We start from the raw sequence: 72,089 nt of genomic DNA, 5'->3' as shown, positions 1-72,089 counted from the left end.
GATAGATTGGAGGCTTGGGCAGATAAGTGGCAGATGAGGTTTAACACTGACAAATGTAAAGTTATGCACATGGGAAGAAATAATGCAAGTCACCCGTACTTATTAAATGGTAAAACACTCGGTAACACTGACATAGAAAAAGATCTAGGAATTTTAATAAACAGCAAACTAAGCTGCAAAAAACAGTGTCAGGCAGCTGCTGCCAAGGCAAATAAGATAATGGGTTGCATCAAAAGGGGCATAGATGCCCGTGATGAGAACATAGTCCTACCACTTTACAAATCATTAGTCAGACCACACATGGAGTACTGTGTACAGTTCTGGGCTCCAGTGAACAAAGCAGACATAGCAGAGCTGGAGAGGGTCCAGAGGAGGGCAACTAAAGTAATAACTGGAATGGGGCAACTACAGTACCCTGAAAGATTATCAAAATTATGGTTATTCACTTTAGAAAAAAGACGACTGAGAGGAGATCTAATTAATATGTATAAATATATCAGGGGTCAGTACAGAGATCTATCCCGTCATCTATTTATTCCCAGGACGGTGACTGTGACGAGGGGACATCCTATGCGTCTGGAGGAAAGAAGGTTTGTACACAAACATAGAAGAGGATTCTTTACGGTAAGAGCAGTGAGACTATGGAACTCTCTGCCTGAGGAGGTGGTGATGGTGAGTACAATAAAGGAATTCAAGAGGGGCCTGGATGTATTTCTGGAACGTAATAATATTACAGGCTACAGCTACTAGAGAGATATCGTTGATCCAGGGATTTATTCTGATTGCCTGATTGGAGTCGGGAAGGAATTTTTATTCCCCTAAAGTGAGGAAAATTGGCTTCTACCTCACAGGGGTTTTTTGCCTTCCTCTGGATCAACTTGCAGGATGACAGGCCGAACTGGATGGACAAATGTCTTTTTTCGGCCTTATGTACTATGTCACCAGTCATTTTGACTGGTAATCGTGAATTTCTGTGATCGCTGTCACTTTGTCACGATCAGTGTGGGGTGAAACTCCACACTGAACACAGGAGGGAAGGGGAACAGTAACTGGGCCTGGAAACTAGGGAAGAAGCAGGTCACCTCCTAGACAACCCTAATCCGGGCCCTAACTATCTATAAATATGAATAGACCTTCAAGGTAGGAATATTCATATGTAGGATACCTAGGCCTTTATATCCCTATAAGGCCCTGGAAAAGGTTAGGAACAGAGACAACCATTTCTCCCCAGATGGACGAATGGAAGTCTCTGTCTCAGGCCCAGATACAAACAACAGGGAATATAACAAACACAAACAAATGCAACACTTAACTTCTGTAAAGACGGACGAGCAGGAACACCAGAGACAAACTCACACCAGCTCAGCCCAACCCAAATGAAGCTATCAACCACATAGTCAGAAGGGTGGGGTAAGACTATAAAGGGTAGAATCTCTTTATTCGTCACATATGAGATATTCTGTTACGTGCGTTTCGGCTCCAATAAGAGCCTTTCTCAAACAGATATAGCATGATATAGATGCTATATCTGTTTGATATAGCATGATATAGATGCTATATCTGTTTGAGAAAGGCTCGTATTGGAGCCGAAACGTGCGTCACAGAATATTTCATATGTGACGAATAAAGAGATTTAATCAGCAGAAGATAAAGTGAGTGCCTGTCTTTTCTTTGAATACATGTGGGATCATTGTCTCGGACTCGCGCATCACGCCTTCAGAACAGAGTGCCGGCTGATCACTTCTTGATTATAAAGGGTAGAAGTGATGACCACTGAGAAAGAGCTGAAAAAAAGGAAGTGGTCATTAACCCTATCAACACTGAACCAAGAGAAATCAAGGAGGCTGTTAGATTCTTCCTCACTCAGCCAATCTCTTTGATTTCCTGACATCAGTCACCTGAGGGACCGTGACACACTTATACTTACTTGTCTCATTCCTCTAATGATACCTTAGATTTCTTAGGGATTTACTGCCCATTTGATCCCTCTTTACTTATTTTTAGTTTCGGAGCATGGATGACTGATCATGTGGGGCTGCTGGAATGCCAGCGGGTTAACGAGCGGAGATTCCGCCCTGCTTGGCTCCCATTGGCCACACGTCTGTCCAGCCTCCTGGGGGTGTGTCTATTTTCCCCATATATACCGGCGTTCCATGCGGCCGTCTCATGGCCATCATAACACCGGATACGATGTCACACACAACCAGTGTGGCAGCGTTTGCTACAACCTCACCACGTGCACTGTAATGCTGCTTCAGATGATTCGTACGGATGAAACGCGTCGAGCCTTTCTCTAGACGCTACATGTGGGAGTTTTAGCTTAGTGTGGGCAGGTAGTTAGGGATTGGGTTTTTTCTTTTTCCCGGGCTGGTTACTTTCAACATGTGACCATTAACCCTGGGGATACTGGTGCATATTGTCAGTTCCCTTATAGCTGGATATGCACCAGCTAGGGTTGTATACTGACCACCTCTTTCCCATACTGTTTTATACTACCTACCCATCAGTAGTAAAAGCCCGGGCAACTACTTTAAATTATTGAAGTCTCTGGGAGAACGATAAGATGATCAAAAATTCTAATTACCATCCTTTCCCGATATTAAAAATAAACTGTAAAACAACATCATTAGCATCGCCATGTCCCAAAAATGGCCGTACTGTTAAAATATAAAAATATTTATTCCATATGGTGAGAGTAACGGAAACAAATCGAAATGGTAATTTGAAATTTTTTTCATTTTTTCACCCTCCCCACCCAAAAAATGCACAAAAACTGAGCAAAAACTCAGATTGCCCTTTATTATAAACATAAAAAGTTACGATGGATCAAAATATGGCAATGTATAGAATTTTTTTTTTCCAAAGTTTTTAATTTTTCAAAGTATTAAAACTTATAAGTAATGTGGTATTCCTGTAATAATACTGACTTACAGAATGAAGTTAACAGGTCAGTTTTACCTATTAGTAGGGAACGCTGTAAAAACAAAACCCATAAAACCATGGCATTGCAGTTTTTTTTAATTCTACCCCATTTAGCATTTTTTTCTAGCTTCCTACTACATTGTATGCAATATTAAATGGTACCATTAGAAAGTAAAAGTTGTCCGGCAAATAACAACCCCCCATGCAATACAGCTATGTGAACAGAAAAGTAAAAGTTATTGTTTCGGGAAGGCCCAGACTAAAAATTTAAAAAAAGGTAAAAAAAAAAGGCCTTTAAGGGGTTAAAGACACAACATCCGATGTACATGTACATCTACAGCAGACGTCGGGAATGTATTAAAATAAAATAATCTGCCAACTAGCAAAGCGCACTCATTTTTTAACAAAAAATTAAATACTGAGGGGCACATTTATTTAAAGGGGTTGTCCGGGTTCAGAGATAAACCCGGACATACCTCAATTTTCACCCAGGCAGCCCCAGCCTACCTGACTTGAGCATCGGAGAAGTTCATGCTCCGATGCTCTCCTTTGTGCTGCGCTAAGTCGCGCAGGGCAAAGGCATTTTCAGGAGTTCCCCTGACGAACCAGGCTCTCCATGGGGCTGCCAGGAAGCCAGGTGACATCACAGACACTAATGGGTGGACTTTAGCGCTGCCCTAGCCAGTAAAACGGCTAGGGCAGCGCTAAAGCACGTCCATAAGAGCCAGTGATGTCACAAAACACACAGTGTGTTATTGTAAACAAAAAAGCCTTTGCCCTGCGTGATCTAGCGCAGGGCAAGGGAGCGCATTGGAGCATGAGATGCTCCAATGCTAACATCAGGGCTGTCTGCGTGAAAATATGGGTATGTCCGGGTTCAGCTCTGAACCCAGACAACCCTTTTAAACCAGTTTTACAAACTGGTCTTAATCTATATCAGAATCATCACTATTAATAATTGTAGTATATCTGTGCAAGTCCATGAGAACTGAAATCTATTCTACACTAACTAGGGAGCTATATCGGTAGATTTCTGATATATGCTAATTTCCTGCTGTAGATTATAATAGATGTACTGGGTGGCTTTGCAAATGTGGTGAACAGGGCACAAAACATCAAAATATGTTGGAAAAATGTGTATATGTGGGGCATGCTCCAAACTTTGCAACTTTTTGATTCAAGTTTTCTGATGTAAAGGTGTTGATAAATGCCCCCTGAGGGTGAATATTCCAAAAGTATTTGAGGTGGATTCTTGCAAAGTGTGTGACTTCAGTTTCAAAATGGTTTTATTGAAGGATTGAACAGATTATGGAGAACATAACCAAGGACAGTGCGATAATGAGAAGACCCACGCAGGAGGTGGCCGATGGTAGAGATACATAAATGCACATTCAATAAAAAAAAATACAAAACAGAAAAACACAGGAAAGATATCCCATGAAGAGCATGGCTTTGGGGATTATGTCAGATAAATAGACAGGGCAGCAGGAAAGAGTATACACTGCCCACAATTTGTACACATAAGGGTCCATTCACACGTCCGCAATTCTGTTCCGAATTTTGTGAAACGGAATTGCGGACCCATTTATTTCTATGGGGCCACACAATGTGCTGCCCAGATCCGGAAATGGGGACCCGCACTTCCGGGTCCACAATTCCGTTCCCGAAAAAAAATAGAACATGTCCTATTCTTGTCCGCAATTGCGGACAAGATTAGGCATATTCTATTATAGTGCCAGCAATGTGCATGCGTTTTGTGGATCCGCAAAACACATACGGATGTGTGAATGGACCCTAAAGCAGTTAATAGATTGAGACCTCACGCCAAACTTCTATAGTGTCAAGTATAGTAACCTGTGAGATGAGTGAGAGGAGGACAGCCAAGGCTGCCAGAGCTTCAGATATGTGACTTGTCCACTTTAAAGGAGTTTTCCAGGAGTTAAATATTTATGACCTATTCTCAGGAGAGGTCATCATTATCAGATGGGTGGGGGTTCTGACTCGGCAACCCTGCTAAGATGTTTAAAGGGACTGTATCGCTCTAACCAAAGCTATGTATTCCTCACTGTATCAAGTATAGTGTTGTACATTATATAGCTGTGCTTAGTATTGTAGCTTAGTCCCATTTACTCGGATGGGACTGAGCTGCACAAAGGCCATGTGACTGATGAAGACGTCCTGTGTGTGATTTCATCAGGCTGAGGAGTCTGACAGAAGCACTTACCACTATACTTTATTATTATTATACCAAGCGCTGGAGTACAGTGAAATAAATGAGACCCAGCCCCCTTTCTACCTCAATTCAGCTCGGCAGCTGTAGGCAGCCAGTCCTATTCATGTTCTAGGAAGGGTTGCTACAGGCCCTATAGATGACTCCTGCATAATGGAAACCAGACGGATCCGTTATGTGGCCCATAGACTTCTACTATAACAGAATGCTTCTTAAAGGCATTCCATTATGCATTCCATCATAGACTTCTATTACGGCCCATGGTGACGGAATCCATATCGGAATTGTAATAAAACCCGAACTTAAACTTGTAAAACACAAGTTCGCTTATCCCTACTGATGAATTATCCTCTGGACAGGTCATCAGTATCTGATCAGTGGGGATCTGACACTGGAGCTCCCCACCGATCAGCCGTTCGAAAAGGCAGTGGCCTGCAGCCGCCATTAGAAGAAGCTTAGTAGGTAGTTGTATGCTGTTACACACTGAAATGAATATGACAGTGTGCTGTGAGCTTCAATACTCCCTCTAGTGGTAGCTTTGAATCTTATGTCTATGCAGGGGATTTGGAGCTATGTCAGATAAGAGCTCCAACTGCTACAAAGATGCATTAAAAATGTAATTAGCGCAGAATTTTGGATGTAAAACATGACATAGTGATAAATTATGGAGATTTACTTTAAGTTTGCTAAATAAGAGTGCAAAACAGTGCAGTCATCACCAGACCAAGTACTGATGGATGATAAAATTCTCATTCATAGCACTAGAAAAATATTTGAATATGGAGGATGTGTGCTTTGTATTACCACTGCTAGCGCTGCTCATGGTGCACGTGGTTCGGCCATTTCAGTGAGCAGGACAAAGAAATAAGAAAAAAGAACCAACAGCAGGTGGCGCTATACAGATACATATTATTGAATAACTCAGTGGCTATACAAAATGTTTAATTACATTGCAATTACAAAAGTATCCAGATCCATTTGAAAACTAGAATATTTTTCGTGGGACAACCCCTTTAAAGGGGTTGTCCGGGTTCAGAGCTGAACCCGGACATACCCTTATTTTCACCCAGGCAGCCCCCCTGAGCCTAGCATCGGAGCATCTCATGCTCAGATGCGCTCCCATGCCCTGCGCTAAACCGCACAGGGCACGGGCTCTTTTGTTTTCAATAACACACTGCCGGGCGGTAACTTCCGCCCGGCAGTGTGTTCGGTGACATCACCGGCTCTGAGGGGCGGGCTTTAGCTCTGCCCTAGCCGTTTTACTGGCTAGGGCACAGCTAAATCCCGCCCATCAGTGCCGGTGACGTCACCAGGGTTCCTGTCAGCCCCATGGAGAGCCCTGGTACGTCACCGGAACTCCTAAAAATGCCTTTGCCCTGCGCAATTTAGCGCAGGGCAAAGGAGAGCATCGGAGCATGAACTGCTCCGATGCTCCTGTCAGGGGGGCTGCCAGGGTGAAAATGGAGGGATGTCTGGGTTCAGCTCTGAACCCGGACAACCCCTTTAAGGTTTTCAACATTTAGCATATTAGCCAATAGTGTCCAAAGATTTTCAGTCTGGATTAGGTCAGAAAAGTAGGCATCTAAAAAAGATGCACTTTGCTGTGTTCGTTTTACTTCATCACAAGTCTAGATGGTTACCAAAAAGTGTCACCAAAGCTTGGGTCATTCTTTCTTGTAAGATGTAACACAGCGGCTTTAAGGAGGCAAGGGAGCAGAAAAAACTGCCTTCTAGTATGACTGAGGCAACCATTGTGGTTCTTCCGAAGCCGGGTAAAGATGTTTTGGAGGCGGAGTCATATAGGCCAATCTCATTACTTCAGGTAGACATTAAATTACTGGCTAAGGTTCTGGCGAATCGTCTGAATTCGGTTATAGCTACTCTTATTCACCCGGATTAGGCTGGCTTTATGCCGAATATGGCTACTGCGGTTAATATTAGGCGCTTATACCTAAATATTCAAAGTCAGAGACTGAACCCGGAGGCGGCGGTCGCATCTCTAGATGCGGCCAAAGCCTTCGATAGTGTAGAATGGAGGTATCTTTGGAGGGTATTGAAGAAGTTAGGGTTTGGCCAGTCATTCATTGGGTGGATTCAGCTCTTATACAGTAGACCGTCAGCTAGGGTTAGGGTGAATGGCAATCTGTCAGATAGCTTCACTCTCCATAGGGGGACGAGGCAGGGGTGCCCTTTGTCGCCTCTGCTGTTTGCGATAGCCATTGAGCCCCTGGCGGTGGCCATTAGATCTTCGGTGGGGATAAAAGGCTTCCAATATGGGCCCTTAGAGGAGAAAGTGGCACTATATGCAGACGATCTGCTACTATTTATGAATAATTGGAGGGAGTCTCTACCGGTGGCGATGGACGTAATCAATGGGTTTGGGAGAATGTCAGGCCTGTGCATAAATTGGAATAAGTCGGTACTGATGCCTTTGAAGGTAGATGCTACTAACAACAGTGCATGTGTGGAGGGTTTGCAGGTGGTTCAATCTTTTAAATATCTGGGCATCCAGGTTTCACGCAGTGAGCTAGAGTTTGAAAGGTTAAACATTACTCCGCTGTTACAGACGTTTAGACAGAAAGTCAATGCGTGGACAAAACTGACACTATCAATAATAGGCAGGACGAATCTGATAAAAATGATTCTGATGCCACAACTTCTGTATGTGCTACATAATGCCCCTATATGGCTTCCTCTTAGGATCGTCCATGTAGTTAACGCAATATTCAGGGATCTTATTTGGAAGAAAGGCATCCCTCGTATTAAATTGGAAACATTGTGCAGACCGAAGACTGGGGGAGGTTTGGGGGTTCCAGATCCAAGGATGTATTACTTGGCGGCACAACTGCAGCATATGAGAGGATGGGAGTCGACGGATGGCTTGGGAACTGCAAGTAAAATTATTCAGTCTCTCGTGGGCTGTCAAAACCTGAGATCTGCTCTGGAGGACGGTACTTTTCAGGCGAAGGGTAACGAATTTAAGACGCTTCAATCTATTCATAATGCTTGGTGGAAGGTCAGAGAAATCATTGGTATTCAGGGCTACTCAGATATCACTCCTATTTGGCCGAATTTTATGTATGCTGAGGCAGGGGCGTAGCTAAAGGCTCATGGGCCCTGGTGCAAGAGTTAGGCTTGGGCCCCCCTTCCCTCAGTGCTTTGTGTGTCTTCTTATGCAGCACAAGGGTCTTTGGGCCCCCTCAGGCTCCTGGGCCCGGTAGCGACTGCTACCTCTGCACCCCCTATAGCTACGCCTCTGTGCTGAGGTGAACAAGGTTAGTGGAGTGAAGGTATGGAGTACTCAGGGACTAAAATATATGGGTCAATTGTTTGATAATAACATTCTTAAAGAATTCTCTAGTCTACAACAGGATTTTGGGCTGCAGAAGTCCCACTTCTATCTATATCTGCAACTTAGGCACGCGTTAAGCGCTCAGGACAAGGTGGTGGCGGTCTGCCCAGCACAGAAAAATGCAGTAGTAGATCTGGTAAAATCAAGTGGAGGTACGAAAGGAGTGATATCCTTAAATTACTTGTGTCTTATGGAAGCGCAGTTTAAGAAGCAAGAATTCCAATTGTATGACAAATGGAAGAGGGATGCCCCTGATTTAACAGAGGAATTATGGGATGCTGTACTAGAGGATTTTACCCAAGTTGCGGTTAGTGAGGCTCAGAGGGTATCTCAGCTCTTGTTAATACACAGAGTATATAGGACCCCGGTTCTGCTGAAAAAGATGGGGTACAGGAGTGATGATTGCTGTCCAAGATGTGATGTAGCGAACGCAGATCTTGTTCACTTGATGTGGAACTGCCCCAGGCTGAGGAGGTATTGGGTGGGGGTAGGCAAATTGGTGAAAACCGTTTTTGATGTGGAACTTAGTATGAAAGTGACGGAATGTTTGTTAGGATGTGTGAATGCTGTGAACCATGGGCAGGAGAAAAGATTAGCTATTATTAGAGTATTGTATCAGGCGAGGAAAGTAATAGCATTTTATTGGTTGAGTAGACTACCGCCTTCAGTGGAAGAACTGGAGCGAAAAATTCACGCGCTGATTGGTTTGGAGAAATATGTATATCAAAAAAGGAATTGCTTAAAGAAGTTTGAGAAGATATGGTCGAGCTGGATCCAGCACTTTAATCTACAACTGTGAAGGAATGGAGGGGGCGTGAGTGGTGGGGGGAGTGAATGTGGGCTGCTTGATTATGGCTGGGGGGGCTGAGAGGACTCATAAAAATTAAGGGGGATAAACAATTTCTGGGGATCCTAGGAAGCAGGTGGATCTTATGTATACTTTTACAATTACACATACTTGCTTAGTAAGTAAAGCTCTGGTTACCGCCGCATGACACTGTGTTTATGTACTGTGATGTGTTCAATTGTGGTAATGATTTGATGCATCCTATATTGTACTGCTGTTCAACTGCTCTTGTCCCGGGGGTTGTGGAGGGGGGGAGGGGGGAGGGGGGGGGGAGACAGTGTTCTGTCTTTGTTGTTCATATGAAAAATCTTTAATAAAAAGAATCTGATTTAAAAAAGATGTAACACAGCGGGCATGGATCCACTGTGACACTGAGCAGACTTCAATTAGGGGCTACTCCTGAAACCATTATCTAAGTGATTCCTTGGTTTGCACCGTTCCAACCCTGTAGAAGGATCTGGACTTCACTGCAAGGGAACCCCCAGGCTGCCACCTCTTGGAGTAGTCTCCATTCAGTGACAGCTGACAGACAAGAGTGTGGTCTGTCAGTGGACAAGCCGAGCTCTGGGCAGGCAGAATTTGGCAATAGGTCAGGTGGCACAGGGTCAATACAGTGAACAGATAGAGGTCAGGACAGGATCAGGATCAACATGGTTAACAGGTACATGTGTGCTGGGGCTTTAAGAGACGGGGAGAGCGTGCCAGCCCTAAGGGTGCAGAGGCAAGGAAGGCCATGGGACTGGCAAGATAAGCACCCCAGTAACTGTGGCCTCTGAGGGGGATGCTAGCGCAGACACGGACTGCCCACAGCATAAAGCAACAAGGGGAGAGAGGAAAGCTGCGGGTGGGCATGGACCACTGGAATTACATAAAGCATCATTGAAGTACATAATGATAAGACAGTAATCTGTGTTTCAGTACCAACACTATAGTCAGGTTGTCTAGCTCACATAACCAAGGCCCTATGAATAGCATCCATGAATAGACTGACTGCAATATACTAGATAGAAAGATATAGATAGACAGTGCGATGGATATCCCTGGCCTAAGAAACTAGTTTCCATGGTAACCACAGCATGATAAACGTACAGAAAGGCACACGAGCTAATGACGCATCACAAAGGAACAAGATGGATCAGCACAAGTGCTTAAGAACCGCAAGCATATAGAGTAGTAGTCATACTGTACATTGTATTTCATACACCGTTCACCCACAAGCAGAAGCTGGCAAGGATATTTATCTGTATCCAAAATAATATATAGTCTTATTAATCAATGAAAGCAAGAGAGGAACTATGGCTGGGTAATGACTGGAGAACTCCTTGTATTATGGTCAGGGGGTCCATCACTTACATTTTTGTGGTGCTAGTGTGAAACAATGGGGTGTTTCAATTAGAATTGGTTTCATGTAGCAAAATCATTGAAAGCCACTTCCTTATTCTGATGTTCTAGATAATAAAATAAGAACAAAAGATATACATGACCTAATACTTGAGTAGGCTCCGAACGAGGTATCCTTATTGCATAAAAAACATATACCAAAAGGACACACTATAGAAAGCAATGAGATATTTTAAAAATATGTTTCTACATGGCTCACTGACAAAAAAAAAAAAGTTGTCACCAATGAGGCCACTGATTTAGCCAGCAGTAGTCATGTGTATTTATATGGCAGTGGTGGCGAACCTATGGTACGTGTGCCAGAGGGAGCACTTAGAGCCCTCACTGTGGGCACGCGGCTCTGTGTGGTCCGTGCAAAGATTTGCCACCTGTGCACTATTACTAATGAGTGCTTCCATTGTGGAGCGCTTATTAGTACAGCTTTTACCCTTCCCTCTCTTCTTCTTGTGTTAAAAAAATAAATAAAACTCACCATCTATTTGATCGCACCGCAGGGAACACGCACTTCTCACTGGATGCATAGAACAGGACATGTGCTCCATCATGATGACGTTTTGCATCATTAACTGGAAGCAACAGGACCTGCAAAAGCGCAGGTCTTGTCGCGTGTATCCAGTGAGCAGCGAGTGTTGCCTGCTGCGCGATCAAATGAATGAGGTGAGTTTTATTTTTGCACAAAAAGAGTGAAGAATGGGGGCACTATTAATACTGGGTGCCACTAATAGAGGAAAAATAATACTAGGGGGCACTAATGGCGGCATTCATTTTACTAAGGGGCACTAATTGGGCATTATTAATACTGGAGGCCATTATTGGGGCATTATTAATACTGGGGGTCACTAATGAGGGCCTTGTTAATACTGGGGGCCCACTAATGGGGTTTATTAATAATGGGGCTTACTTAATACTAGGGGCCATTAATGGGACATTTTTAATACTAGGGGGCATTAATTTTACTGGGGCCTGTGTTAAACCACACCCCTTGGCTTTAACTTGGCCAGTATTTTTCAGTATTCAGGTTAAATCGGCGTGTTGGCACTTTGGGATAAAGAAATGGGTTTTGGGTTGCAGTTTGGGCACTCGGTCTGTAAAAGGTTCGCCATCACTGGTATATGGCATGTTACCACATATAATGTGGCAGGGATGGGAGCTGCTGTAGTAAGGTTAGTAGTGTATTTTTACATTGTTGGACAACTATGACCATATCATGATAATATCCATGAGACATCCCTTGACAAAGACTTTGCCTTTGCTGAGTAGAGGTTCCTTTTACAGTTATCGTTTTATTGGTCTTGTATTGGTATATTTGCATTGTAGAAACACTATAGCCTATCTTCAGACTAACTCTGAAATAATTTTACTTTTAATAGGGGGTAAAAGCATAGCAATATAGCTAAAAAGGGGTGCCAAGGTAGCAGTTCTACCCAGGACCTGGAGAGAATTTAAAGGCCTCTCTGCCACTGGGGAAATGTAGCCCACTGGGGATATTCCCAGTGTGCCAATTGCCTTTTCCATGCTGTCGGCTGATGGTACCCATCAAACTGACTTCTCACATTATGGAATCCTATTACTGCACTGCAGAGCCCTCTCTGCAATATACCATTCAGGCCGCCCGCCTATTTTACTCCTTCCAGACCTCCACTGTAAATATATGGTGGAAATCCAGGTGTTAATCATGGCTCCTGCTCAAAAACTAATACCATAGCCACAAGATTCCTGCTGTTTTACACAGTGGATACCTGAAGGCAATGTCCGTGATCAGTTATAACACTGATCATGGACATTTAACTCCTCAGATGTCGTGGTCAATTGCACCTGCAGCACATGAGCAGTCTTTTCCCAGGAGAGCCATTCTGTTGCTATGGCAGTCTTGGGACTTCTGAAGGCTCTGAGGCCTATGATAGTTACGTTCCTTTCAAGCCCTGCCTATCCACCACACCCCATGCACTCAGAAGTACTACGGATAGTGACTGGCTCAGGCAGCTTTATATCTCCTCCCCTATTTTGTAAAGATGGATGGACCACTGTACAAAACAAGCACTTTTACATTTTGTGTCACCCCCATCTACTCATAGATTGTAAGCTTTTGCGAGCAGGGCCCCCATTACTCTTGTTTTAATTGCTAACTTGTTTTGTTACTAGGTAATGTTTGATTTTGGTTGCACATGAACCCTTACATCCTAACCAGTAGCCCAATAATGGGTTATTTCTGCCCCTGTGTACTAGTAGAATAAATAAAATTTTAATTAAATCAAATTAATCACTAATTAATTAGAGACCCATGAGCCTATAGAAAGATACCTAGTCCCTTCTACCCTGTGGTTTTCTGTCCTATGCGGACGTGGACAGATGGTTTACTTTGCTTGTGGTTTTCCTGTTATGTTTCAGTGTTTTATTCAATATGCTGGACTTCGTGTTTAAGGGGCCACATTAACCTTAGGCCTCGCCCACACTTCCAGTTTTCACAGATGTGTGCTGTCCTCATTTTCCCCGGACAGCCCACGTACCTATTGATTTAAATGTGTCTGTTCACACATCAATATCAGTAAAAATTAAAAAAATAACGGAGTCATGCACTACTTTGGTCTGTGATGGGGACCAAACACGCCCATTGAAGTCTAGGGGTCCGTAAAAATCACAGATACAACATGGATGGCAGAAGACATATAGGAAATGCTCTTGAAATAAATTCTCAGCTGAGTATCCTCTGTGAATTACGGATGACACACAGAGGGTAAAAATGGACACACAGACCACCCAGGGATCCTTCACTAACATCTTCACGGATTAAATAAGGACACTTTTTTAATGTACGTAATACTGACGTGGAAATGTGAATGAGGCCTTATACTGGTTTCTAAGCTTTGGAAGCTGCTTCAGTTGCCTGCTATTGAGTGTTTTGTAAGTTTTTTTTGCACTAATGCACTTTTCTTCCCCTCGAGGCAGCCTGACTTAGCGTCCCTTTGGACTTTACACATGTTGGGGTGGAAGCATGCTTAATTTTCACTGTTGCTCAGATATTCCCGAGAAGGTCAATGTCTGTATTGTTTAAAATGCAGTCTGGGAACTCTGTTCCATTTGATGGGCATGTTAGAGGTGAAGCTTCATCACTCTAGCTCCTGTTCACACTGATTAAACTGAACAGGGCTGCATTGCTTATTTGAGAGCAGTTCACACTCGGGTGTATGTTTTTATGTATTTTTTCCTTTCTTGGTATAAATTTGTAATTTATTGACTTCAGCAGGTCCTGACGAGAGACGTTCAGAAGGAAGAAAAGCAACTTCCAAATGAAAGCACCTTGATCAAAGCAGTAGCGGATCCAGAGCCTGGTCTCATGAGGGGCACTTCCAGATTATTTTCTGTCTGCCGCCACAAAACAATGGTGCTTATAGAACTGACTACACATGCAGTGTCCCACTACCCTCGTGGGTACTGCAAAGTTGTTGTATTATGCTTTGGATTTCTGATGAAGGCATGCCGAAACACGCGTTGGGGTAACGCCATTCGGATACACTACTTTGTTTGGTAAGTCTCCTCGATATATGTTCATTATTGTTTTTTTGGTCAGCACTCCGCTAGGCGCCATGGTTACACACAGTTTCCATATGGTCCAGCCACTTTTGCAGTTCTGACTGTGGTCACTTCCCTGGTAGTGACTTCCTTGTCCTATTCAGGGATATTGAACATATTCATATAGGAGACTCTGCCATATACCATATAGATTTGTGATTGGCATATATACAGTACCACTATTTTTCATGTAGTGTACCACCTGGATGGTGTTTTTTTCCTGCTGCTATTTCTTTTTAACGTAACGTCTTATATGTATGTAATCATGTTATCTAATAAAGCTTATACACTTTCTTGCATTTGTACCTTTGGCTTTGATTCTTGTAGGTCGTTGTTTTGTTAAAGGAGCTGGTACTTTTTTGTACTCTATAATAGTTAACCCCCTTTTTATTGCCGCAACATGTGTTGTATTGACTCATTGTAGTTTTGGTATGGGCATCAACGTTGGTCTTATATCGGTATTAATTTGCATTTCTTATATAGCCTGTTTTGTGCTGCAATGCATCTTTATGCATAATCCCTGCTTACAGGTGTATTTAGATTGCGTTACACTCAGCCTACCACTAGGGGAGATAATACCTCCCATATATATAGCTTAGCTCAGGCCTAGCCAGTTAGTTCCAGACCAGTTGAGTCTAGTAGTAGTGTGCAGTCTGGGTGTGTCAGTCTCTAGTAGAGACCAGTTGAGTTCCGTCTGCAGTCTTGAGCTCTCAGCCAGTCCTCAGCCCAGAGCTGAAGTGGGCCACATATTCAGCAGTATATTTACTCAGAAAATACTAAAGAAGTAAACCCCCAAAGGGTTATGGCCATCTCTACCAGTGCCTTAGGACCTTTGGATTCAAAAGTGAAGGGTTCACCAGCCTCTGGCACCCTCACTAACCTGCACTGGGATAACCAGGACCAGCCTAGGAGTCCTCTACCAGTAAGGCTACAAACTTATATGATTTAATAGCTAAAGAGAGACACTACACTTGTCAGCAGTGGACCTGTAGCAGTGTTACCTCTGTACCAAGAGACTGTTTAATACTTTGGATGTATTGTTATCAGGAGTTATCTTCAGTAAAGTTCCACCCTGGATTTCATCCTTCTTATCTTAGTTTCAAGTTCCTCAATTAACATTACAGTAAATGGTTGTACCTCTATACAAAACATACTGGCGTCGCGACTACAAGGGACCTTGCCATAGGCACATTAATACAGACCATCAAGGGCACCTCGAACCACCATCTGGCCTGTGTCCCTGACACCAGAGTGTGCCCCAGAGAGTCCTAGTGCCGTTCTCCTCATCACTTGTGCATAACCGTGAGTAACCAGAACTGTATTTACCTCGGCCCAGCTATTGCTCACACCGTGACCTCACGCATAATTCCCCAGTTGAGCTAATGTCCCCATAGTGTCCCCATAATGTTCCAGTATAAAATACCCCTATATAGTGTCCCAGTAAATGCCCCCATAGTGCTCCTCTCCCCCCTTCCTCCTAGTGCCCCTCATAATGTACCAGTATAAAATGCCCCATATATAGTGCCCCAGTAGATGCCGTCAGTGTCCCTCATAATTTACAAGTATAAAATACCCCTTCTTAGTGCCCTACGTAGATGACCCCTTAGTACTCCTCTCCCCCCTTCCCCATAGTACCCACCATAATGTGTCCCAGTATAAAATGCTACTGTACAGAGCCCCCCATATAAAATGGCCTCAGTAGATGCCCCTATAGTGCCCCTAATAATGTGCCAGTAATAAGTGCCCCCAATAATGTACCAGTAATAAGTGCCCCCAATAATGTAGCAGTAAAATGTGCCCCCAATCATGTGCCAGTAACAAGAGCCCCCCATCGTGTGCCAGTAACAAGAGCCCCCCCCAATCATGTGCCAGTAATAAAAGCACCCCCATCATGTGCGAATAATAGGAGCCCCCCATCATGTGCCAGTAATAAGAGCCCCCCATCATGTTCCAGTAACAAATGCCCCCATCATGTGCCAGTAACAAGAGTCCCCCCCCCCCCAATGTGCCAGTAAAAGTATTGTACATATAAAAAACACTTATAATTACCTCCATGTCAGCGATGCGATGCAGGCCTCTTCCGGCCTGCGTCCCACGTTGTACGGCTCAGGCGGCCTCTAATAGGACACGCCTCTCCCTTCCCTGCCCCACCGCAGCACAGCCATCTGTATCACTGTCCTGATGACAGCGATACAGATGACTGTGGAGATGAGCGCTTCCACAATGGAAGCGCTCATCTCCCTGTGGCCTGCCGCCTCCCCAACTTGTGAGCAGGGCCGTGCCACCAGCTCGGGGGGGGGGGGGGACAATTGCTTTGTTGCCCCCCAGCTGGATCCGCCAGTAGATTCAAGGATTATGAAATACATCCTTGTCTGATAGTTATGAATTTCTCAGTTGCCAGAATGTTGCCCTTGTGACATTGCTGTGAACTATCTCTGCATTTGTACAACTGATTTCAAAATCCAAGCTAACAGGAGCTAGGTTCTCTTCTTTCAGAAAAAAATCTAAGCATTACCAGGTGCAACAACCCCAGTCAGTATATCATTCTGATGAAGAATTTAGGATAAACTGTTTCCTTCCTCCTCTGAGAAGTATAAGAACAAAGAGGGGAATATTAATTTAGAGGAAAGAAAACAAAAACTGAAATTGTTGATGTTCATCCGGTCTAGGGACCAGGATGTTGACAAGGGAGAAGCTCGGGTTTCCACCTCTATGGAGCCTAGGACTTTCAAAGCAGTTGAAGCTTTGGAAAAAGCCAAGATGGCAGAATAAAAATGTCCTGGAAATAATCCTTACTAACCAATTCAGTCCAGATTCCCTATGGACAGCCTCTATATCCTGAACAGATCTAGCTCTGCTTAATGTGGGAAGCTAAGCAGAGAGAGGCTGTTTTCTGGTTTGGATGAGGGACTCAGCAAGTGCTTCACTTGAGAGAATAAGGTTGTTTTGCAATTCTAAGAGGCCTTTCTTCTGCATAAAGTGAATCATCTATTGTGGTAAATGTTTCTGCCCTCATTGGAGTGCAAAGTATATAGCTTGAGGCCTGTAAAGTATAATTTAGTGGGGTTCTGCTTCCTAAAGTTGATAAATCTATAGCCAGATTATTATTATTATGGGGCAATGAGTAAATATAGACACTCCAGAGGTGGAACATCTCTTCTGAGGTTCCTAAAGCCAGAATCAAGACAAGAGGATATAAACAGGAATAGCTGCATATTTTAAAATCTCAGCTAATTGGTCCTACTCCTGAGTGAGGAGCAAGGCCTTATGCTCTTGTAATAGTAGCTCCTGTCTCTGGTCTTGGATTGATTACCAATTTCCCTGCCTTAGAGAATGGCTAAGAGTAGCTGTTCAGAAAGCAGTCAGTCCTGCAATTCACAGCCCATCGGTTCATGATCTATATGCACATTTAGATCATGGGTTCCTCTATAGCTGCATCCTTAAGAACACAGAGAATATCTGTGGTTCTATATATAGATGATTGGCCATCTTTGAGTTACTGGCCAGTTACTTCAATACTTACGCTGGGGAAAGCATATTGGCAGCTAAGGGTTGTAAGCAGTTGCAGAGGCAGCTTCTTGAGCCTTATGACACTCTCTATATAGAGAAGGGATCCTGAGCCTGTGAAAACATAACCTGGAGGGGTTGAACAATAGGTGCACCCTGTCATTTCAAGCTTGTCAATTCCTCAGATGGTAGAAACATCTCAGAGAAGAGATCCAGCGATCTGAATTCTGTTGACTAAAATGACTCTCAACTAGGTTTAGAATCACAACGGGAGGGGCATACATGAGTTTTTGGAGTCCCTTAAGAGGTCTCTCTCCTTAAACCCCAACAAATGTAATGCTATAGAAGATGCTGTCCGACTCTCCCCAAAGACTCTGTGGAAATCAGTCCATGTAAGTTTGGATAACATTACAAGCATGGTGGCACCAAATCAGAACCTATTCTTAACGAAGTGGGAAGGATCATGGCATGGACAGAATTGAAACTGACCCATCTGTCTGCTGTAGTTTGAGTATCCCTCAATGTTGTTACTGAACAAGGTCTATCAGTTCTAGGAGAATGGTCTCTATATCCAGAGATCTTCAAGTAAATTGCCAAGATGTGAGAAGTACTAGAGATTTTTCTCTGGGCAATCGGGTTCAATGTTAAGCTGAAAACATTCCTTTTCCTGTAACAGGATAATACTTTCATAGCAGATATCCTGTCCATTCCTTGGAGGTTCAGGCTGGCCTAAATTTCACTTTGGGTTTCCTTGATACTTAGGGATGCAAATCAGGCTAGACCAGGCCATGGTACAGCCATCATACCATTTAGGCCCGAAGAGGACATGGTTGCCAACTCATTCAGATGAGTCGAGGGTGTTACTGAGACTTCCCCCAGTGCAAATCTTGGATGTATAGGGCACTCAACTCTGTCAAGATCTGAAGAGATTCAGCCTGACAGCCTGAAAGTTGACCAGCCTCTATTACTATCTAGAAGCCTCTCTGATACAGTCATGAAGACTTTGACACAGTTTGGGTCTTAAAGGGGTTGTCCAGGATTAAAAAAAACATATCTTATTTCTTTTACAAACAGCACCACACCTGTCCATGGGTTGTGCCAACTCATTCAGATGTCAACGGTGTAACTGGAGTCTTCCCCCTTGCAGATCGTGTGTATCTAGGCCACTGAACTCTGCCTATCTGGCAAGCTGTTCTGCCATAGAACAGCCTGATGGAATTCTCCGGATTCAGCATTATCGGATACTGCCGCCTGCCCGCCAGATTCCATTGACTATAAGGGGGTCCAGCAGAGATCCGGCTGCTGACTAACAAATATGCAGAGAATCGGCCAGACAAAAAACCACTGCATGCTTTTTGTCTGACTGCTTCCCAACATTCTCTGCCAGAAAACTCAGCTGTAGATATGAAAGTAAATAGTCCTAAAAGGAGCACAAACTTCCCTACATAAGTATGTTACTTCTTTATAATAAACAAAGTGTAGAAATGGCTAGGTATCCTTATAAAGGCTCAGGGGCAGGAGTACCCCATTATTGTGCTGCTGGATTAAGGTAAAACAGATTAACATTGGATATAAATTATTATTATTATTATTATTATGGCAGGGCTGCATAGGAACTTAGTGAATCTCCCATAGTCTATGGTAGAAGCAATCAGACAATCACATGTCCCCTAGGGGGATTAAAAATTAATGTAAAAAAGGTGACAGAAAAGTTTTTTTTTAATATATAAAAAAATAAAAATATGTAAAAATTCCAATCATCACCCTTTCTCCATTTTAAAAATAAAATAAACAACACAAAAAATCACCGGAATTACCATGTACCAAAACATCCAACCTATAAAAATATAAACATATTTATCCCGTATGATGAACGACATACCAGAAGATAAAAATAAAAATCTCCCAAAAAAGTGAATAGTGACCAAAAAGTTAAACGCACTCCTAAAAATAGTATAGGTAACAACTACAGCTCAGCCTGCAAAAAAATGAGCCCTCACACAGCTCCATAGACATAAATATAAAAACCTTATGAGGGTCAGAATATGGCGATGCAAAAAAAAATAAAAATACTATAAAATGTGGTATCGCTGTAATCGTAATGATCCACAGAATGAAGATGAAATATCACTTTTACCGCATAGGGAACACTGGAAAAGGAAGACTAAAACTATGGTGGAATTGCATTTTTTTCCAATTTGGAATTCCATTAGATTTTTTTTTCCAGCTTCTCTTCTCACTACATTGTATGTAATATAAAATGGTGCCATTCGAAAGTACAACTTATCCTGTAAAAAACAAGTCCTTATTGGCCGTTTGAATGAAAAAATAGAAAAAAGCTATGACTATTGGAACACGATGATGAAAAAAGCACTTTGTCACTAAGGTGCAAAACAGGCTGGTTTGTTGACCCCGCCCGACTGCTACCAGTAGAATAGATAGCGTTTAGTAGGCTGGAGGTTTTGTTAGGCTGAGTTCACACTTCAGTTGTTTGGTCAGTTATTTCCATCAGTCATTGTGAGCCAAAACTAGTGAAGCCTACTCAAGTATAATGTAAAGATTTGCACCTGTTATGTGTTTTTACCCGCAACTGGTTTTGGCTCACAATAACTGATGAAAATACCTGAAATGTGACCTTGACCTTAAAGATTTTGCACTGAGAACGAGGGCCTTCAGCGTGTGCCATTGGGTAGAGGCAAGGATATTCTCCAAGGGGCGTGGCTAAGGGCTCATGGGCCCTGGTGAAAGAGTTAAGCTTGGGCCCCCCCTACCCTCAGCAGCCTTTCCCAATGCCACCAAATGCCTGCGCACTTATGCCCTCCTGCCCTACACAACGGCAGAACCAAAATCTCACCGAGGAAATACATTTTAATCCTATAAATTCATTATCATAATAATAATAATATGGATACTATCTAAAAGTAGTAAAGTATTTTTATTGAAAATAAATAATCTGAATAAGATAAAAATGCAGAGGCCCAGTTACTGAGAGGACACACAGTGGCAGACCTAGTTAGGAGTCTTAATAGTATTTTAAAGTGCTCTCTTTAATATATGATGTGCAAAAATGTGAGATCATGCAAACTATATTGCTTGTATGTATATATTGTATATCAAAGTAAAGTCTCTCCAAATGGCCACCTCTTTGAAAGACCACCCCATTATCTAGACCAGATTTCCTATAATAGATTTTTAGTTCAATCATATACAGTCCGAGGTATGTTGACCAACTTCTATGAGAATACCAGTCCCCTAGAAGACCAGTTTTCAATGTAATATTGGGTGGTAGTCTCAAAGAGGTTTCACCATATTAATTTTAGAAATATCGCTCTTTTACATAAGAATTGAGTTTTTATAATCCCACATGTTTCATACATTATTTAGGAAAGTGATTATTTGACTAGATTTAGACCTAGTGTCCATAAATGGCTAGGGACGAGACAATTAAACTTACCGGTACATTCAATTAATCTCTAAATTCTATAGACAGCAGTCTGGTCTAGATTCTTAATCTTGACAAATCAAGGAATAACTTGAAACTAAATTCACCTGCAAAATGGAGATTTATTAGAATGTGGATCAATACAAATATGTTGCAAACATCCAATCATTGATAATGAACCCCAAAACAGTCAACAAAACAAAGAAACTGAACAAGTAAAATTGAATGGACATTCTCTGAAAAGAAGAGGGACAGTTAATACTGGAACATATATTAAAAACAATTTAACTTTTGTAAGCATCTGCCATCGCTTTCAATACACACAGAACCAATTAACCATGTATCTTAGAGAGTGTTTTACAAATGTTATAATGCTTTATTTAAGAAATGTTCTTACTGTAGTAATCTCTGTGAAATATACATCTACGTTCAGGGTTTTATCTAGAGATGAGCGAATCGAAGTTGACGACGTGGAATTCAATCCAGATTTCAGGAAAAATTTGATTTGCACCGAATCCGAATTTCCTCATGCTTTGTGGTAACGAATAATTTTTTTTCCTAAAATGGCTGCTGCACTTGTGAAGACATGGAGCAAGGAACTCTGGGAACGCGGGATCACCCATAATGCCATGCATGCTGCCAATCAGCAGCCAGCCCTGTGATGTCACAGCCCTATAAATAGCCTCCGTCATCTTGGATTCTGCCATTTTCCAGTGTACTTAGTGCAGGGAGATACGTCAGCAGGCGCTAGGGACAGTGTTAGAAAAAACTTCATTGTTCTAAAAAAGCAATTTTCAAGTTCAGGAAAAGATTATTCAAGGTGTAGGGAAAGAATAGGGAGGAATCATTCCACAGCATTTATGTTGAACAAGGGAGGCTACAGCCTGGGTAATAGAAAAAATCATATTACACCTTGCTGCACTGACTGGGGATCCAAATTGCCATTATACAGCTCTGTAATTCCAGCAAACCGTTCTTGTTATTGGGATGCTGTTTGATACAGCCATTAACAGGGTTTATTACAAGGAAATATTTTAATGTTTTATTTGCCCTTGTGCGGTGCAGTTATATGTTCTAAAGCATTTTTTGGCTTGTATTAGTGGGAAAAAAGGGCCTATTAGCTGTTGTGTGGTGAAGTGGGAAAATCACAGCCCCCTTTGGCGTTTATTAGTGGCACAAAAAAAATGTCTTTGCCGTTCAGCGTTGCATTTACAGTACAGTATATGTTCTAAAGACCTTTTTGTCGTGTATTAGTGGCAAAAGAAAAATATATTTACCGTTCAGCGGTGCAGTTATGTATTCTAAAGTCTTTTGTGGAGTGTATAAGTGGAAAAAAGTAAAATATATTTGCCGTTTGGCGGTGCAGTTATATGTTCTATAGCCTTTTGTGTCATGTATAAGTGGAAAAAAATAAGGGCCTATTTGCCGTTTGTTTGTGTTTGTGCTGGAGGTGTGGCTGACTCTCCTATTTGGTCGTCCACTCCTGGTCAGCATGTTTGCCTCATAGGCTGATTTCAATTAGCATGAGTATAAAGCTTAGTTTGCTCAGCATGCATGTTGGTACTTGTAGTCCAGCATGCAGGCGGAACCCACACCCCCTGAACTTCATGGTCGCTGTCATGGCACTTAACAGGTTGAACTTAGTGTTAGGTTCCCGTCTTACAGAGATCACCTTGACGTGCGGCAGATGGGCTCAAATAATTTTGTACAAAATGATTTGCCAAGCATTTCTAAGTTATAAGCATAGCATAAGCAATATCATTCATATTTGTACTTTATTTGGTTTGCAGAGTGCTGTTGCATTGTATGTTATGGTCTATTTGCCATTTAGCGGTACAGTTATATGTTCTGAAGCCTTTTGTGTCGTGTATAAGTGGAAAAAAATAAGGGCCTATTTGACGTTCAGCTGTGCAGTTATATGTTCTAAAGCCCTTTTGTGGAGTGGAAAAGTGGAAAAAGAAAAATATATTTGCCGTTCAGAGGTGCAGTTGTATGTTCTAAAGCCTTTTGTGGTGTGTATAAGTGGAAAAAAGATAAATAAATATATTTGCCGTTCAGAGGTGCAGTTGTATGTTCTAAAGCCTTTTGTGGTGTGTATAAGTGGAAAAAAGACAAATAAATATATTTGCCGTTCAGAGGTACAGTTATATGTTCTAGAGCCGTTTGTGGCGTGTATAAGTGGAAAAAAGAAAAATATATTTGCCGTTCAGAGGTGCAGTTATATGTTCTAAAGCCTTTTGTGGCGTGTATAAGTGGAAAAAAGAAAAATATATTTGCAGTTCAGCGGTGCATTTATATGTTCTAAAGCCCTTTTTGTCGTGTATCAGTGGCAAAAGAAAAATATATTTGCGCTCAGCGGTGCAGTTATATGTTCTAAAGCCCTTTTTTGCGAGTATTAGTGGCACAAAGTATTTGCCGATGTGTGGTGAAGTGAGAAAATTACAGCCCTTTTTGGCGTGTATTAGTGGTAAAAAAAAGGGGATTATTAGCTGTTGTGTGGTGAAGTGAGAAAATTACAGACTTTTTGGGGTGTTTTAATTTCCTTTTTATCTGATCTAACAGTATGTCAGACAGGTCACAGCAGAGTAAGGCCTCTTTCACACGAGCGAGTTTTCTGCGCGAGTGCAATGCGTGACATGAACGCATTGCACCCGCACTGAATCCGGACCCATTCATTTCAATGGGTCTGTGTACATGAGCGTTGTTTTTCATGTATCACTTATGCGTTGCGTGAAAATTGCAGCATGTTCTATAGTCTGCGTTTTTCACGCAACGTAGGCCCCATTGAAGTTAATGGGGCTGCGTGAAACACGCAGTGCATGCGTATGTAATGCGTTGCGTTGCTTTCGATTTAAAAGGATGTAACTTAGCAACTGGGACGTCACATGACTCAGGAGGTTGGCTGTTTGCACTGAGCGTTTTGCAAGTCTGGAGCAGATCCAAACATTTCTCCCATCCCCTGCAGTTCTATTTGTCTACCATGCCTAAAATCCCCAGACCTCTTGATGTGGGGAGAGAATGATTGTCCTAGTGCAGGAGAAGCCCTGCATTTGGGACACATGCTCCGCGGAGTACCACGACCGATACAAAAAGGAAGCTGCCTGGCAGGAGGTTACGCAGGAGCTTTTTTCAAATGTGTGGGGCAAGACGTCCGAAAAGAATCGTCATGCTTTATGTAAGTTCAAATTGTAATCTAATGTTGTATCCTGTAGTATGTGTCCTAGTACATGTGGCATCCTGTAGTATGTGTCCTAGTACATGTGGCATCCTGTAGTATGTGTCCTAGTACATGTGGTATCCTGTAGTATGTGGCCTAGTACATGTGGTATCCTGTAGTATGTGGCCTAGTACATGTGGTATCCTGTAGTATGTGGCCTAGTACATGTCAAACATGGGCCATCTTCGCCACCTCTTACAGATGTTGAAGAAGGGAGAGCATCCAGTGCGTCCCAAGTGACCGCTCCCCCTCCTGTGGAAGTTGAGGCAGCATTTGCAGGCCACACACGCCGAAGGAGACCAGCCCAGCCTGTGGACACCTCAGTAAACATGCAGGTGCTTGAGTACCTCAATCGTGCACCCCATGAGGACACTTGCCTCCTCAAGGGCAACACTATGGCCCCCACCTCAGCATTATGAGCCTACATACAGTGGAGAGGCCGCTTACCGGCAACCGGGCCCCTCATCTTCTCAGAGTATGCCAGCGCCACAGCCAGATCCCTCCTCACATGCCACTTACCATGACCCACAGTATGAGGCAGGCGCATCCTCGCCCACACGTTTTGTTCAGTTATAATTTTTTATTGTGTATTTTATTTTGTTATGTTGGCCAGGACAGGAGGTCCTATCAGCAAAATATATAATGGTGAAACTGATAATCTTTATTAAACACGTTTATTTTTGTTATTTGCTTGTCTGCTTTTTCTTAATGAACACTTTATTATTTATCGTTATTGTTTACAGACTCATTCCACATCTCCCTCGGGATACTTTTTATTATCATACAATACACACACAATGTACACTATGGATGTATTGGAATGTGTTTTACAGTATTTAAATAACTATACCCTTTATTTCAAGTACACAAGGCCAAATACATTCTTTATTCCACATCTTCAGAATACATGTCAGTCATTAAAATATCATGTACTACAATGTACACACTTTTATTTAAACATTACATTAATATGTAGTAAAGTAGCCACAATACTCCTACTAGACAAAAAAACATAATCTCCTGGGACATCGCAAAGAATATCAGATAGCAGTGAGCAGGGATGGGCAAAATGCGGCTCCCCAGCTGTTGCAGAACTCCAACTCCCAGCCTGCAAAGACTGCCTACAGCTATCAGCCTACAGCAGGGAATGGTTGGAGTTGTATTTTTGCCACAGCTGTAGAGACACACTTTTCCCAACACTGGACTAGAGACACGTGAGTGCATCTGACTGGTGTTTCGGTGTTTATTTTCTGTTTGTGGGGCGAATCACACGTCTACACAGATGGTGCTTAGGGTCTGTGAAGAGGCCCACTTTCCTTTCGCCTCTCAGGGTGTACTTAGCCCTGCATATTTACCTTATCGCCAGTCCAATGATGGTTGTTTGGGTATCCTGTGCACCCCGCTCATCTCAAGCTAAGTTCTCCTGATTTTCCTAGTTGTGTGTTTTGCCTCGGTCTCAGGGAGACAATGGGCCCTTCACAGTGAAAGGTAAGGCCTATCTCACCCCCTGCTCTCTATATTTGGCCTTGGGACAGTATGAGCAGGGTATAGGTTCCAGCGTATGAGTTTGCACACCATGAGGACTTGCTCATACTGTCACCTGTCATGGCGAGGCTCCTGCCTGGATTGGAGGTCACCTTTCACTCTTCACTAGCTTTGAGGCATAGTGTGTGTACTTGGTCATGTTTGTTTATTTGTTGTTCCCCTTAACCACAATTACCGTTATTGATGATTTTGCAAATATAATACATCACATTGCTCGGTTCCTATTAATGAGGTATTAGTCCATATTTCACAGACATTTATAATAAACATATTGTTGAGAAATATCAATAGAATATCAGCTATTGGTATATTTCGCACATTCTGATAAATCTCCCCCGGATGTCTGCCAAATATGTAAGCTCGCAACCCACGTCAAGGGTCATCATTGTCTTGCGAGTCTCTAACTACAAAAATATGAACAAACTAACTAAAAAAAATATCCATATAATTGCCGGGAAGTTAAAGGAAAAGAACCAGCTGGAGAAGAAAAATAATCTGCAAATAATTCCCTCACCCTCAGTCCTGCTGAACCAGCTCTTCCGAGTTGAGAGGGCTCTCCGTGGTCTGGTGCTGTAAAGGCTTGGGTATCTTCATCCTGAGTAGCCTCATATATACGAATGTAACAATGGTAAAAAGATACTGGGCACTCTCTTGCTAATGGAACCTTACAGTTTATTAAAAGTATAACACATAGATATTACATAAATTATTAATTAACATAATATAACATACAATTGCAATATAAAAATCGATTCCTCAACCTCTTGGTACCAATAAAGGTCGAATTGGTTAAAATAGAATGGCCTCTGGGTATTTGGGGTATAGAAAGTCCTTATATAGACTGTCCTTTAAGGAGGAAAATCCTTATAAAGAGATCTCCACAGAACGAGTTATTGAAATAGCTAGTGGTGCAGTGATTTATTAAAGCGGCGTCCCGCTGTTACTCACTGTTTCGCTGCAGTACTAAACTCCGCTGCTGTATTGGTCCTTTAATTTCAGGGATTTCTTATGCTGATCGCGTTCCCCTGCCTGTTTTTCCGGCGCCGTTCCGTAGATATAAGAGCCGGCGCTTGGATAACTTTACAGCCTCCTTTTCTCGCGCTGAGCTCGCTACACAAATGAGCGTATTCAGCTCTTACAGTCAGTCCTCAGAAGGTGCGCGTCGGGTCTGCTGTTAAGACAGGAAAGGTTCCAATGCCAGCGGTATTTTAGTACATAGAGTCCAAGTCCATCAGGGGGTCCAAGCACCAAACGCGTTTCGGGGTCTATTGTTACCCCTTCCTCAGTGGTAATGCCTCCCCCTTCTGAATCTCATTATATAGTCTTTGGTAATTAAGTTACAATCATCAGCTCAGTGGATCGGTTTCTTTTCTCAAAACCTGGTGTGGACCCGAAGAACACCTATTTTGCTAAGAATTTGTCTGTATTCGCCATAAGTCATTTATTCACATATATACACTATGTGCAGAATTATTAGGCAAATGAGTATTTTGACCACATCATCCTCTTTATGCATGTTGTCTTACTCCAAGCTGTATAGGCTCGAAAGCCTACTACCAATTAAGCATATTAGGTGATGTGCATCTCTGTAATGAGAAGGGGTGTGGTCTAATGACATCAACACCCTATATCAGATGTGCATAATTATTAGGCAACTTCCTTTCCTTTGGCAAAATGGGTCAAAAGAAGGACTTGACAGGCTCAGAAAAGTCAAAAATAGTGAGATATCTTGCAGAGGGATGCAGCACTCTTAAAATTGCAAAGCTTCTGAAGCGTGATTATCGAACAATCAAGCGTTTCATTCAAAATAGTCAACAGGGTCGCAAGAAGCGTGTGGAAAAACCAAGGCGCAAAATAACTGCCCATGAACTGAGAAAAGTCAAGCGTGCAGCTGCCAAGATGCCACTTGCCACCAGTTTGGCCATATTTCAGAGCTGCAACATCACTGGAGTGCCCAAAAGCACAAGGTGTGCAATACTCAGAGACATGGCCAAGGTAAGAAAGGCTGAAAGACGACCACCACTGAACAAGACACACAAGCTGAAACTGTCAAGACTGGGCCAAGAAATATCTCAAGACTGATTTTTCAAAGGTTTTATGGACTGATGAAATGAGAGTGAGTCTTGATGGGCCAGATGGCTGGATTGGTAAAGGGCAGAGAGCTCCAGTCCGACTCAGACGCCAGCAAGGTGGAGGTGGAGTACTGGTTTGGGCTGGTATCATCAAAGATGAGCTTGTGGGGCCTTTTTGGGTTGAGGATGGAGTCAAGCTCAACTCCCAGTCCTACTGCCAGTTTCTGGAAGACACCTTCTTCAAGCAGTGGTACAGGAAGAAGTCTGCAAGGTAAGAAAAACATGATTTTCATGCAGGACAATGCTCCATCACACGCGTCCAAGTACTCCACAACGTGGCTGGCAAGAAAGGGTATAAAAGAAGAAAATCTAATGACATGGCCTCCTTGTTCACCTGATCTGAACCCCATTGAGAACCTGTGGTCCATCATCAAATGTGAGATTTACAAGGAGGGAAAACAGTGCACCTCTCTGAACAGTGTCTGGGAGGCTGTGGTTGCTGCTGCACGCAATGTTGATGGTGAACAGAGATCAAAACACTGACAGAATCCATGGATGGCAGGCTTTTGAGTGTCCTTGCAAAGAAAGGTGGCTATATTGGTCACTGATTTGTTTTTGTTTTGTTTTTGAATGTCAGAAATGTATATTTGTGAATGTTGAGATGTTATATTGGTTTCACTGGTAAAAATAAATAATTGAAATGGGTATATATTTGTTTTTTGTTAAGTTGCCTAATAATTATGTACAGTAATAGTCACCTGCACACACAGATATCCCCCTAAAATAGCTAAAACTAAAAACAAACTAAAAACTACTTCCAAAAATATTCAGCTTTGATATTAATGAGTTTTTGGGGTTCATTGAGAACATGGTTGTTGTTCAATAATAAAATTAATCCTCAAAAATACAATTTGCCTAATAATTCTGCACTCCCTGTATTCTTTTGTCAACCTTTATAGCATAATAACCACACTGCTAATCAAAAGTGTTTGGTTTACATTAAACATACTCTGCACAAGTCTATTAAAACCCGTCAGGCTTTGTGTAGTGTTTGATTCATATCACAACAGCAATCTGACCTGCGGTATTCATGCGGTTTTGGAAAGGATTGTTAGTTATCCCCACCAGACTATATCGTCATGAATTTCCACCCGAACTTTCTTTATACCAAATACATTACATATATATGTACATAAAAATATGTGGATAAAAAACTTTTTTAGATATAAAATTTATTTTTTAATAAAAAAAATTAATATTTATTTCATACCTAAAATGTCAATTTTTTATTTTATTTATTTTGTTATATATTTTCCGCTTTATATTTTCCTTTACATCTATTGTTTGGTGTAGTCTTATATAATGTTTGTATGGAGTAAGGGCGGGTTATTTATTTCTGTTGTTATACGAATCTGTAATGATATTATCATAGTCATATTTTCATAGAGACAGGGCAAAGTAGTGGATCGACAGAATATATACGGACTGTGTCGGATATATGACTGAATGACCGGTGGAGGTCCGCCGCGGAGGACCGGACCCCCCCAGAAATAAATTCACTGGGGAGGATCCTGACCGCCGCCGCGGGCCCCCCCCTATCTCATAGGAATCCGAAAAGTTTGAATTCCGAATTCAGTCCTCCCGGCACAAGGGTGTTTACAGTGGAGGAAATAATTATTTGACCCCTCACTGATTTTGTAAGTTTGTCCAATGACAAAGAAATGAAAAGTCTCAGAACAGTATCATTTCAATGGTAGGTTTATTGTAACAGTGGCAGATAGCACATCAAAAGGAAAATCGAAAAAATAACTTTAAATAAAAGATAGCAACTGATTTGCATTTCATTGAGTGAAATAAGTATTTGAACCCTCTAACAAAAAAAGACTTAATACTTGGTGGAAAAACCCTTGTTTGCAAGCACAGAGGTCAAACGTTTCTTGTAATTGATGACCAAGTTTGCGCACATTTTAGGAGGAATGTTGGTCCACTCCTCTTTGCAGATCATCTCTAAATCCCTAAGGTTTCGAGGCTGTCTCTGTGCAACTCTGAGCTTGAGCTCCCTCCATAGGTTTTCGATTGGATTAAGGTCCGGAGACTGACTAGGCCACTCCATGACCTTAATGTGCTTCTTCTTGAGCCACTCCTTTGTTGCCTTTGCTGTATGTTTTGGGTCATTGTCGTGCTGGAACACCCATCCACGACCCATTTTCAGTTTCCTGGCAGAGGGAAGGAGGTTGTCGCTCAGGATTTCACGATACATGGCTCCGTCCATTTTCCCGTTTATGCGAATAAGTTGTCCTGTGCCCTTAGCAGAAAAACACCCCCAAAGCAAAATGTTTCCACCCCCATGCTTGACGGTGGGGACGGTGTTTTGGGGGTCATAGGCAGCATTTTTCTTCTTCCAAACACAGCGAGTTGAGTTAATGCCAAAGAGCTCTATTTTGGTCTCATCAGACCACAGCACCTTCTCCCAGTCACTCTCTGAATCATTCAGGTGTTCATTGGCAAACTTCAGACGGGCCTGCACATGTGCCTTCCTGAGCAGGGGGACCTTGCGAGCCCTGCAGGATTTTAATCCATTGCGGTGTAATGTGTTTCCAATGGTTTTCTTGGTGACTGTGGTCCCTGCTAATTTGAGGTCATTAACTAACTCCTCCCGTGTAGTTCTAGGATGCTTTTTCACCTTTCTTAGAACCATTGACACCCCACGAGGTGAGATCTTGCGTGGAGCCCCAGAACGAGGTCGATTGATGGTCATTTTGTGCTCCTTCCATTTTCGAACAATCGCACCAACAGTTGTCACCTTCTCTCCCAGCTTCTTGCTAATGGTTTTGTAGCCCATTCCAGCCTTGTGCAGGTCTACAATTTTGTCTCTGACATCCTTGGACAGCTCTTTGGTCTTTCCCATGTTGGAGAGTTTGGAGTCTGCTTGATTGATTGATTCTGTGGACAGGTGTCTTTTATACAGGTGACTAGTTAAGACAGGTGTCCTTAATGAGGGTGACTAATTGAGTAGAAGTGTCTAACCACTCTGTGGGAGCCAGAACTCTTAATGGTTGGTAGGGGTTCAAATACTTATTTCACTCAATGAAATGCAAATCAGTTGCTATCTTTTATTTAAAGTTATTTTTTGATTTTCCTTTTGATGTGCTATCTGCCACTGTTACAATAAACCTACCATTGAAATGATACTGTTCTGAGACTTTTCATTTCTTTGTCATTGGACAAACTTACAAAATCAGTGAGGGGTCAAATAATTATTTCCGCCACTGTAACTCATATATTCTCTGCGTCTCCACCCTCGACATCCTACCTATATGATCCCCTCCATTCTCTAGTCACCTTGTCTATTGCAGCATATTTTATCCCTGATGGGTCTTGGTTGTGTACCATTTTAAAATGTTTGGACAATACATGTGTTTCCAATCCTTTTTTGATGTTAGCTACATGTTCAGATACACGTTTTCTCAGAGTCCTTTTTGTCCTACCGACATACTGTTTCCCACAGGGGCATTCTATAATGTAAATTACACTTTCGGAACTGCAGGTTAGAAAGTCCTTTATGACATGTTTATGGTGATTAACAAAGGAAATTATTTCTCCTGTTTTACGGGGGAATGTTGTTAATTTGCAGTTACTGCATTGCCCACACCTATAGAAACCCTCCATATGGATCCTTCTTCTTCTTTTCAATATATACAAATGTAATTATGGAGGACACCACATGCTTTGATGACTGTGTTTACATTTTCCGGTGGCCATCTGGATGGCAGAAAGAAAAAATACGCCATTTGCTGGCTAAGATCCCGAAGGCACACTCCACATATCTTCGGCCACGGCTTAGGCGATAATTGAAGGTTTGCCTTTTCTCGTCCAATCCTCGCCTGGGAAAAGGCCGCATGAGGTTTGGAGAGAGTGCAAACCCCTCATCGCCAACTACGACAAAGGGTACAGGTGGTCCAGAGGATCCAGAAAGAGGAGCTGGCTGGGGAATGTCCAGTTGGTTGGTCTGAAGCCACCAACTCATTCTGGAAGCCCGGAAGATGCGAGCATCTGCCGAATTTCCATAGGCCCCGATATCTACAATTATAAACCTGTAGTTTGTATCAACCAAGGCCAACAAAACTACAGAGAAAAACTGCTCATAATTATAGAATTGGGACCCTGAGTTCAATGGCTTCTTCACCCGTATGTGCTTCCCATCAAGGGCACCAATACAGTTGGGAAATTGTGCCCTCTCCAGGAAGCCCTGTGCAATATTAAGCCACTGCTGCCTTGTTGGTTGTGTTAGCACGGCAGCTCGCAGCCGCAACCAAATAGTGGCACAGGTTCCCCTTACTATGCCAGCTATGGTTGAGGTACCCATGCAAAACTCGAAGTGGAGTGACGAAAAATAATTCCCCGTGGCCAAAAATCTGTAGGGAAACAGAAAAAATAACATTTAAGTATGAAAACATTGTAACCATACTCTCTTTTAGGGCTCAGGCACACAAACTTGTGCTGGCCGTTATGTGCACTGGGGACCCCTATTTGCAGCCCTAAATGCATGGCAGCATCCATGCGCATGCCGCAGACAGATCCAGACCTATTCAACTTGAAGGGGTATGTGATCTGTGCACGCCCCCAAAAAGTGGTGCATGCACTAGGTTTTGCTGGGGCTGAGGCACGTACTGAAAACATCATCTATATATCCACAATAATTTACTTTTATGTCTTTATAACAACACACCATTTTACCTACCGGAGAGTTATTATGAGCCGTTCCTCTGCAGAAACACAAGGCCGCATGTTGGTGTCCATGAAGGTCAACCCAGGCCTCAACTCCGCCAAAAGCCGATCAAAGGTGGAAATAGACATTTGGCAGTAAACAAAACATTTAGCAGGTTGCTCATGAAGGTCGGAATACAAGCTGGTAAACTGACCTTTACTAGCCCTCTGCGCCATAATCGGATGAACCCACATTCTCTTCCTCTGAAGTTCCTCCTCAATACTTTCTCTCCGCTCCCCAAAGCAACGGGATACCAGCCAGTGCAAAAGCACATGGTCAGTATACGATAAGGAGAAAGCAGACATCCTGCTAAGGAACAGAATCAAACACACAACACAACAGCTTCTATCCACACAAAATGGAGCTTTCCCAAAAAGAAGAGCATGCTGGGGGTATTTATATGTCTGGATAATGAACATGTGACTCAAAAGGATGGTTGCGTTTTTTTTCACGCGTGGAAAAAAATGCAGGCAATCCGCATGTCACCCGCGCGGAAAAAATGCAAACCTTGAACGCAATCGCAGGGAAAACTGACTTGTTTTAGTGTCAAAATCGCACCATTTTCCCTGAACGCATCTGGCCCCAATCCGCAACGCCCATGTGAAAGAGGCCTAAGGGGGCGTGGCAGCAGGAGTCACAGCGAGAGGCCTGAGCTCCCGATGTCATCTAGTGGTCGTGTCTTGACCAGCAACTCAGTGGTTCTTGAATTGTTGACTCATTCATCTCTGTTTTGGATCCACTCCTGTTTTTTGGGGGCATTTGCAATACTGATGGATTACTGACCAAATGCTGACCGAGTGAAGGCGGATGCTCAACAGACAGGATCTGTTTTTTCGGGGTTATTGTTCTGACGGATCAGAAGAAGGCCAAAATAATCAGTGACGTCAGCACAAACTTACTGTGTAAATTATTATTTTATTTGGGTTTTATACTTATTTTTTTTTCATAAGTACAAATCAGATTACATAACAATATGAGCAAATCACATACATCGTATCACAAATAGACATAAGCAGAATATCAGAGTAGATAACTTACTGTTGACACCCTCTCCAATCTGTCGGGGGGCTCTACTTGTTTAATAGAACATGTTCTGTAGACATCTATGTGGTGTAAAAGGAGTGCGTTTTTTCTTGGCGCTAACATCGACCTGTAAGGCCTGTTGCACATGACTGTAGGGCTTTTTCTGTATTTTGCGGTTTGTTTTTCACGGATCCGTTTTTTGTTTCAGTAGTGTTTCCGCTTCCATTCCGTTTTGCCGTTCCGTTTTTACGTTTGGTTTCCGTTTGTGATCCATACTTTGCGGATCGGAAATTGAAGCATACAATAATGTTTAAACAGTAAGTACATAAAAAAAATTGGGCTGGGCATAAAATTTTCAATAGATGGTTTTGCAAAAACGGAACACATACAGAAGACATATGGATGCATTCTGTTTTTTTTTTTGGCGGACCCATTGACTTGACTGGAGCCACGGATCGTTATTTGTGGGCAATAATAGGACAAGTTCTATCTTTCAGCCGAACGTAGAGTACATTCCGTTTTTTCTTTTTTTTGCGTAACCATTAAAATGAATGGTTCTGCATACAGACCGCAAACGGAATCCGCAAAAACAGAACGGAAACGGAAAAAATACTTTCTTGTGAAGGAGGCCTAAGGGCTCATGCACACAAACGTATTTTCTTTCCGTGTCCGTTATGTTTTTTTGCGAACCATATACGGAACCATTCATTTCAATGGGTCCGCAACCGCAAAAAAACCCGGAAGGTACTCCTCGTGCATTCCGTTTCCGTATGTCCGTATTTCTGTTCTGCAAAAAAATAGAACATGTCCTATTATGGTCTGCATTACGGACAAGGATAGTACTGTTCTATTAGGGGCCAGCTGTTCCGTTCTGCAAAATACGGAATGCACACGGGCATCATCCGTATTTTTTGTGGATCAGTTTTTTGCGGACTGCAAAATACATATGGTCGTGTGAACAAGTTATTTGGTAAGTTTTGGTCCCGTGACTGCCCAAATAAGTGAAGTGTGCAGTGATTCTAAGAGCGACGCCGGTCATCTGCATGTCATACTGACTCACAGTATTATTTCACTACCACAGCAGACTCTCTATGCGTGTTACTGCAAGGCAAAGTGTTCTACACCACTATAAAGGCTCTCTATGGCACGGAAATAGACGATTTTCAACGCGATTCGCCACGAATAAATTCGGATCGAACCAAATTATTATTTTTTTATTCGGCGAACCGGCCAAATCGAATTTTTACAACATCTCTAGTTTTATCTTGTGATCTTGAGCTAGGCAGATGCTATACAGAGGTATCACTCTGAAACATGCAATAGATTAGTGAACTGGAACTATGTAAATGAATATTGAAACTGGAATTCAGCAGAAACAGAAAATGAGTTTGTATAAACCGTTTAACCAAGTGAGACTCAAAATTTCCAAACTAATATAAAACCGGAAAACATTATACTCACAAATCCTGTTAAGTATACGGAACCATTCATTTTAATGGGTCGGCAAAAGATGCGGACAGCACTCTGTGTGCTGTCCGCATCGGTTGCTATGTTCCGTGACCCCGCAAAAATTATGAGTCCTGTCCTATTCTTGTCCGTTTTGCGGACAAGAATAGGCATTTCCATAATGGGCCTCCTGTTCCATTCTGCAAATTGCGGAAGGCAGACAGGCGGCATCCTTTTTTTGCAGGTCCGCAATTTGCGGACCGTGAAAAACGGCACGGTCGTGTGAACAAGCCCTAAAATGTATGTTTCCATGCTTTAGCCATAAAAATCTTGTCAATTATGCTCTAATTGCCCTCTCATTTTCAACACTTAATAGAGCTAGATGACTTGCCCCTAAAGCAGGGTTTCTCAACTCTGGTCCTCAAGACCCACCTACCAGTCATGTTTTCAGTATTTCCTTAGTATTGACCAGGTGACATAATCAGTGTCCATGCATCAGGACTTACCACAGGTATTCGTTCTGTGGGATATTCTGAAATCCTGACCAGTAGGTGAATCCCGAGGACCAGAGTTGAAAAACCCTGCCCTAAGGTAATTGTTGACCAGTTTCAACTTTGAAAATGATCTCTCTGCTAACGATAGAAACAGAAGAGTTATGCAGATGTCAGGTAGAGTGGAAGATAATCCAGAGTTTTCAACCATCAGAAGAATGGCTAGATCTAACAGATGAAGATCTTGAATCTCTTTCTTGGGTTCTGTAGTCTTTCATCCAAACACAACTCATTAAAGTCACATGAATTTCTTCACTCTTATTTTGCTTCGATGCCCTTATTTTTCTGCCAAACTGCTGTCCTTTTTTCTTCTTCAAAATTATTTCGGAAGCTGGTGAGAATGTTCTAAAATTTAGGTTTGAAGGACAATTCTGAAAACAAAATGGAAGGAGTGCACTAATCTTATCTCTCTCTTTTGGCTTGGTAGAAATAATAATGATTTTAGACAACGCCTGTAAACTATCCTGAAACCTAAACCATAAGTCTAGCACTGAGTTAAGCCTCATGCACACAACAGTTTTTTGTGGTCCGCATCCGAGCGGCTCGGGTGCGGACTCATTCACTTCAATGGGGGCGTGTATTTCTTCACACTTTCACCAAAGAATGTATGTAAATATTGAACATTGTGGAAAAAAAGGCCAGCCGCTTATTGACCCTTAACAGACTGGAAACCTAGAAGTGCTTCCTTTATTTTAATACTAGTTGCCCTAAAGTGTTCATCTCTCTCAACAATGACATACATAAACAGTTGACTAAAGGCTGCACTAGACCTGCAGATTAAGCAGGCGATTGTCAAGAAGGAAGTGTTCCTTCCCGGCCATCACCTGCTTGTTAGTGGAGGAGACAGCTGCTATTACATGCAGCAATCTCCTCCATAGTATTGAGAGGAGCAAATGCTAATGCCATCGCTCGTCTCCATACTGACTAGTTTGCCGGCAGCAGATCATGATTAGACAGCACGATCTGCCGCCGGCAAACAATGATTTGTAAGCCAGTTTAAAAATCTGGATTGCCCGATAAACGTTTGCTCGTTCATAGAGTAATTGGCTGCAGTATTACACTTCCAGGTCATTGCTAACAAGCGTTCTTAGTATCTAACAGTCTAATACAGCCTAGTTGATCGATTTTCCCATTGTCTTGGGTTGTACCCAATATTATAGAATAAAACTGTGACTTCTGGATTTCCAAAATTATCTCCTCCTCCGCCTCTGCTTTGCTTGCAAGAAGACTGCTACTTTTACACTGGCATGTTTGCTGGATCCGGCAGGGTTCAGCAAAAACACTTCCGTTACTGATAATACAACCATCTGCATCCGTTATGAACAGATCCGGTTGTATTATCTTTAACATTGCCAAGACGGATCCGTCATGAACTCCACTGAAAGTCAATAGGGGATGGATCCGTTTTCTATTGTGGCAGAGAAAATGGATCCGTCCTCATTGACTTGCATTGTGGGTCATGCCGGATCAGTCTTGCTCCGCATCCAAGGAATAAAGCAAACTACAACATGTTGCGGTTTGCTCTCCGGTCTGGGAACGCAACTAAACAGAACGGAATTCATTTTGGAGCATTCTGTTCTGTTCAGTTATGATTTGTCCCTATTGACAATGAATGGGGACAAAACTGAAGTGTTTTTTCCCAATATTGCGCCCCTATGACAGATCTCAATACCGGAAAACTTAAACACTAGTGTGAAAGTAGCCTTGTCAGTTCATTCTGTATTTATGAACTGTTCCTTGGGATCTCTGGAAAAGGTGCTTTAGTACAGTATCATACTCGGTAAGTAATTCAGTTATGGTGAGAAAATTTGCATTGTTTACCTCCCCGCGTTTTTCCCTGTGACCATGAAACGCAAGGCCGGCCAAAGCCATTGTTAAGCCTTTCATTTTTCCTCCCCACGTTCCAATAGCCATAACTTTGTTATTTTTCCGTTCACATAGCTATACGAGAGCTTATTTTTTGCGTAACAAATAGAGTTGAGCGAACACCTGGATGTTCGGGTTCGAGAAGTTCGGCCGAACATCCCGGAAATGTTCGGGTTCGGGATCCGAACCCGATCCGAACTTCGTCCCGAACCCGAACCCCATTGAAGTCAATGGGGACCCGAACTTTTCGGCACTAAAAAGGCTGTAAAACAGCCCAGGAAAGAGCTAGAGGGCTGCAAAAGGCAGCAACATGTAGGTAAATCCCCTGCAAACAAATGTGGATAGGGAAATGAATTAAATTAAAAATTAAATAAATAAAAATTAACCAAAATCAATTGGAGAGAGGTTCCATAGCAGAGAATCTGGCTTCCCGTCACCCACCACTGGAACAGTCCATTCTCAGATATTTAGGCCCCGGCACCCAGGCAGAGGAGAGAGGTCCCGTAACAGAGAATCTGTCTTCATGTCAGCAGAGAATTAGTCTGCATGTCATAGCAGAGAATGAGGCTTCACGTCAGCCACCACTGCAACAGTCCATTGGCATATATTTAGGCCCAGCACCCAGGCAGAGGAGGGAGGTCCCGTAACAGAGAATCTGTCTTCATGTCAGCAGAGAATTAGTCTGCATGTCATAGCAGAGAATGAGGCTTCACGTCAGCCACCACTGCAACAGTCCATTGGCATATATTTAGGCCCAGCACACACACAGGCAGAGGAGAGAGGTCCCGTAACAGAGAATCTGGCTTCATGTCAGCAGAGAATCAGTCTGCATGTCATAGCAGAGAATGAGGCTTCACGTCAGCCACCACTGCAACAGTCCATTGGCATATATTTAGGCCCAGCACACACACAGGCAGAGGAGAGAGGTCCCGTAACAGAGGATCTGGCTTCATGTCAGCAGAGAATCAGTCTGCATGTCATAGCAGAGAATCAGGCTTCACGTCAGCCACCACTGCAACAGTCCATTGTCATAAATTTAGGCCCAGCACCCAGGCAGAGGAGAGAGGTCCCGTAACAGACAATCTGGCTTCATGTCAGCAGAGAATTAGTCTGCATGTCATAGCAGAGAATGAGGCTTCACGTCAGCCACCACTGCAACAGTCCATTGGCATATATTTAGGCCTAGCACACAGGCAGAGGAGAGAGGTCCCGTAACAGACAATCTGGCTTCATGTCAGCAGAGAATCAGTCTGCATGTCATAGCAGAGAATGAGGCTTCACGTCACCCACCACTGCAACAGTCCATTGGCATATATTTAGGCCTAGCACACAGGCAGAGCAGAGAGGTCCCGTAACAGACAATCTGGCTTCATGACAGCAGAGAATCAGTCTGCATGTCATAGCAGAGAATGAGGCTTCACGTCACCCACCACTGCAACAGTCCATTGGCATATATTTAGGCCTAGCACACAGGCAGAGCAGAGAGGTCCCGTAACAGACAATCTGGCTTCATGACAGCAGAGAATCAGTCTGCATGTCATAGCAGAGAATGAGGCTTCACGTCACCCACCACTGCAACAGTCCATTGGCATATATTTAGGCCTAGCACACAGGCAGAGCAGAGAGGTCCCGTAACAGACGATCTGGCTTCATGTCAGCAGAGAATCAGTCTGCATGTCATAGCAGAGAATGAGGCTTCACGTCAGCCACCACTGCAACAGTCCATTGGCATATATTTAGGCCCAGCACCCAGGCAGAGGAGGGAGGTCCCGTAACAGAGAATCTGTCTTCATGTCAGCAGAGAATTAGTCTGCATGTCATAGCAGAGAATGAGGCTTCACGTCAGCCACCACTGCAACAGTCCATTGGCATATATTTAGGCCCAGCACACACACAGGCAGAGGAGAGAGGTCCCGTAACAGAGAATCTGTCTTCATGTCAGCAGAGAATTAGTCTGCATGTCATAGCAGAGAATGAGGCTTCACGTCAGCCACCACTGCAACAGTCCATTGGCATATATTTAGGCCCAGCACACACACAGGCAGAGGAGAGAGGTCCCGTAACAGACAATCTGGCTTCATGTCAGCAGAGAATTAGTCTGCATGTCATAGCAGAGAATGAGGCTTCACGTCACCCACCACTGCAACAGTCCATTGGCATATATTTAGGCCCAGCACCCAGGCAGAGGAGGGAGGTCCCGTAACAGAGAATCTGTCTTCATGTCAGCAGAGAATTAGTCTGCATGTCATAGCAGAGAATGAGGCTTCACGTCAGCCACCACTGCAACAGTCCATTGGCATATATTTAGGCCCAGCACACACACAGGCAGAGGAGAGAGGTCCCGTAACAGAGGATCTGGCTTCATGTCAGCAGAGAATCAGTCTGCATGTCATAGCAGAGAATCAGGCTTCACGTCAGCCACCACTGCAACAGTCCATTGGCATATATTTAGGCCTAGCACACAGGCAGAGGAGAGAGGTCCCGTAACAGACAATCTGGCTTCATGTCAGCAGAGAATCAGTCTGCATGTCATAGCAGAGAATGAGGCTTCACGTCAGCCACCACTGCAACAGTCCATTGTCATAAATTTAGGCCCAGCACCCAGGCAGAGGAGAGAGGTCCCGTAACAGACAATCTGGCTTCATGTCAGCAGAGAATTAGTCTGCATGTCATAGCAGAGAATCAGGCTTCATGTCAGCCACCACTGCAACAGTCCATTGGCATATATTTAGGCCTAGCACACAGGCAGAGGAGAGGTTCATTCAACTTTGGGTAGCATCGCAATATAATGGTAAAATGAAAATAAAAATAGGATTGAATGAGGAAGTGCCCTGGAGTCCAATAATATATGGTTATGGGGAGGTAGTTAATGTCTAATCTGGACAAGGGACGGACAGGTCCTGTGGGATCCATGCCTGGTTCATTTTTATGAACGTCAGCTTGTCCACATTGGCTGTAGACAGGCGGCTGCGTTTGTCTGTAATGACGCCCCCTGCCGTGCTGAATACACGTTCAGACAAAACGCTGGCTGCCGGGCAGGCCAGCACCTCCAAGGCATAAAAGGCTAGCTCTGGCCACGTGGACAATTTAGAGACCCAGAAGTTGAATGGGGCCGAACCATCAGTCAGTACGTGGAGGGGTGTGCACACGTACTGTTCCACCATGTTAGTGAAATGTTGCCTCCTGCTAACACGTTGCGTATCAGGTGGTGGTGCAGTTAGCTGTGGCGTGTTGACAAAAGTTTTCCACATCTCTGCCATGCTAACCCTGCCCTCAGAGGAGCTGGCCGTGACACAGCTGCCTTGGCGACCTCTTGCTCCTCCTCTGCCTTGGCCTTGGGCTTCCACTTGTTCCCCTGTGACATTTGGGAATGCTCTCAGTAGCGCGTCTACCAACGTGCGCTTGTACTCGCGCATCTTCCTATCACGCTCCAGTGCAGGAAGTAAGGTGGGCACATTGTCTTTGTAGCGTGGATCCAGCAGGGTGGCAACCCAGTAGTCCGCACAGGTTAAAATGTGGGCAACTCTGCTGTCGTTGCGCAGGCACTGCAGCATGTAGTCGCTCATGTGTGCCAGGCTGCCCAGGGATAAGGACAAGCTGTCCTCTGTGGGAGGCGTATCGTCATCGTCCTGCCTTTCCCCCCAGCCACGCACCAGTGATGGACCCGAGCTGCGTTGGGTGCCACCCCGCTGTGACCATGCTTCATCCTCATCCTCCTCCACCTCCTCCTCATCCTCGTCCTCCTCGTCCTCCAGTAGTGGGCCCTGGCTGGCCACATTTGTACCTGGCCTCTGCTGTTGCCAAAAACCTCCCTCTGAGTCACTTCGAAGAGACTGGCCTGAAAGTGCTAAAAATGACCCCTCTTCCTCCTCCTCCTCCTCCTCCTCCTGGGCCACCTCCTCTTCCATCATCGCCCTAAGTGTTTTCTCAAGGAGACATAGAAGTGGTATTGTAACGCTGATAACGGTGTAATCGCCACTGGCCATGTTGGTGGAGTACTCGAAACAGCGCAACAGGGCACACAGGTCTCGCATGGAGGCCCAGTCATTGGTGGTGAAGTGGTGCTGTTCTGTAGTGCGACTGACCCGTGCGTGCTGCAGCTGAAACTCCACTATGGCCTTCTGCTGCTCGCACAGTCTGTCCAGCATGTGCAAGGTGGAGTTCCACCTGGTGGGCACGTCGCATATGAGGCGGTGAGCGGGAAGGCCGAAGTTACGCTGTAGCGCAGACAGGCGAGCAGCAGCAGGATGTGAACGCCGGAAGCGCGAACAGACGGCCCGCACTTTATGCAGCAGCTCTGACATGTCGGGGTAGTTGTGAATGAACTTCTGCACCACCAAATTCAGCACATGCGCCAAGCAAGGGATGTGCGTCAAATTGGCTAGTCCCAGAGCTGCAACGAGATTTCGCCCATTATCACACACCACCAGGCCGGGCTTGAGGCTCACCGGCAGCAACCACTCGTCGGTCTGTTGTTCTATACCCCGCCACAACTCCTGTGCGGTGTGGGGCCTGTCCCCCAAACATATGAGTTTCAGAATGGCCTGCTGACGTTTACCCCGGGCTGTGCTGAAGTTGGTGGTGAAGGTGTGTGGCTGACTGGATGAGCAGGTGGAAGAAGAGGAGGAGGAAGCCGAGAAGGAGGAGGTGGCAACAGGAGGCAAAGAATGTTGCCCTGCGATCCTTGGCGGCGGAAGGACGTGCGCCAAACAGCTCTCCGCCTGGGGCCCAGCTGCCACTACATTTACCCAGTGTGCAGTTAGGGAGATATAGCGTCCCTGGCCGTGCTTACTGGTCCACGTATCTGTGGTTAGGTGGACCTTGCCACAGATGGCGTTGCGCAGTGCACACTTGATTTTATCGGATACTTGGTTGTGCAGGGAAGGCACGGCTCTCTTGGAGAAGTAGTGCCGGCTGGGAACAACATACTGTGGGACAGCAAGCGACATGAGCTGTTTGAAGCTGTCTGTGTCCACCAGCCTAAATGACAGCATTTCATAGGCCAGTAGTTTAGAAATGCTGGCATTCAGGGCCAGGGATCGAGGGTGGCTAGGTGGGAATTTACGCTTTCTATCAAATGTTTGTGAGATGGAGAGCTGAACGCTGGCGTGTGACATGGTTGAGACGCTTGGTGACGGAGGTGGTGGTGGTGGTGTTGGTGGTACATCCCCTGTTTGCTGGGCGGCAGGTGCCAACGTTCCTCCAGAGGCGGAGGAAGAGGCCGAGGCGGCAGCAGCAGAATAGGCCGAGGCGGCAGCAGCAGAAGAGGTAGCAGGGGGAGCCTGAGTGACTTCCTTGGTTTTAAGGTGTTTACTCCACTGCAGTTCATGCTTTGCATGCAGGTGCCTGGTCATGCAGGTTGTGCTCAGGTTCAGAACGTTAATGCCTCGCTTCAGGCTCTGATGGCACAGCGTGCAAACCACTCGGGTCTTGTCGTCAGCACATTGTTTGAAGAAGTGCCATGCCAGGGAACTCCTTGAAGCTGCCTTTGGGGTGCTCGGTCCCAGATGGCGGCGGTCAGTAGCAGGCGGAGTCTCTTGGCGGCGGGTGTTCTGCTTTTGCCCACTGCTCCCTCTTTTGCTACGCTGTTGGCTCGGTCTCACCACTGCCTCTTCCTCCGAACTGTGAAAGTCAGTGGCACGACCTTCATTCCATGTGGGGTCTAGGACCTCATCGTCCCCTGCATCGTCTTCCACCCAGTCTTGATCCCTGACCTCCTGTTCAGTCTGCACACTGCAGAAAGACGCAGCAGTTGGCACCTGTGTTTCGTCATCATCAGAGACATGCTGAGGTGGTATTCCCATGTCCTCATCATCAGGAAACATAAGTGGTTGTGCGTCAGTGCATTCTATGTCTTTCACCGCTGGGGAAGGGCTAGGTGGATGCCCTTGGGAAACCCTGCCAGCGGAGTCTTCAAACAGCATAAGAGACTGCTGCATAACTTGAGGCTGAGACAGTTTCCCTGGTATGCATGGGGGTGATGTGACAGACTGATGGGGTTGGTTTTCAGGCGCCATCTGTGCGCTTTCTGCAGAAGACTGGGTGGGAGATAATGTGAACGTGCTGGATCCACTGTCGGCCACCCAATTGACTAATGCCTGTACCTGCTCAGGCCTTACCATCCTTAGAACGGCATTGGGCCCCACCATATATCGCTGTAAATTCTGGCGACTACTGGGACCTGAGGTAGTTGGTACACTAGGACGTGTGGATGTGGCAGAACGGCCACGTCCTCTCCCAGCACCAGAGGGTCCACTAACACCACCACGACCATGTCCACGTCCGCGTCCCTTACTAGATGTTTTTCTCATTGTTATGGTTCACCACAACAACAAATATATTATTTGGCCCAATGTATTGTATTCAAATTCAGCGGGATATAAATTTGAGGCCTAGTATTTAGGCGCTGGGTGACCGGTATGGATTTAGTGACAGAATTAGACTTGGAAATGCACAGAAGCGTGTGTGTGAAGTTATTCTGAATGACCCTATGTGCACCTTCAATATGATCTACCCTTTTAGGGATAGATTTCAAATAGCTCTGATATAGCAGAAACGACTAAATTATGAAATTGCTAAATTGGGAATTGTATTTCAACCCAGAACAAAAAATGTGCTTTGACGGACACTAAATAACTTTCCCAGCCACAACAGGACAGCGGTAACGAGAGATTTAGCGGGATATAAATTTGAGGCCTAGTATTTAGGCGCTGGGTGACAGGTATGGGTTTAGTGACAGAATTAGACTTGGAAATACACAGTAGCGGGTGTGTGTGAAGTTATTCTGAATGACCCTATGTGCACCTTGAATATTATATACCCTTTTAGGGATAGATTTCAAATAGCTCTGATATAGCAGAAACCACTAAATTATGAAATTGCTAAATTGGGAATTGTATTTCAACCCAGAACAAGAAATGTGCTTGAACGGACACTAAATAACTCGCCCAGCTACAGCACTAGGGACAGATTTAGCGGGATATAAATTTGAGGCCTAGTATTTAGGCGCTGGGTGACAGGTATGGGTTTAGTGCCAGAATTAGACTTGGAAATACACAGTAGCGGGTGTGTGTGAAGTTATTCTGAATGACCCAATGTGCACCTTGAATATTATATACCCTTTTAGGGATAGATTTCAAATAGCTCTGATATAGCAGAAACCACTAAATTATGAAATTGCTAAATTGGGAATTGTATTTCAACCCAGAACAAGAAATGTGCTTGAACGGACACTAAATAACTCGCCCAGCTACAGCACTAAGGACAGATTTAGCGGGATATAAATTTGAGGCCTAGTATTTAGGCGCTGGGTGACAGGTATGGGTTTAGTGCCAGAATTAGACTTGGAAATACACAGTAGCGGGTGTGTGTGAAGTTATTCTGAATGACCCAATGTGCACCTTGAATATTATATACCCTTTTAGGGATAGATTTCAAATAGCTCTGATGTAGCAGAAACCACTAAATTATGAAATTGCTAAATTGGGAATTGTATTTCAACCCAGAACAAGAAATGTGCTTGAACGGACACTAAATAACTCGCCCAGCTACAGCACTAAGGACAGATTTAGCGGGATATAAATTTGAGGCCTAGTATTTAGGCGCTGGGTGACAGGTATGGGTTTAGTGCCAGAATTAGACTTGGAAATACACAGTAGCGGGTGTGTGTGAAGTTATTCTGAATGACCCAATGTGCACCTTGAATATTATATACCCTTTTAGGGATAGATTTCAAATAGCTCTGATATAGCAGAAACCACTAAATTATGAAATTGCTAAATTGGGAATTGTATTTCAACCCAGAACAAGAAATGTGCTTGAACGGACACTAAATAACTCGCCCAGCTACAGCACTAAGGACAGATTTAGCGGGATATAAATTTGAGGCCTAGTATTTAGGCGCTGGGTGACAGGTATGGGTTTAGTGCCAGAATTAGACTTGGAAATACACAGTAGCGGGTGTGTGTGAAGTTATTCTGAATGACCCAATGTGCACCTTGAATATTATATACCCTTTTAGGGATAGATTTCAAATAGCTCTGATATAGCAGAAACCACTAAATTATGAAATTGCTAAATTGGGAATTGTATTTCAACCCAGAACAAGAAATGTGCTTGAACGGACACTAAATAACTCGCCCAGCTACAGCACTAAGGACAGATTTAGCGGGATATAAATTTGAGGCCTAGTATTTAGGCGCTGGGTGACAGGTATGGGTTTAGTGCCAGAATTAGACTTGGAAATACACAGTAGCGGGTGTGTGTGAAGTTATTCTGAATGACCCAATGTGCACCTTGAATATTATATACCCTTTTAGGGATAGATTTCAAATAGCTCTGATATAGCAGAAACCACTAAATTATGAAATTGCTAAATTGGGAATTGTATTTCAACCCAGAACAAGAAATGTGCTTGAACGGACACTAAATAACTCGCCCAGCTACAGCACTAAGGACAGATTTAGCGGGATATAAATTTGAGGCCTAGTATTTAGGCGCTGGGTGACAGGTATGGGTTTAGTGCCAGAATTAGACTTGGAAATACACAGTAGCGGGTGTGTGTGAAGTTATTCTGAATGACCCAATGTGCACCTTGAATATTATATACCCTTTTAGGGATAGATTTCAAATAGCTCTGATATAGCAGAAACCACTAAATTATGAAATTGCTAAATTGGGAATTGTATTTCAACCCAGAACAAGAAATGTGCTTGAACGGACACTAAATAACTCGCCCAGCTACAGCACTAAGGACAGATTTAGCGGGATATAAATTTGAGGCCTAGTATTTAGGCGCTGGGTGACAGGTATGGGTTTAGTGCCAGAATTAGACTTGGAAATACACAGTAGCGGGTGTGTGTGAAGTTATTCTGAATGACCCAATGTGCACCTTGAATATTATATACCCTTTTAGGGATAGATTTCAAATAGCTCTGATATAGCAGAAACCACTAAATTATGAAATTGCTAAATTGGGAATTGTATTTCAACCCAGAACAAGAAATGTGCTTGAACGGACACTAAATAACTCGCCCAGCTACAGCACTAAGGACAGATTTAGCGGGATATAAATTTGAGGCCTAGTATTTAGGCGCTGGGTGACAGGTATGGGTTTAGTGCCAGAATTAGACTTGGAAATACACAGTAGCGGGTGTGTGTGAAGTTATTCTGAATGACCCAATGTGCACCTTGAATATATATACCCTTTTAGGGATAGATTTCAAATAGCTCTGATATAGCAGAAACCACTAAATTATGAAATTGCTAAATTGGGAATTGTATTTCAACCCAGAACAAGAAATGTGCTTGAACGGACACTAAATAACTCGCCCAGCTACAGCACTAGGGACAGATTTAGCTGGATATAAATTTGAGGCCTAGTATTTAGGCGCTGCGTGACAGGTATGGGTTTAGTGACAGAATTAGACTTGGAAATACACAGTAGCGGGTGTGTGTGAAGTTATTCTGAATGACCCAATGTGCACCTTGAATATTATATACCCTTTTAGGGATAGATTTCAAATAGCTCTGATATAGCAGAAACCACTAAATTATGAAATTGCTAAATTGGGAATTGTATTTCAACCCAGAACAAGAAATGTGCTTGAACGGACACTAAATAACTCGCCCAGCTACAGCACTAGGGACAGATTTAGCTGGATATAAATTTGAGGCCTAGTATTTAGGCGCTGGGTGACCGGTATGGATTTAGTGACAGAATTAGACTGGGATATGGCCAAAAAATAAACAGACTATTGCTGGTTAAATGCACTTGGTGTGACAGCTTCACCCTGATGTAGGCTTTAGCCAAAAAACAACCACACCATTGAGGGTTAAATGCACTTGGTGACAGGCGCAGCTTGCCCCTGATTTAGTATATGGCCAAAAAATGAACAGACTATTGCTGGTTAAATGCACTTGGTGTGACAGCTTCACCCTGATGTAGGCTTTAGCCAAAAAACAACCACACCATTGAGGGTTAAATGCACTTGGTGACAGGCGCAGCTTGCCCCTGATTTTGTATATGGCCAAAAAATGAACAGACTATTGCTGGTTAAATGCACTTGGTGTGACAGCTTCACCCTGATGTAGGCTTTAGCCAAAAAACAACCACACCATTGAGGGTTAAATGCACTTGGTCGCAGCTTGTGCTGGCGCACCACAAGACACAAAATGGCCGCCGATCACCCCAGAAAAATGTGACTGACAAACGGTCTGGGCAGCCTAAAAACAGTGAGCAATTGAGGATCAGCAGCTCAATGATCCACAGCTGCAGATCGATCAGTTAATCAAGTCCTTTGGAGGAGTTAATCTGCCTAATCTCGCCCTACTGTCGCAGCCGCAACCTCTCCCTACGCTAATCAGAGCAGAGTGACGGGCGGCGCTATGTGACTCCAGCTTAAATAGAGGCTGGGTCACATGGTGCTCTGGCCAATCACAGCCATGCCAATAGTAGGCATGGCTGTGATGGCCTCTTGGGGCAAGTAGTATGACGCTTGTTGATTGGCTGCTTTGCAGCCTTTCAAAAAGCGCCAAGAAAGCGTCACAAAAGCGCGAAGAAAGCGACGAACACCGAACCCGAACCCGGACTTTTACGAAAATGTCCGGGTCCGTGTCACGGACACCCCAAAATTCGGTACGAACCCGAACTATACAGTTCGAGTTCGCTCATCCCTAGTAACAAACTCTAGTTTTAGTTGATACTATTTTTGTAGTATGTAAGACTTTTTGATCACCATTGTTCAATTTTGTGGGGGGACAAGATGAAAAATAAGACAAATTGCGTGTTTTTAATTTACTTTGCGTTACGGCGTTCACAGCACATGATTTTTTTTTATACTTTAATAGTTCAGACATTTTCTGATTCTGCAATTTTTTTTATTGTTTTTACATTTTTATATGTAAAATTGGGAAAGGGGGGTGATTTAAACTTTTAATATTTTTAACTTTTTTTTTTATAACTATTAGCCCCCCTAGGGGCCTAGTACATGGGATCTTTTGATCCCCTCTCCTATTCACCCTAATAGAGTTCTGTTTGGTTGAATAGAATTTTTACACTCTCCATTCTGAGCTATGCCTTGTGCATAGCTCAGCCTGGGGAATGCCATGGCCGACCTGGATCGCTTCAGCAGCTTCTGGGATGCCATGGCAACCGATCGGAGCCCTGCGATTTCACTGCTGGGGCTCCGATCAGAAGTAAGAGAGAGCCGCATCCCTCTGCCTTCACTCACAGACGCCACGATCAGCATTGATTGCGCTACCTGAGGGGTTAAATGACAGTGGTAGCGCGATCAACATTTCCTGTCAGTGCGGGCAAGTGCAGGCTATATGATATAGCCAGCACCCGCCGTGTATGGAGCGGACGCATAATGACGTATATATACTGCGTTATGGGGTTAATGCAACAAACAATTCTGTACAGCACAGCCAAGTAATGGTCCAAGTAAGGACCATTTAAGTGACTCTCTCATCGAAAATTCCCAAGAAACTTTTTTATTATTTTATTTTATTTTAAGGAAATGGCTCTTTAGGTCTGCATGGACCATTAGTTATAATACATTGTTTAAAATTTCCATCTTAAATGTTAATGGGGCAATGGCTTCTGTTATGTGCTCCTCTACCCTGCAACTTTCCATAAGGCTAGACTCTGTAGGCTGACTTTCTATCTTTTCCTCTGTTGTACTTGTGCTATAGTTTTATACTGTTTGACAACAACCAAATCTCTGGTACTATAATACTTATGTTATCTATAATAAACCATCTTATGTACCATTTGACCACATAAAGAAATGGCAGTCCCATTTAACATTAAAATAAGATGCCTCAAATATCAAAACAAACATCTATTAGACCATTATAATTTAACCCCTTAACACCCATCGCCATACATGTACGGCGCAAGGTCCGCGGGACTCTGGGAAACGATCAGGAGGAGAGTTGCGGCACCATGCCTGCTCTTACCGGCAGGCAGCCATGCCGGGTAAGGGCAACATGGTGCTGCACCGCGCCCCTGCATCGACACATCGCAGCGCAGCAAGCTGGCAAACGCATTGAGGAGCGTCGGGAGGAGGTCAGGGGGAGGTGGAAGGTGCTGAATAAGGTGAGGCAGGGGACACCAGTGTTTTGGGTTCCCTGCCAGCACTGCTATTGGCTGGAACAACGCTCCAGCCAATGGCAGCGCTATAGCTGCACAGGAAGAGGCAGAACTTCCCTGCATGTAGCCATTCTAGCTGGTGACTGCATGCAGAGAGGTACTGTGCTTCTCTGAGCTGCTTGTTGGCTTGCTGGTACTTGTGGTACACATCACAGCAATTTAACCTCTTTCCTGCTGAAAAGAAGAAGAACATCTGGAATAGCTGCACTGATTATTTTTTTCAATTGCAGCTGTTCCAGATCCCTAAACCACCCTCCATCCCTGTCCGTCTGCCAATTTTTTAGCCAGTGTTCACTGTAGTGAATTTTTATACTACAGTTTTTGCCCACACGCACACACTATTTGTGTGCGTGCGTGTTGCAGAGCACCGATCAGTAGTGTTCTCCATAGCATGTGCAAATTTTAGAGGTTATTGTTTTTTTTTTACATTTTTTTGGGTGTGAAAAAAGAGCTGCAGTTAGTGGTAGTAAGACATATATATATATATATATATATATATATAAATTTCAGTTAGTGTGAGTTTAGGTTTTTGCAGGAACACACCATCTACGTGCGTGCATTTTGCAGAGCACTGTAGTGAATTTTTATACTACAGTTTTCGCACGCACGCACGATCTGTGTGCGTGCTGCAGAGCACCGATCAGTAGTGTGCTCAGTAGCATCTGCACCACATTTTTGAGGATTTAAAAAAAATAATTTGGGTGTAAAAAAAGACCTGCAGTTAGTGGTAGTTAGCAATATATATATATATATATATATATATATATACACACAGTAAAGTATATTTATATATAAAGTTTGGACACACCTTCTCATTCAAAGAGTTTTCTTTATTTTCATGACTATGAAAATTGTAGATTCACACTGAAGGCATCAAAACTATGAATTAACACGTGGAATTATATACATAACAAAAAGTGTGAAACAACTGAAAATATGTCATATTCTAGGTTCTTCAAAGTAGCCACCTTTTGCTTTGATTACTGCTTTGCACACTCTTGGCATTCTCTTGATGAGCTTCAAGAGGTAGTCACCTGAAATGGTTTTCACTTCACAGGTGTGCCCTGTCAGGTTTAATAATTGGGATTTCTTGCCTTATAAATGGGGTTAGGACCATCAGTTGTGTTGTGGAGAAGTCAGTTGGATACACAGCTGATAGTCCTACTGAATAGACTGTTAGAATTTGTATTATGGCAAGAAAAAAGCAGCTAAGTGAAGAAAAACGAATGGCCATCATTACTTTAAGAAATGAAGGTCAGTCAGTCTGAAAAATTGGGAAAAGTTTGAAAGTGTCCCCAAGTGCAGTCACAAAAACAATCAAGAACTACAAAGAAACTGGCTCACATGCGGACCGCCCCAGGAAAGGAAGACCAAGAGTCACCTCTGCTGCGGAGGATAAGTTCATCTGAGTCACCAGCCTCAGAAATCGCAGGTTAACAGCAGCTCAGATTAGAGACTAGGTCAATGCCACACAGAGTTCTAGCAGCAGACACATATCTAGAACAACTGTTAAGAGGAGACTGTGTGAATCAGGCCTTCATGGTAGAATATCTGCTAGGAAACCACTGCTAAGGACAGGCAACAAGCAGAAGAGACTTGTTTGGGCTAAAGAACACAAGGAATGGACATTAGACCACTGGAAATCTGTGCTTTGGTCTGATGAGTCCAAATTTGAGATCTTTGGTTCCAACCATCGTGTCTTTGTGCGACGCAGAAAAGGTGAACGGATGGACTTTACATGCCTGGTTCCCACCGTGAAGCATGGAGGAGGAGGTGTAATGGTGTGGGGGTGCTTTGCTGGTGACACGGTTGAGGATTTATTCAAAATTGAAGGCATACTGAACCAGCATGGCTACCACAGCATCTTGCAGCGTCATGCTATTCCATCCGGTTTGCGTTTAGTTGAACCATCATTTATTTTTCAACAGGACAATGACCCCAAACACACCTCCAGGCTGTGTAAGGGCTATTTGACCATGAAGGAGAGTGATGGGGTGCTGCGCCAGATGACCTAGCCTTCACAGTCACCAGACCTGAACCCAATCGAGATGGTTTGGGGTGAGCTGGACCGCAGAGTGAAGGCAAAAGGGCCAACAAGTGCTAAGCATCTCTGGGAACTCCTTCAAGACTGTTGGAAGACCATTTCAGGTGACTACCTCTGGAAGCTCATCAAGAGAATGCCAAGATAAGATAGATAAGATAAGATGCCTTTATTGTCACTGTACAATACAATGTAATACAATGTACAATACAATGAAATGTTGTTTGGAGCAATCCTAGATGCCATGGACAGGGGAACAAGAACTGACATTTAAACTAAAGCATTACACTAGAAAAAAAACTAAACATTGCACTAGAAGGCATTACTATTCACAGTTCACAGCATATACACTCACCTTAAGAATTATTAGGAACACCATACTAATACGGTATTGGACCCCCTTTTGCCTTCAGAACTGCTCAGGTAGCCCGTGGCATTTAAACGATGGCCAATTGGCACTAAGGGGCCTAAAGTGTGCCCAGAAAATATCCCCCACACCATTACACCACCACCACCAGCCTGCACAGTGGTAACAAGGCATGATGGATACATGTTCTCATTCTGTTTACGCCAAATTCGGACTCTACCATTTAAATGTCTCAACAGAAATCGAGACTCATCAGACCAGGCAACATTTTTCCAGTCTACAACAGTCCAATTTTGGTGAGCTCATGCAAATTGTAGCCTCTTTTTTCTATTTCTAGTGGAGATGAGTGGTACCCGGTGGGGTCTTCTGCTGTTGTAGACTATCCGCCTCAAGGTTGTGCGTGTTGTGGCTTCACAAATGCTTTGCTGCATACCTCGGTTGTAACAAGCGGTTATTTCAGTCAACGTTGCTCTTCTATTAGCTTGAATCAGTCGGCCCATTCTCCTCTGACCTCTAGCATCAACAAGGCATTTTCGCCCACAGGACTGCCGCATACTGGATGTTTTTCCCTTTTCACACCATTCTTTGTAAACCCTAGAAATGGTTGTGCGTGAAAATCCCAGTAACTGAGCAGATTGTGAAATATTCAGACCGGCCCGTCTGGCACCAACAACCATGCCACACTCAAAATTGCTTAATTCACCTTTCTTTCCCATTCTGACATTCAGTTTGGAGTTCAGGAGATTGTCTTGACCAGGACCACAACCCTAAATGCATTGAAGCAACTGCCATGTGATTGGTTGACTAGATAATCGCATTAATGAGAAATAGAACAGGTGTTCCTAATAATTAGAGTTGAGCGAACACCTGGATGTTCGGGTTCGAGAAGTTCGGCCGAACATCCCGGAAATGTTCGGGTTCGGGATCCGAACCCGATCCGAACTTCGTCCCGAACCCGAACCCCATTGAAGTCAATGGGGACCCGAACTTTTCGGCACTAAAAAGGCTGTAAAACAGCCCAGGAAAGAGCTAGAGGGCTGCAAAAGGCAGCAACATGTAGGTAAATCCCCTGCAAACAAATGTGGATAGGGAAATGAATTAAAATAAAAATTAAATAAATAAAAATTAACCAAAATCAATTGGAGAGAGGTTCCATAGCAGAGAATCTGGCTTCCCGTCACCCACCACTGGAACAGTCCATTCTCAGATATTTAGGCCCCGGCACCCAGGCAGAGGAGAGAGGTCCCGTAACAGAGAATCTGTCTTCATGTCAGCAGAGAATTAGTCTGCATGTCATAGCAGAGAATGAGGCTTCACGTCAGCCACCACTGCAACAGTCCATTGGCATATATTTAGGCCCAGCACCCAGGCAGAGGAGGGAGGTCCCGTAACAGAGAATCTGTCTTCATGTCAGCAGAGAATTAGTCTGCATGTCATAGCAGAGAATGAGGCTTCACGTCAGCCACCACTGCAACAGTCCATTGGCATATATTTAGGCCCAGCACACACACAGGCAGAGGAGAGAGGTCCCGTAACAGAGAATCTGGCTTCATGTCAGCAGAGAATCAGTCTGCATGTCATAGCAGAGAATGAGGCTTCACGTCAGCCACCACTGCAACAGTCCATTGGCATATATTTAGGCCCAGCACACACACAGGCAGAGGAGAGAGGTCCCGTAACAGAGAATCTGGCTTCATGTCAGCAGAGAATCAGTCTGCATGTCATAGCAGAGAATGAGGCTTCACGTCAGCCACCACTGCAACAGTCCATTGGCATATATTTAGGCCCAGCACACACACAGGCAGAGGAGAGAGGTCCCGTAACAGAGAATCTGTCTTCATGTCAGCAGAGAATCAGTCTGCATGTCATAGCAGAGAATGAGGCTTCACGTCAGCCACCACTGCAACAGTCCATTGGCATATATTTAGGCCCAGCACCCAGGCAGAGGAGGGAGGTCCCGTAACAGAGAATCTGTCTTCATGTCAGCAGAGAATTAGTCTGCATGTCATAGCAGAGAATGAGGCTTCACGTCAGCCACCACTGCAACAGTCCATTGGCATATATTTAGGCCCAGCACACACACAGGCAGAGGAGAGAGGTCCCGTAACAGAGAATCTGGCTTCATGTCAGCAGAGAATCAGTCTGCATGTCATAGCAGAGAATGAGGCTTCACGTCAGCCACCACTGCAACAGTCCATTGGCATATATTTAGGCCCAGCACACACACAGGCAGAGGAGAGAGGTCCCGTAACAGAGGATCTGGCTTCATGTCAGCAGAGAATCAGTCTGCATGTCATAGCAGAGAATCAGGCTTCACGTCAGCCACCACTGCAACAGTCCATTGTCATAAATTTAGGCCCAGCACCCAGGCAGAGGAGAGAGGTCCCGTAACAGACAATCTGGCTTCATGTCAGCAGAGAATTAGTCTGCATGTCATAGCAGAGAATGAGGCTTCACGTCAGCCACCACTGCAACAGTCCATTGGCATATATTTAGGCCTAGCACACAGGCAGAGGAGAGAGGTCCCGTAACAGACAATCTGGCTTCATGTCAGCAGAGAATCAGTCTGCATGTCATAGCAGAGAATGAGGCTTCACGTCACCCACCACTGCAACAGTCCATTGGCATATATTTAGGCCTAGCACACAGGCAGAGCAGAGAGGTCCCGTAACAGACAATCTGGCTTCATGACAGCAGAGAATCAGTCTGCATGTCATAGCAGAGAATCAGGCTTCACGTCAGCCACCACTGCAACAGTCCATTGTCATAAATTTAGGCCCAGCACCCAGGCAGAGGAGAGAGGTCCCGTAACAGAGGATCTGGCTTCATGTCAGCAGAGAATCAGTCTGCATGTCATAGCAGAGAATCAGGCTTCACGTCAGCCACCACTGCAACAGTCCATTGTCATAAATTTAGGCCCAGCACCCAGGCAGAGGAGAGAGGTCCCGTAACAGACAATCTGGCTTCATGTCAGCAGAGAATTAGTCTGCATGTCATAGCAGAGAATGAGGCTTCACGTCAGCCACCACTGCAACAGTCCATTGGCATATATTTAGGCCTAGCACACAGGCAGAGGAGAGAGGTCCCGTAACAGACAATCTGGCTTCATGTCAGCAGAGAATCAGTCTGCATGTCATAGCAGAGAATGAGGCTTCACGTCACCCACCACTGCAACAGTCCATTGGCATATATTTAGGCCTAGCACACAGGCAGAGCAGAGAGGTCCCGTAACAGACAATCTGGCTTCATGACAGCAGAGAATCAGTCTGCATGTCATAGCAGAGAATCAGGCTTCACGTCAGCCACCACTGCAACAGTCCATTGTCATAAATTTAGGCCCAGCACGCAGGCAGAGGAGAGAGGTCCCGTAACAGAGGATCTGGCTTCATGTCAGCAGAGAATCAGTCTGCATGTCATAGCAGAGAATCAGGCTTCACGTCAGCCACCACTGCAACAGTCCATTGTCATAAATTTAGGCCCAGCACCCAGGCAGAGGAGAGAGGTCCCGTAACAGACAATCTGGCTTCATGTCAGCAGAGAATCAGTCTGCATGTCATAGCAGAGAATGAGGCTTCACGTCACCCACCACTGCAACAGTCCATTGGCATATATTTAGGCCTAGCACACAGGCAGAGCAGAGAGGTCCCGTAACAGACGATCTGGCTTCATGTCAGCAGAGAATCAGTCTGCATGTCATAGCAGAGAATGAGGCTTCACGTCACCCACCACTGCAACAGTCCATTGGCATATATTTAGGCCTAGCACACAGGCAGAGCAGAGAGGTCCCGTAACAGACAATCTGGCTTCATGTCAGCAGAGAATCAGTCTGCATGTCATAGCAGAGAATCAGGCTTCACGTCAGCCACCACTGCAACAGTCCATTGTCATAAATTTAGGCCCAGCACCCAGGCAGAGGAGAGAGGTCCCGTAACAGACAATCTGGCTTCATGTCAGCAGAGAATTAGTCTGCATGTCATAGCAGAGAATCAGGCTTCATGTCAGCCACCACTGCAACAGTCCATTGGCATATATTTAGGCCTAGCACACAGGCAGAGGAGAGGTTCATTCAACTTTGGGTAGCCTCGCAATATAATGGTAAAATGAAAATAAAAATAGGATTGAATGAGGAAGTGCCCTGGAGTCCAATAATATATGGTTATGGGGAGGTAGTTAATGTCTAATCTGGACAAGGGACGGACAGGTCCTGTGGGATCCATGCCTGGTTCATTTTTATGAACGTCAGCTTGTCCACATTGGCTGTAGACAGGCGGCTGCGTTTGTCTGTAATGACGCCCCCTGCCGTGCTGAATACACGTTCAGACAAAACGCTGGCTGCCGGGCAGGCCAGCACCTCCAAGGCATAAAAGGCTAGCTCTGGCCACGTGGACAATTTAGAGACCCAGAAGTTGAATGGGGCCGAACCATCAGTCAGTACGTGGAGGGGTGTGCACACGTACTGTTCCACCATGTTAGTGAAATGTTGCCTCCTGCTAACACGTTGCGTATCAGGTGGTGGTGCAGTTAGCTGTGGCGTGTTGACAAAAGTTTTCCACATCTCTGCCATGCTAACCCTGCCCTCAGAGGAGCTGGCCGTGACACAGCTGCCTTGGCCTTGGGCTTCCACTTGTTCCCCTGTGACATTTGGGAATGCTCTCAGTAGCGCGTCTACCAACGTGCGCTTGTACTCGCGCATCTTCCTATCACGCTCCAGTGCAGGAAGTAAGGTGGGCACATTGTCTTTGTAGCGTGGATCCAGCAGGGTGGCAACCCAGTAGTCCGCACAGGTTAAAATGTGGGCAACTCTGCTGTCGTTGCGCAGGCACTGCAGCATGTAGTCGCTCATGTGTGCCAGGCTGCCCAGGGGTAAGGACAAGCTGTCCTCTGTGGGAGGCGTATCGTCATCGTCCTGCCTTTCCCCCCAGCCACGCACCAGTGATGGACCCGAGCTGCGTTGGGTGCCACCCCGCTGTGACCATGCTTCATCCTCATCCTCCTCCACCTCCTCCTCATCCTCGTCCTCCTCGTCCTCCAGTAGTGGGCCCTGGCTGGCCACATTTGTACCTGGCCTCTGCTGTTGCCAAAAACCTCCCTCTGAGTCACTTCGAAGAGACTGGCCTGAAAGTGCTAAAAATGACCCCTCTTCCTCCTCCTCCTCCTCCTCCTGGGCCACCTCCTCTTCCATCATCGCCCTAAGTGTTTTCTCAAGGAGACATAGAAGTGGTATTGTAACGCTGATAACGGTGTCATCGCCACTGGCCATGTTGGTGGAGTACTCGAAACAGCGCAACAGGGCACACAGGTCTCGCATGGAGGCCCAGTCATTGGTGGTGAAGTGGTGCTGTTCTGTAGTGCGACTGACCCGTGCGTGCTGCAGCTGAAACTCCACTATGGCCTGCTGCTGCTCGCACAGTCTGTCCAGCATGTGCAAGGTGGAGTTCCACCTGGTGGGCACGTCGCATATGAGGCGGTGAGCGGGAAGGCCGAAGTTACGCTGTAGCGCAGACAGGCGAGCAGCAGCAGGATGTGAACGCCGGAAGCGCGAACAGACGGCCCGCACTTTATGCAGCAGCTCTGACATGTCGGGGTAGTTGTGAATGAACTTCTGCACCACCAAATTCAGCACATGCGCCAAGCAAGGGATGTGCGTCAAATTGGCTAGTCCCAGAGCTGCAACGAGATTTCGCCCATTATCACACACCACCAGGCCGGGCTTGAGGCTCACCGGCAGCAACCACTCGTCGGTCTGTTGTTCAATACCCCGCCACAACTCCTGTGCGGTGTGGGGCCTGTCCCCCAAACATATGAGTTTCAGAATGGCCTGCTGACGTTTACCCCGGGCTGTGCTGAAGTTGGTGGTGAAGGTGTGTGGCTGACTGGATGAGCAGGTGGAAGAAGAGGAGGAGGAAGCCGAGAAGGAGGAGGTGGCAACAGGAGGCAAAGAATGTTGCCCTGCGATCCTTGGCGGCGGAAGGACGTGCGCCAAACAGCTCTCCGCCTGGGGCCCAGCTGCCACTACATTTACCCAGTGTGCAGTTAGGGAGATATAGCGTCCCTGGCCGTGCTTACTGGTCCACGTATCTGTGGTTAGGTGGACCTTGCTACAGATGGCGTTGCGCAGTGCACACTTGATTTTATCGGATACTTGGTTGTGCAGGGAAGGCACGGCTCTCTTGGAGAAGTAGTGCCGGCTGGGAACAACATACTGTGGGACAGCAAGCGACATGAGCTGTTTGAAGCTGTCTGTGTCCACCAGCCTAAATGACAGCATTTCATAGGCCAGTAGTTTAGAAATGCTGGCATTCAGGGCCAGGGATCGAGGGTGGCTAGGTGGGAATTTACGCTTTCTATCAAATGTTTGTGAGATGGAGAGCTGAACGCTGGCGTGTGACATGGTTGAGACGCTTGGTGACGGAGGTGGTGGTGGTGGTGTTGGTGGTACATCCCCTGTTTGCTGGGCGGCAGGTGCCAACGTTCCTCCAGAGGCGGAGGAAGAGGCCGAGGCGGCAGCAGCAGAATAGGCCGAGGCGGCAGCAGCAGAAGAGGTAGCAGGGGGAGCCTGAGTGACTTCCTTGGTTTTAAGGTGTTTACTCCACTGCAGTTCATGCTTTGCATGCAGGTGCCTGGTCATGCAGGTTGTGCTCAGGTTCAGAACGTTAATGCCTCGCTTCAGGCTCTGATGGCACAGCGTGCAAACCACTCGGGTCTTGTCGTCAGCACATTGTTTGAAGAAGTGCCATGCCAGGGAACTCCTTGAAGCTGCCTTTGGGGTGCTCGGTCCCAGATGGCGGCGGTCAGTAGCAGGCGGAGTCTCTTGGCGGCGGGTGTTCTGCTTTTGCCCACTGCTCCCTCTTTTGCTACGCTGTTGGCTCGGTCTCACCACTGCCTCTTCCTCCGAACTGTGAAAGTCAGTGGCACGACCTTCATTCCATGTGGGGTCTAGGACCTCATCGTCCCCTGCATCGTCTTCCACCCAGTCTTGATCCCTGACCTCCTGTTCAGTCTGCACACTGCAGAAAGACGCAGCAGTTGGCACCTGTGTTTCGTCATCATCAGAGACATGCTGAGGTGGTATTCCCATGTCCTCATCATCAGGAAACATAAGTGGTTGTGCGTCAGTGCATTCTATGTCTTTCACCGCTGGGGAAGGGCTAGGTGGATGCCCTTGGGAAACCCTGCCAGCGGAGTCTTCAAACAGCATAAGAGACTGCTGCATAACTTGAGGCTGAGACAGTTTCCCTGGTATGCATGGGGGTGATGTGACAGACTGATGGGGTTGGTTTTCAGGCGCCATCTGTGCGCTTTCTGCAGAAGACTGGGTGGGAGATAATGTGAACGTGCTGGATCCACTGTCGGCCACCCAATTGACTAATGCCTGTACCTGCTCAGGCCTTACCATCCTTAGAACGGCATTGGGCCCCACCATATATCGCTGTAAATTCTGGCGGCTACTGGGACCTGAGGTAGTTGGTACACTAGGACGTGTGGATGTGGCAGAACGGCCACGTCCTCTCCCAGCACCAGAGGGTCCACTAACACCACCACGACCATGTCCACGTCCGCGTCCCTTACTAGATGTTTTTCTCATTGTTATGGTTCACCACAACAACAAATATATTATTTGGCCCAATGTATTGTATTCAAATTCAGCGGGATATAAATTTGAGGCCTAGTATTTAGGCGCTGGGTGACCGGTATGGATTTAGTGACAGAATTAGACTTGGAAATGCACAGAAGCGTGTGTGTGTGAAGTTATTCTGAATGACCCAATGTGCACCTTGAATATTATATACCCTTTTAGGGATAGATTTCAAATAGCTCTGATATAGCAGAAACCACTAAATTATGAAATTGCTAAATTGGGAATTGTATTTCAACCCAGAACAAAAAATGTGCTTTGACGGACACTAAATAACTTTCCCAGCCACAACAGGACAGCGTTAACGAGAGATTTAGCAGGATATAAATTTGAGGCCTAGTATTTAGGCGCTGGGTGACAGGTATGGATTTAGTGACAGAATTAGACTTGGAAATGCACAGTAAGCGTGTGTGTGTGAAGTTATTCTGAATGACCCAATGTGCACCTTGAATATTATATACCCTTTTAGGGATAGATTTCAAATAGCTCTGATATAGCAGAAACCACTAAATTATGAAATTGCTAAATTGGGAATTGTATTTCAACCCAGAACAAAAAATGTGCTTTGACGGACACTAAATAACTTTCCCAGCCACAACAGGACAGCGTTAACGAGAGATTTAGCAGGATATAAATTTGAGGCCTAGTATTTAGGCGCTGGGTGACAGGTATGGGTTTAGTGACAGAATTAGACTTAGAAATACACAGTAGCGGGTGTGTGTGAAGTTATTCTGAATGACCCAATGTGCACCTTGAATATTATATACCCTTTTAGGGATAGATTTCAAATAGCTCTGATATAGCAGAAACCACTAAATTATGAAATTGCTAAATTGGGAATTGTATTTCAACCCAGAACAAAAAATGTGCTTTGACGGACACTAAATAACTTTCCCAGCCACAACAGGACAGCGTTAACGAGAGATTTAGCAGGATATAAATTTGAGGCCTAGTATTTAGGCGCTGGGTGACAGGTATGGGTTTAGTGACAGAATTAGACTTAGAAATACACAGTAGCGGGTGTGTGTGAAGTTATTCTGAATGACCCAATGTGCACCTTGAATATTATATACCCTTTTAGGGATAGATTTCAAATAGCTCTGATATAGCAGAAACCACTAAATTATGAAATTGCTAAATTGGGAATTGTATTTCAACCCAGAACAAGAAATGTGCTTGAACGGACACTAAATAACTCGCCCAGCTACAGCACTAAGGACAGATTTAGCTGGATATAAATTTGAGGCCTAGTATTTAGGCGCTGGGTGACAGGTATGGGTTTAGTGACAGAATTAGACTTGGAAATGCACAGTAGCGGGTGTGTGAAGTTATTCTGAATGTCCCTATGTGCACCTTCAATATGATCTACCCTTTTAGGGATAGATTTCAAATAGCTCTGATATAGCAGAAACCACTAAATTATGAAATTGCTAAATTGGGAATTGTATTTCAACCCAGAACAAGAAATGTGCTTGAACGGACACTAAATAACTCGCCCAGCTACAGCACTAAGGACAGATTTAGCTGGATATAAATTTGAGGCCTAGTATTTAGGCGCTGGGTGACAGGTATGGGTTTAGTGACAGAATTAGACTTGGAAATGCACAGTAGCGGGTGTGTGAAGTTATTCTGAATGTCCCTATGTGCACCTTCAATATGATCTACCCTTTTAGGGATAGATTTCAAATAGCTCTGATATAGCAGAAACCACTAAATTATGAAATTGCTAAATTGGGAATTGTATTTCAACCCAGAACAAGAAATGTGCTTGAACGGACACTAAATAACTCGCCCAGCTACAGCACTAACGATAGATTTAGCTGGATATGAATTTGAGGCCTAGTATTTAGGCGCTGGGTGACAGGTATGGGTTTAGTGACAGAATTAGACTTGGAAATGCACAGTAGCGGGTGTGTGAAGTTATTCTGAATGACCCTATGTGCACCTTGAATATTATATACCCTTTTAGGGATAGATTTCAAATAGCTCTGATACAGCAGAAACCACTAAATTTTTAAATTGCTAAATTGGGAATTGTATTTCAACCCAGAACAAAAAATGTGCTTTGACGGACACTAAATAACTTTCCCAGCCACAACAGGACAGCGGTAACGAGAGATTTAGCGGGATATAAATTTGAGGCCTAGTATTTAGGCGCTGGGTGACCGGTATGGATTTAGTGACAGAATTAGACTGGGATATGGCCAAAAAATAACCACACTATTGCTGGTTAAATGCACTTGGTGATGGGCGCAGCTTGCCCCTGATGTAGTATATGGCCAAAAAATGAACAGACTATTGCTGGTTAAATGCACTTGGTGTCACAGCTTGACCAACCACACTACTGAGGGTTAAATGCACTTGGTGACGGGCGCAGCTTGCCCCTGATGTAGTATATGGCCAAAAAATGAACAGACTATTGCTGGTTAAATGCACTTGGTGACGGGCGCAGCTTGCCCCTGATTTAGTATATGGCCAAAAAATGAACAGACTATTGCTGGTTAAATGCACTTGGTGTGATAGCTTGACCAACCACACTACTGAGGGTTAAATGCACTTGGTGACGGGCGCAGCTTGCCCCTGATGTAGTATATGGCCAAAAAATAAACAGACTATTGCTGGTTAAATGCACTTGGTGTGACAGCTTCACCCTGATGTAGGCTTTAGCCAAAAAACAAACGCACCATTGAGGGTTAAATGCACTTGGTGACAGGCGCAGCTTGCCCCTGATGTAGTATATGGCCAAAAAATAAACAGACTATTGCTGGTTAAATGCACTTGGTGTGACAGCTTCACCCTGATGTAGGCTTTAGCCAAAAAACAACCACACCATTGAGGGTTAAATGCACTTGGTCGCAGCTTGTGCTGGCGCACCACAAGACACAAAATGGCCGCCGATCACCCCAGAAAAATGTGACTGACAAACGGTCTGGGCAGCCTAAAAACAGTGAGCAATTGAGGATCAGCAGCTCAATGATCCACAGCTGCAGATCGATCAGTTAATCAAGTCCTTTGGAGGAGTTAATCTGCCTAATCTCGCCCTACTGTCGCAGCCGCAACCTCTCCCTACGCTAATCAGAGCAGAGTGACGGGCGGCGCTATGTGACTCCAGCTTAAATAGAGGCTGGGTCACATGGTGCTCTGGCCAATCACAGCCATGCCAATAGTAGGCATGGCTGTGATGGCCTCTTGGGGCAAGTAGTATGACGCTTGTTGATTGGCTGCTTTGCAGCCTTTCAAAAAGCGCCAAGAAAGCGTCACAAAAGCGCGAAGAAAGCGACGAACACCGAACCCGAACCCGGACTTTTACGAAAATGTCCGGGTTCGGGTCCGTGTCACGGACACCCCAAAATTCGGTACGAACCCGAACTATACAGTTCGAGTTCGCTCATCCCTACTAATAATTCTTTAGGTGAGTGTATATATAGCAGTGTGCAAAGCAGTAATCAAAGCAATAGGTGGCTACTTTTAAGAACCTAGAATATGACATATTTTCAGTAGTTTCGCACTTTTTTGTTATGCATATACAAACCGGATTCCAAAAAAGTTGGGACACTATACAAATCGTGAATAAAAACTGAATGCAATGATGTGGAGGTGCCAACTCTAATATTTTATTCAGAATAGAACATAAATCACGGAACAAAAGTTTAAACTGAGAAAATGTACCATTTTAAGGGAAAAATATGTTGAATCAGAATTTCATGGTGTCAACAAATCCCCAAAAAGTTGGGACAAGGCCATTTTCACCACTGTGTGGCATCTCCCCTTCTTCTTACAACACTCAACAGACGTCTGGGGACCGAGAAGACCAGTTTCTCAAGTTTAGAAATAGGAATGCTCTCCCATTCTTGTCTAATACAGGCCTCTAACTGTTCAATCGTCTTGGGCCTTCTTTGTTGCACCTTCCTCTTTATGATGCGCCAAATGTTCTCTATAGGTGAAAGATCTGGACTGCAGACTGGCCATTTCAGTACTCGGATCCTTCTCCTACGCAGCCATGATGTTGTGTTTTATGCAGAATGTGGTCTGGCATTATCTTGTTGAAAAATAAAGGGTCTTCCCTGAAAGAGATGACGTCTGGATGGGAGCATATGTTGTTCTAGAACCTGAATATATTTTTCTGCATTGATGGTGCCTTTCCAGACATGCAAGCTGCCCATGCCACACGCACTCATGCAACCCCACACCATCAGAGATGAAGGCTTCTGAACTGAGCGTTGATAACAACTTGGGTTGTCCTTGTCCTCTTTGGTCCGGATGACATGGTGTCCAAGATTTCCAAAAAGAACTTCGAATCGTGACTCGTCTGACAACAGAACAGTCTTCCATTTTGCCATACTCCATTTTAAATGATCCCTGGCCCAGTTAAAACGCCTGAGCTTGTGGATCTTGCTTAGAAATGGCTTCTTCTTTGCACTGTAGAGTTTCAGCTGGCAACGGCGGATGGCACGGTGGATTGTGTTCACTGACAATGGTTTCTGGAAGTATTCCTGAGTCCATTCTGTGATTTCCTTTACAGTAGCATTCCTGTTTGTGGTGCAGTGTCATTTAAGGGCCCGGAGATCACGGGCATCCAGTATGGTTTTACGGCCTTGACCCTTACGCACAGAGATTGTTCTTTGTTTTTATTCACAATTTGTTTAGTGTCCCAACTTTTTTGGAATCCGGTTTGTAATTCCACATGTGTTAATTCATAGTTTTGATGCCTTCAGTGTGAATCTACAATTTTCATAGTCATGAAAATAAAGAAAACTCTTTGAATGAGGAGGTGTGTCCAAACTTTTGGTATGTACTGTATACATATATAATCAATATATCAAATATCGCAGCAGCACAGTTAGATGGTGTGAACTGGGTGCAAATCCTTCAGGAAGGTCGGCTTCTCCTCCACTGTATATATATCCCAAAAAGCGAGGCAGCACTCCAGATAAATATGAAAGGGTGAAGAGAGACCCCAAATTTTAATTACCCAGCAACGTTTCGGCCGTCTCAATGAATGTCTTGACAAAGGCCTCGGAGTCTGGAGTGCTGCCTCGCTTTTTGGGAGAGATATATATATATATATATATATATATATATATATATATATATATAGATATATAGATATATATAAATTTCAGTTAGGCTACATGCATACGACCGTATGTGTTTTGCGGTCCGCAAATTGCGGATCCGCAAAAAAAAGGATGACGTCCCATATGGCATCCAATTTCTTTTGCAGATCCATTTTTTTGCGGATCCATTGTAATAATGCCTATCCTTGTCCGCAAACTAGAAAAAAATAGGAAATGCACTATTTTTTTGCGGAGCAACAGAACGGACATACTGATGCGGACAGCACATGGTGTGCTGTCCGCGTTTTTTGCAGACCTATTGAAATGAATGGGTCCGCATCCTATCCGCAAAAAAAACGGAAACAAAATACGGTCATGTGCATGAGGCCTTAGTGTGAGTTTAGGCTTTTGATCAAACCGCACCATCTGCGTACGTGCATTTTGCAACCACTGAGCACCAATCAGTAGTACCTATTACTGATTGTGTCTGCTCAGTTTGCACTGCAAGTTTTTTTAGTTTTTTGAAGAAAAGACCTTTTTTGTGCAGAAAATATTTTTTGTGCAGAAGACTTTTTTTTGCAGAAAATACTATTTTTTTTTTACAACTTTTCTTCTAAATTCGATTTTACATTTATTACAACCCCCTTCACGTGTGAAAACATTACATACACACCTCACACTAAATAAAGTTTTACACATTTCACACATCACAGCCCAATAAAATAAAAATGGCCTGTCCATCCCAACGGTGTATACTCAGCTGAAGAGGCATACGCCATGCTTGCCAGTGAGGGAGAAGAGGATGCCACTTTCCTCTATTCCTCTACCCCTCATCATCATCATCATCATGATCCGCTGAGGAGACCCTCTCTCTATAAGGCGTCCCAGGGTAGCAGAGGAGGTAGCCCCCAGAGTGAACCCTTATGGACCCCACCCCCTGACGATTATCAGCCCCAAATTCCAGAGTTTGTGAGAAACTCTGGAATCCAAATTGACTGCACGGGCTTCACAGAAATTGATTTTTTCAAAATCTTTTTCTCAGAAGATTTTATAAATTTGATGGTGACCCAAACAAATTTATATGCCCAGCAATTTATTTCCCAGAACCCTACTTCGCCATATGCTAGACCCCTAGGTTGGACCCCAGTAAGTGAAGCAGAGATGATGACATTTTGGGGACTTGTGCTGCATATGGGCGTTGTAAAAAACCCAACCATTAGGCAATATTGGAGTTCGGATATTTTCTACCAGACTCCAATTTACAGTGACCCGGAATCGATTTGATTTAATTCGGAAATTCTTACACTACAATGACAATGCACAGTGCCCATCCCAAAAAGACCCAACATTTGACCGTCTGTTCAAGGTTAGGCCTGTCCTTGACCACTTCAGCACCAAATTGGCTGAGGTGTACAACCCCGATAAAAATGTATGTGTAGATGAGTCCCTATTACTGTTCAAAGGGAGGATTAGATTCCGCCAGTACCTGCCTAGCAAACGGGCTAGGTATGGCATAAAAATAAACAAACTGTGTGAGAGTAGCTCCGGGTAAACCTCCCAAATTCTTCGTTTATGAAGGGAGAGATTCCTGGATAGAACCCCCAGGATACCTCCCTGTCCTAGGGGTTAGTGGGAAGATTGCGTGGTACTTACTGCACCCACTGCTGGATAAGGGTTACTACCTCTATGTGGATAACTATTATACCAGCATACCCCTATTCAGGTCCCCAACTACCAAAGGTACTGTGGCTTGAGGCACAGTGCACAAAAATCAGAGAGGCCTCCCTAGATCCCTGGTAGAGCTACCACTGAGAATGGGTGAAAGTAGGGCTCTCTTCCATGATAACATGCTGGTGGTTAAGTACAAGGAGAAGAGGGACGTCCTTGTACTGACCAACATTCACACTAACGCCAGTTCCCCTGCCCCTGTACGCGGTACCACAACCACTACCCCCAAACCAGTTTGCATCCTGGACTACCACAGGCACATGGGAGGGGTGGATCTTGCAGATCAACTTATGAAGCCCTACAGTGCCACACAAAAAACAAAAGTGTGGTACAAAAAGCTGGCTGTACACATTGTACAGATGACAATGTGCAATTCGTATGTGCTATTTCAGGAATGGCCAACCTGAGGCTCTTCAGCTGTTGCAAAAAACTACAACTCCCATCATGCCCAGACTGCCAACAGCTATCAGCTTACAGCAGGGCATTGTGGGAGTTGTAGTTTTACAACAGTTGGAGAGCCGCAGGTTGGCCATGCCTATGCTATTTCATTCTGCAGACCACAGAGGAACTTTCCTTCAGTTCCAAGAGGTGATGATCAAGGCCCTAATTTTTCAAACCCAGGTCAGGGAGGGTCCCAGTACTTCAGGAAGTTGCGGGGTGCCCATGTTGTACCAGGGCAACATTTTCCAGGTCAAATCCCCCAGACAGCAAGGAAGGGAAGGACCCAAAAAAGATGCTATTTACCACTGTGAAACCTTCCCTGAAAAACCTGGCCTGTGCATGCAGGATTGTTTACAGAATCTACCAAACATCCATGGAGTATTAATTAAATTTCATTCAGGAAGGGAAGGGATGCAAATGAGCTCTTAACAAGCTCTGCCTCTAATGTCACCATATGTAAGGCAGCTAAGTCAATGTTCAGTTCTTAAAATAAGCCTTGAGACGTGACTTGGATATTAAATAAGCCAGCACCTCATCTGCACCAAGCTGCCAGACAGCTGTTTCGTGGTGTTTGCCCCTCATCAGTGCAGAGCAGAGAGTACTGGCTTAACTGGGTGAGATCCCTGTGTCCGGGTCAGGGGGTAACTAACTCTCCTTTGGGAGAAAGCACCTTAATCAGTGTGAGGAGACTTATAGGCCATACATGCTCATCTGGAATTCTGGGAGGGAAGGGATGCAAATGAGCTCTTAACAAGCTCTGCCTCTAATGCCACCAGATGTAAGGCAGCTATCCTATAAGACAATGTTCAGCTCTTAAAATAAGCCTTAAAACATTTCCTTTGTTTATGCTCCCTGTAATATTTCCACTTTATATCTCTTATTTAGTCCACCTTGCTTGCATATTCACTTTCCAACAACCTGTCACTGCCAGTTCTGTGAGAAGGTCTGGCAGACGTCCTTCTCTACCTCTTGCATGATGTTATTTGTTTTGGTTTCAATTTGTCATCTCCTTTCCTTCTCCCCGGTGTCACCTATTTAGACTAATCGCCTCCCTTTATATTCCCTCCCATACTGCCTCACTTTGCAGTTTATACTACTTCCTGAATGAAGTGTTCACTGCTGGAGGCTGCTGCTGCTGTTGTGACCCTGACCCTGTCCGTATTAAGTGCAGGGAGCCAGTGGTTGTGTCCCCTCACTATTATAGGGTTTTCAGGTGTCGCACAGTCTTAGGTACATGGGCATGCAATCGTCTACCATTGAGACCTTTGCATGGGCATAGCAGTCAGGGAGAGCTCTTTATAGGGCTCACCTATATGCTCCTTAGTTTGGGATCAAGCCAGTCAGATGATTATTCATAAGTTCCAGCTATCTGCAACATCATCCGTGACACAACCACTACATTTTTTTTTTGTGAGACAACAGTGCCCTTTCTACCCCTTAAAATGTTTGTACTTGGGTTTTTTTAATTTCTGGGGACCTCAGGAATTTTTTTTAATGTGACATGGCACCTAAAATCCATGTTTGTTTATTCAGGTCTGCAAAAAACATATTTTGCACTTTGCCTCTAGAGCCCTGCTGTGTGCCCATACAGCAGGCTACAAGCACATATGGGGTGTTTGCAAAAAAGGGAAGAAAATGGGGAACATATACTGGGGTGCATTTTCTCCTTTAACCCCTTGTGAAAGTGAAAAATTGGGGTTTGCTAGAATTTTTTTATTTTTACAAATGTGTGCTTTGAAATCCTTTCTCTGCCTTCTGTGAGACACCTGTTTGCTGAAAAGTACCCTTTCCACCACTTAAAATGTTTGTACAGGGGTGCTTTTTCCGAAATGGGGTCACTTCTTGGGGTTTTTAATTTCTGTGGACCTTACGAAATTTATCTTATGCAACATGGCACCTAAAATACATGTCTGCAAATTCAGGTCAGAAAAATCCATGTTTGACTCTAGAGCCCCTTGTGGGGGCTTGTGAAAGCGAAAAATGTGGGTGGAATTGGGCCACTTTTGGGGGATTTTCACTGTAGGGCCACCTCAGGGTGACTTCACATGTGACATAGCTCCCAATTACCATTCTAGCTAAATCCTCTCTCCTAACGCCATATGGCGCCCCTTTTTGAGCACATATGGCGTATATGGGGGTAGATGGGGAAAAAAATGTGGGGTGCATTTTGTCCTGTTACCCCTTGTGAAAGTGAAAAATGTGGGTGTAAAGCAACTTTTTCTGGAAACAAATTGTAATTTTTCATTTTCACAGCCAAGTGTTTCCTAATTCTGTGAAACGCTCGATGAGTCAAAGTGCTCACTACACACCTTGAAATATTTCTTGAGGGGTGTAGTTTCTGGAATGGGGTCACTTTTTAGGGGTTTCCACTGTAGGGCCACCTCAGGGTGTCTTCACATGCGACATAGCCCCCAATTACCATTCTAGCTAAATCCTCTATCCTAACGCCATATGGTGCTCCTTCCAGTCTGAAGCCTGCTGTGCACCCATACATCATTTTTTTTAGCACAAATGGGGTGTTGGCGTATCTGGGGGGAAATGGGGAACAAAATGTGGGGTGCATTTTGTCCTGTTACCCCTTCTGAAAGTGAAAAATGTGGGTGTAAAGCAACTTTTTCTGGAAAAAAAATGCAATTTTCTATTTTCACAGCCAAGCGTTTCCTAATTCTGTGAAACGCTCGATGGGTCAAAGTGCTCACTTCACACTTTGAAGTATTCCTTGAGGGGTGTAGTTTCCAGAATGAGGTCACTTTTTTGGGGTTTCCACTGTAAGGCCACCTCAGGGTGTCATCACATGCGACATAGCTCCCAATAACCATTCCAACTAAATCTGCTCTCCTAACGCCATATGGTGCTCCTTCCACTCTGGAGCCTTCTATGCGTCCATACATCATTTTTTTTTTTAGCACAAATGGGGTGTTGGCGTATTTGGGGGAAATGGGAAACAAAAAATGGAGGTGCATTTTGTCCTGTTACCCCTTGTGAAAGTGAAAAATGTGGTTGTAAAGCAACTTTTTCTGGAAAAAAAATGCAATTTTTTTATTTTCACAGCCAAGCGTTTCCTAATTCTGTGAAACGCCCGATGGGTCAAATTGCTCACTACACACCTTGAATATTCCTTGAGGGGTGTAGTTTCCGGAATGAGGTAACTTTTTGGGGGTTTCCACTGTAGGGCCAACTTAGGGTGTCTTCACATGTGACATAGATCCCAATTACCATTCCAGCTAAATCCGCTCTCCTAACACCATATGGTGCTCCTTCCACTCTGGAGCCTGCTTTGCGCGCATACATCATTTTTTTAGCACATATGGGGTGTTGGAGTATTCGGGGTGAAATGGGGAACAAATTGGAGGTGCATTTTGTCCTGTTACCCCTTGTGAAAGTGAAAAATGTGGGTGTAAAGCAATTTTTTTCTGGAAAAAAAAAAATGGTAATTTTTCATTTTCACAGCCAAGCATTTCCTAATTCTGTGAAACGCCGGATGTGTCAAAGTGCTCACTACACACCTTGAAATATTCCTTGAGGGGTGTAGTTTCTGGAATGGGGTCACTTTTTGGGTGTTTCCACTCTAGGGATACCTCAGGATGTGTTCAATTGCAAGATAGCGTCAATTATACCAGGTGAAATCCACCTTCCAGAAGCCATTTGGTGCTCCTTTCCTTCTGACCCCTGTTGTACGCCGATATAGCAGTATACAAGCACAATAGGGTATTGCTGTAATCAGGAGAAAATGGACAATACATTAGGGGGTACATTTTCTCCAGTTCCCCCTTGTGACAGCAACAAATTTGGGCTTAAAATTCATTTTTCTGGAAAAAAAAATGAAATTTTTCATTTTCACAGCCAATTCAATGAATCACTGTTGAGGACAAAGTTCTCACTACACATCTTGAAATATTCCTTGAGGGGTGTAATTTCCAGAATGGGGTCATTTTTGGGGGGTTTCCTCTGTAGGGCCGCATCAGCGTGTCTTCATATGCGACAAAGCTCCCAATTACTATTCCAGCTAAATCCGCTCTCCAAAAACCATATGGTGCTCCTTCCACTCTGAAGCATGCTATGCGCCCATACATCAGTTTTTGAGCACACATGGGGTGTTTCTGTGAATTCCAGAGTCAGGGTAATAGATTTTGAGTTTTTCTTTTGATTGTAGTGATAGTAGGAGTAATAGAGGAACTTTGCAGAATAAATGATGTCCAGACCTTTAGATGAAGTTCAAACGTTGCTTTACTTGAAATAACTTGCATCCAAACAGTATACAGCTTTAGTCTCTTGGTCCCAGCAGGTTTTGGCAATGATTGGCAAGAATGAGTACTTCTGTTTTAAATGTGGAGCTTGCAGGATTAGCTTCTGCACTTATCTGTAACTTCTGCTGTGTGGGGACAGACTAGCTGAGGAAGAATAAGCTTCTCCTAGGACTCTGGACTTATCTCACAGATGGATTCTCAGGGGATGCTTTCTTCCTGGAACTCTGGAGTTTGACTGTAGTTTCTGCTCTCTTCATCCAGCAGAGCTGATGGTGCTCAAACTGGGTATATGGCCACGTCTCTTGCGGAGACGTACCCCTACTTTCTTCTTTTAGGAGGGAGTATGACTCAAAATCCTTTCTTTCCCCATCAGGGGGTAAACTATATCTGTCTCTAACAGTTTTTTCCCTCCCTTGCTGCAGGAAGAATGACTCGCCCACCTCTCTCCAGAAGGCACTGTAGGCGCATTATAACAGTAGGGGGATATATAAATATGGGGGCACTGTGGGGGCATTTTAAATCCAGGGACATTATGCGTTCTTATTAATACTGGGGGCTCTATAGGAGGGACTTATAGATCCGCATTATTCCTACTAAGAGCACTGTGGGGTTCTGTAGATAGATTTATTACCACTGGGGGGGAACAATAGGGGCCTTAT

Source organism: Bufo gargarizans, chromosome 3 (genome assembly GCF_014858855.1).
Source record: "Bufo gargarizans isolate SCDJY-AF-19 chromosome 3, ASM1485885v1, whole genome shotgun sequence".
Classification (NCBI taxonomy): Eukaryota; Metazoa; Chordata; class Amphibia; order Anura; family Bufonidae; genus Bufo; species Bufo gargarizans.
The sequence above is the reverse complement of the archived record's forward strand: the minus strand, read 5'-3'. Positions refer to the sequence as shown.